This window comes from Trachurus trachurus (assembly GCF_905171665.1).
Source record: "Trachurus trachurus genome assembly, chromosome: 17".
Classification (NCBI taxonomy): Eukaryota; Metazoa; Chordata; class Actinopteri; order Carangiformes; family Carangidae; genus Trachurus; species Trachurus trachurus.
The window spans coordinates 30,653,512-30,705,713 of NC_139900.1; the positions used below are offsets into that span (position 1 = coordinate 30,653,512).

General features: G+C 42.5%; 2 protein-coding genes across 5 annotated transcripts; both read left to right on the plus strand.

Annotated features, from left to right (window-relative positions):
• The first annotated feature begins 515 nt into the window (after positions 1 to 515).
• Positions 516 to 19,235, plus strand: dspa (desmoplakin a). 3 transcript variants are annotated; one of them, XM_083991676.1, is made up of 25 exons: positions 516 to 638; positions 3,104 to 3,408; positions 4,480 to 4,564; positions 4,915 to 5,033; positions 5,536 to 5,671; positions 7,547 to 7,672; positions 7,841 to 7,894; positions 8,006 to 8,173; positions 8,303 to 8,407; positions 8,500 to 8,595; positions 8,681 to 8,806; positions 9,065 to 9,220; positions 9,342 to 9,496; positions 9,968 to 10,094; positions 10,196 to 10,382; positions 10,493 to 10,716; positions 10,856 to 11,037; positions 11,213 to 11,351; positions 11,547 to 11,740; positions 11,886 to 12,048; positions 12,275 to 12,358; positions 12,485 to 12,592; positions 12,843 to 12,941; positions 13,089 to 14,903; positions 15,468 to 19,235. In XM_083991676.1, the coding sequence occupies exons 2-25, from the start codon at positions 3,125 to 3,127 to the stop codon at positions 18,675 to 18,677; spliced, it is 8,142 nt and encodes a 2,713-aa protein (XP_083847802.1). In that variant the 5' UTR covers positions 516 to 638; positions 3,104 to 3,124; the 3' UTR covers positions 18,678 to 19,235. The 3 variants fall into 3 exon arrangements, with proteins under 3 accessions (XP_083847802.1, XP_083847801.1, XP_083847803.1); XM_083991675.1 differs by lacking the exon at positions 516 to 638 and having other exon boundaries at positions 2,967 to 3,408; XM_083991677.1 differs by lacking the exon at positions 516 to 638 and having other exon boundaries at positions 2,968 to 3,408; positions 13,089 to 13,586.
• An 852-nt stretch (positions 19,236 to 20,087) lies between these two features.
• LOC311000902 (tensin-3-like) lies at positions 20,088 to 51,880 on the plus strand. Of its 2 annotated transcripts, none has more exons than XM_083991782.1 (27): positions 20,088 to 20,483; positions 27,331 to 27,499; positions 27,754 to 27,804; positions 28,033 to 28,155; positions 28,774 to 28,838; positions 29,904 to 29,987; positions 30,681 to 30,793; positions 31,271 to 31,331; positions 31,531 to 31,606; positions 31,712 to 31,841; positions 32,088 to 32,153; positions 32,778 to 32,879; positions 37,150 to 38,391; positions 42,143 to 42,300; positions 42,615 to 42,747; positions 42,868 to 42,951; positions 44,726 to 44,858; positions 44,968 to 45,530; positions 45,609 to 45,695; positions 46,135 to 46,266; positions 47,579 to 47,674; positions 48,013 to 48,090; positions 48,296 to 48,373; positions 48,635 to 48,803; positions 48,899 to 48,967; positions 49,196 to 49,225; positions 50,222 to 51,880. In XM_083991782.1, exons 2-27 carry the CDS (start codon positions 27,350 to 27,352, stop codon positions 50,364 to 50,366), a joined length of 4,218 nt encoding a protein of 1,405 aa, XP_083847908.1. In that variant the 5' UTR covers positions 20,088 to 20,483; positions 27,331 to 27,349; the 3' UTR covers positions 50,367 to 51,880. The 2 variants fall into 2 exon arrangements, with proteins under 2 accessions (XP_083847908.1, XP_083847909.1); XM_083991783.1 differs by lacking the exon at positions 50,222 to 51,880 and adding an exon at positions 49,610 to 50,200.
• The last annotated feature ends 322 nt before the right edge of the window (positions 51,881 to 52,202 follow it).

A 52,202-nucleotide genomic window follows, 5' to 3' on the forward strand; every position in this document is an offset into this window, starting at 1 on the left:
TCTGAAGAGTCACGTCATTGTTTTTATGAACCAGTGGAATGTCTGAGGAACCATCTGTATGTTGTTGTAATTAGGTAAATTCAGACCAGGATACAATATGTGAGAATTTCTCAATTGTCTACGCAAGTTAATAAACCAGATGTCAGGCTTTTATTCCAATGAATGATGTCAGTGTGATGTTCTGGAAATGATATCATATGTGTGTCTGCAAGCGTCAGCAGGTCTCAGTCACTATGAATCACAGGACCAAACATGCACCACAGTCTGTGACAGTTAACCTGCTGTTGTCCTTGCGTTGCCTTATGAATCACTTTTCATTCTCAGACATTTTGGCTTTACATCCCAGAGGTCAGTTTGTTGTAAGTGACATATGTCAGTGACAGATTCACCTTTGCGCCAAACCTGTATTGCATCTGTGAAATGTAGCGGTGATCCACGCTAGGTTTTAGTCCAGAAAGCAAACACCAAGTTAAATATTTACTCCAAGCCAGGTTGTAGAGACAGTGAGCAAACCCTTTTACTTTCTCCTCAAAATACCCTCGTTACACAATGCAGAGAGGAAGTATAGACACAAGACAGCCACAGAGGATGAACGGGGATAAGCCAAAGGGTGGTTCCAGCTCATGGTGACAGATACAGTAAGTAGTATAACCAATTTAACAACCCTTGCTACACCTCACTGAGGCAGCCAAATTTCCTGCCGGTTTTTCTTTTTATTGAAAAAGTAATATGCAAATACAGCAGACATTTATCATGTGCATATTGACAGAGAACTTTTCATATAATAAGGCCAAAGCCCTTCTGTTCACACGTTTTGGCCTGGTTCCCATTAGTTGCCTCTACTCTCATTATACAGTACAGCAAGGTTCACTGTCCTTCTGTTCATTGCTTCTCTTTTGGCATGAGAGTTAGTTTGGAAAATTGCACATGTTCTGTCTTGCAAAGCCTTTTTTGTTTGGAGAATAGAAAAACAGGCAAAGCAAACCCACCTGAGCCTACAGAGGCGGGGAGGGAGCAGGGGGGTGAAGGGTGTGTCTCAGTGTCCAGGGTGTGTTCAGTGTTTGCAAATGGCCTCTCAAGGAATTGTCTTTATTACAGATGAGGCTGTCATGTTACAACTAGAAGTAAAAAATAATAATTACTGTACACTCATATACAAATATCCAGGACAGGCAAGTTGTGCCAAGTTTGTTTTTTTTATACACACACTGGAAGTATTTGAATGTGTACAAGAGTGCAATAGCGATGGTTAGTTGATTTAAAATTCCTGTTAAGGGCGTTGGTCTCTACAAGTCACTGGTTCAGTTCTCACCCATGACGATGCCTCCCTCTCCCTCCCCTCATGCGTCTCTCCCTTTCTCTCTGTTCTCACACTTCTCTGTCATGTAGTGGAGAAGTTATGTCTGTAATGGCGGCAGCTCAGGGCTGAGACACCAGAGGGCACAATATGTCGGTCATCAAAGTCCTTAGTTTCCTCTGTCAGACAAGAAAGACAGATAAGACTTTACTTTTAACTGCATTATTATTTTGTGATATTTTATAGTAAATGTGGAGATTTTAGCCATTCAGTTTCTTTCAACTCTGCCTCATACTGACTACATTAGGTATGCATGACCCTCCCTGCATGCCCTCCCTCGTGCTCCTCCCTCCCTTTCACTTTTCAAAGTCGAGACACACCTGCCTGTGATGTCTTTTATTTGCCAATAGATAATAAAGTGGTGAAGACATGGTGACGCTAAAGGAGAGTAATAAAAAAAGGCACATGTGAAAAAACATACAAGAAAAGTAAACCGAGAAGCCTAATAGGAGAATCTCTATTCCTACAAATGATTTGGTGTTGATTGAGTGTCAGTGAAAGAAACTCCACAGCACACTGAGCACTCAAAGGGAGTCCATTTAAGCCTTAAATGGACTCCCTCTGACCTCAAGAATGTTGAACGCTGGGTGACAAATTCTTGACGCAACCATTATCTCCACTCTTTTCACTGGGGATTCAGTGTGTTGGCTGCTGTATTTCATAATTACTGTCAACAGGGCATGACACTCTCCAGCGTTTAAATGATGCTGAAGCTGTCACAGGGAGGAAAAGGGAGAATGCAAATGCCCAAAGTAATTTACCATGAGAACAGATCTTGAGAGAGGGCATGAATTTTGAATAATTATGCAGTGAGTTTAAAAGTAGGAATGAGTGAGCACTTTTACCTTGATATTTGTATCAAGATTTCAACTATTTATAATGTTTAAATAAGGACATCATGATATCGCTATGATGTTTACATCCATTCCAACACATAGGCTGAGGACACAAAAACAGAAATAACATGGATACTACATGTCTGTGCACTCATTAAGAGCTCTGAATTCCAAAAAGGGACAGGAGGTCCACAGCAAAATCTAATATTTATTTCATATTATTTTTTCATCAATAACATAGAAAGTAAATAGTGATCAATGACACTGTAAATGTGAAAGTTTTTGTCAGAAGATTAATTTTCAGTTGCAGTCCTTTGATAAGATGAATGGTAGCCTAAGTGTAATTTTTGGGGTTGACATTAGTAGTCTCTCCAGACACTGATCGTTTGAAGCAATTATACTAATTTCACAAAGCATTAGACACACCTTTACTATGTATTAACTCTACCACAGAAATGATTCACCCTGTCTGACGTTTTTCAGTTTGTTTTGAAGCTGGCACACAAAGCTTATTTTGTAATAAGATGGGCAAATAGTAAATGTCAAGACAAAGGCAAAGATGTCACCTCCCAAGCTCTATGTAAGTGAAACTGTAATTCACCATGAGTCTGCTTAGTAATCAAAGCTGTGATTGCAACATCACTTTCCACGAATTTTACAGAATGACATGACAGCCTAAGCACAACTCTTCCCACCCAAGCTAGAGGTTGTAGGAGTGTTTCGTAAACACAGCAAGGTGTGGTTTCTAGCCTATGCATAAGCGACCGGCTTCCGTCTATTCACAGCAGACCATTATCTGCGCAACAGGAGACTGGGCGGGGAGAGGCGCAAGGACTGGCCGCTGTCTTGGACAGCAAAGCAAAGCAAAAAAAAAAAAAAAACAGAACAAAAACTTTTTTCTTTTTTAAAGACGTAACACAACTCGGCAAACATGAGTCTGTACGGCTCTACTTCCAAACTGGCTACTCTGGGTCAGAGAAGTTCATCACGACCGGATTTGAATGCAGGTTATCGAAACGAAGTGTTCGTCAGTGGGAACGACTTCCAGGGGGATTACCAGACAGCACCGGTCGGCGGTGGATACGCGTACTCCTCCACCATGTCCAAGACCTGGCACAGCGGCGGAGGGTTCCCAGGACAGAAGACTATGGGTGGCATGGGTGGTGGTGGAGGTGGAGGAGGAGGAGGAGGAGGCGGCGGAGGTGGTGCATATAGGTAAGAGCTTTGAAATCACCTGTTGCTTTGACAAAACAGTATGAAATGTGCACCGTTTAACCATTAAATATAAATGAGTACAGTTGTGACGTAGGCTGGTAAAAAAAAAAAAAAGTTGCTAGTTGTTACAAATAGGGCGACAAAACTACTAAATCGTGAAAACACCTTTAACGTAACAATGGGTCATGTCACCTTAATGCAAAAACACTCGTTGGGGAATGTTTTTGAGGGATTCATTTGTTTTTATTTAATATTAATCGACAAATATGTCGTCACACTGGTTCCAGTAAGTAGCTATTTGTCTTTTGGAGCCTACTGTACCAAGTGTAAATGATTTCCTTCCCGAGAAAACAAAAACAACAAAACCTTTCTTCAGACGGGGTCTTCGGGTCGTGACCTCTTTGCTAAAACTGTAGTTTTCCTTTCTCCAAAGACATGTACAGCAAGTGGTTGTATCATCACTCATCTACAGTATTGCCAAATATTCTGAGTCACAATAGAAAATAAGTCCTACATGCACACACCCCTTAAATATCCGCCCACCACCATCATTCATTATGATGCTAGTGTCAAATGTTGTAATAGTCGTGCCTGTGTCAAAGCTTTTCAGTCTTTCTTTTTTAAACGGGTCTCATTTAATGCTTAACTCAAAGTGAACAAAGGTTCAAGCTAAATACAGGATATGGATCAAGCTCTTCAAAGTGAAGAAGTGTGTCTGTGAGTGTTTTATATTGGTAACTCTTCACTGACCCATTTACATGTCCTGCAAAACAAACTGCACCAGACTTCAAGATCATTAAGTACGCAGTTAAAATGATAGTTTAGAAAACTTTTTAAATTATTGACATTTATTTATTCTTTATTTGATCTTGATACCTTATTCTTGTTGTTTTATGCTCAATTAGAAGCTTGAGTCTGTTGTGTCTTAATTTAAATATCTGAAATGCTGTTTATTTAAAGCTTGAGAAATCATCTGACTTCTGTTTCTCTAAAACAAAATTGTCTGACTGATGAAAATACAAGTCTTTTGTATTATTATTATTTTTAAACAATGTCTTCTCTTCTTTTCAGTGCGCAGGCTATTCAGGAAAGAGCTTTTTTCCTGACCAATCAATGTCATGACTACCTGCAGAAAGCAAAGATGATTCTCAATGGTGTAAGTCTAGCATGCACACACTGTGTTCACATTGAATATAACTGATGTCATTAGTTTATTTTGGCCTCTAGTGGTAGGTAAAATAATCATCCGAGTAACAAAATGGCTGCTTATTTTGGCTGTGAAGTAAAATTATCATAAAGGTTCATTCAGATAAGGTTGTCCTTCTGGCTAGTGGACTACACAGTTGCATGCTTTTCTGGTTACATGTGTGTGATGAGGCTGTATCAGCCAGGATAGAAAAAATATTGATATGCAAGCAGGATGGGACTTGTAAAACAGATAATCTCCCAAATCAAGTATAATCCAACAGTAGGCAAAAGTTCAGTGTCTTTTGTGTGATTTTATAGGGGGGCCCTCCAGCGGAGGTGGAGAAGCTGTTGATGGTGTCTGCAGAATTTATTGACCAGCTGAAAGTCTGCGGCAGAGAGCTGCAGCACATGCGCATAACTAATGATGTCTTCAGAAGGTAAGATGCAGTGTCTCAGTGGGCGTGCGCCTTTGCACACTCTAAAGTTTGTGTGTTGTTTGCATGTGTGCTGCTTACATGCATTGTGTTCATTGATGATTGTTAATACACTTGAGTGTATTAACAATCTCTTTAGTTTTATCTTAGTAATTGTTCTTATTGTTACTCTATTTTGATGATTTATGCTGTTTTATCTATATTGCTAGCACTTGACTCTATGTATGTTGTGCAGCACTTTGGGCAACTAAGGTTGTTTTTGAATGTGCTATAAATACATTTTGAGTTGAGTTGAGTTTGAGTTTTGAGTGAGTCTCCCTGCAGTAGTTGGTGCTTTGTCGAGTGACATATGAAATTCATTTTCATACTTGAACCAAGCCTTATTCGGAGACTTACCACATGGCTTCATTCAGTTGCATTTTTCCACCTGACTTGTTTGAAGTCATGAGATCTGGGTGCCCTTGAAAGATTCAAAAAGTATTTCCTTTTTTGTACAACTCTACAGCGTGGATCAGTTTCAGAACATGCATGCTGCCATCCACCAGCAATATACAAATGGTAGACGACCCAGGGGCAGTGCGGGCTCCCTTGACGGAGGGCGGGCCTTTAAAGATGCCGTGGGCTGGATTACCCAACAGAAGGTAAGCTCTTCATACTTCAGAGACATCTAAGAACATGGATTGATATCATTGAAATCAACACTGAAGAAGTAAATGAGCAAAATCACCTGTAAAAGAAAAATCCCACTGTTATGCAGTGACGTCAGACAAAACCAAAAAAGTCAGTAATTCACTTTTTTTTTTTTTTTTACAGTAAAGACACCTTGCATGTAAATATTCAGGATTTTGTTAGATGACAATACTGAACTGTTACCAGCATCAGTTTGCTTGTCTAATGAATTGAGTGACATCATCACACAGTAAAACCCGTGCTCGGCAGTTTTTTGTCCTGTTGGGGCAGTATGAATAATTGCACCTGCATGTGTGTACATGCCTGTATGGGTGCACTAGTGTACACAGTTTTTTTTTTTTTTTTACGTGAAGGGTGGAGATGCATATGTGTGTGTGTTGTTTTTTGTTCTGTTTTTTTGGGGGGTGAGGGGGAGCACTTACCTGATCACTTATACTGACCTCCTGTAACTGAAACCATCTGGTCACGCTGCCAAAACCCGATCCGTGAGTGAAAGAGGCCGAGAGAGGTGCAGGGGGATTGAAACAAAGGAGATGGAAGAGCTCTGCCATTTGAGGAAGAGAGAGAGAGAGAGAGAGAGAGAGCGGGGGAGAGAAGAGAGATAAAGAGAGGAAGGCAGAAACTGATAGAGTGATAAAAGGAGAGAAAGAAGCAGTCAAAAAAAGTAGGAGGAAAGTAGTGTGAAATATGACACTCACGACCGAGTCAGTTGTTACGGGACAGGGCAGGTCAGTCGATCTCAACACACTCATGGGAAAACGCCCTTCTACACTCTGCCTCCCCCACCCCCACCCAAGCAAAACACACCCTGTCATTCTGTCACTGCTTCAAGCCTGAAATACCTATATTTCATCATTCATTATTTCCCTGTATGCTGATATAGAAACATTTCTTCACATATTTTTGTCTCAGCCTTCGCACTTTAGGTACTTCCTTTACTCCAGCTGGACACGTACCACCTGATGATCCACTGCTGACATTTGTTTTTATCTCTGTTGACCTTTCCCCATCAGGCATTAAACTATAGTACTGCACTCAGGCAGGCTGTCATAAAAAACATGTTGCGTGTAGTGTCAGCGACGCCATAATCAAGGAAAAGGGAGTGGTGAGAGAACAAAAGAATTTACAGAGGAGAGAGAGAGAGAGAAAAAAAATGTCAGTACAGAGCAGGGACTGGTCGAGGTTGGTGTGCTCTTATCAAAGCTGAGGGCTGCAAACAAGGGGGGGAATAGTTGGAATAGTTTCCTGCTTAACAACAGACCTCATGATGATATGCTGACACCTGGAGGACAGAGGTGGAAATAGATTTTTAGGTGAATTACAGCAAGAAATATTAAGCATAGCTGGTGATTCTGTTTGTCTTTTGTTGACCAGTCCCATTTATAGATTAAAACAAAGGACTTTATTGAACTAACAGTCATTGCCAAAGCCTGATATACCTTATTTTTCTGTATCATAGAGCTTCATTGTTGTCCACATTGCACAGTGCCAAGCTCCAGTATTACAATGAATATAGGGCAGGTGTTTTGTAAATTTAATAGATGTAAGTGAACTGTGAGATATACTATCCATTGTTAATTCTGGTCTTTTTGAGATTGATACCAATAAAACGACACAAAAAACTTAAGCACACCTCAAAAGAACTTTCAGAGAGGACCGAAAGGCCAACAAAGTCCAGTCTTTTGAACCAATAAAAAAAACCCAAAGAAACATGGCCTTTATGATTCTACTAAGTAGATTTTGACATTGTAACTGTCTGTTGCAATGAGTATATATATATATATAATATCTACAATAGTAACAAATTGTGTTTCTGTAACTTGTAGCGTATGATTGAGACTGCGCCATGGGGGGACGATGCAGCCACCATAGAGAACCAAATCCTAGGCCACAGCAAAACCCACAGTTCAATTCAAAGGAGTCAAGAAGTAGACCGTGCAAGAGATGAACTGGTGAGTGGTCTTTCTCTGTCGTGTTTTTGAACCTCTTGTACTGACTGTTGTAGACTAATGTTTATTCTTTACACATAAGGACAGTGACCATCTACATACCATGAATATCATACTTCGTAATCGTATTTAAAACTGAAAAATAACCTAAGTGTTTGGGTTTTTCTGTAGCGGGGAGACAAGTACAACCTCTCCATCCTGGAACAAGAATGGGACAGCTTGCAGGTAGCACCAGATCTCTTTAGTTTTTTATTTTATCAAAATCAGCAGCGTGATGTATGGTCACCATTTGTTGCTTTTTAAAAAATATAATTTCACATACTCTGTCTGTCTTAGAAATTGTCCCACAGCCGTACAATTCAGCTGCGTGAGCTCCAGAACATCATCGAGGAGATCTCCCGAGCCATCATGTGGGTGAACGAGAGAGAGGAGGAGGAGCTTGTGTTTGACTGGGGAGACAAGAACATCGACCAGTACATCCCCAAGAAGCAAGAGAGCTACTCAGTAAGAACCTATGGCTGAAATTCATGATCTGATTACAAGTCTACATTTGATGTGTTTTATTCCTTCATCATTTAAATCTTAGTCGCAATAGTGAATGTTTGGGTTGCTTACTTTCTGTTTGGCTGACAGAGGCTGATGAGGGACCTGGAGGAGAAAGAGAAGGAGCTGAACAAACTAAAAGTGAAAGCTGATGGACTCGTGAACAACAATCATCCTGCCTCTGATAAGATTGACGTGAGTTGGTTTGTTTTTTCTAGGTTTTGTTCTATCTCAAACAGCAAAATCATCCAGTGGCTTTTTACTGATGTCTCTGTGTGCGCTCACAGGCCTACATGGATACCCTGCAGACCCAGTGGAGCTGGCTTCTTCAGATCACCAAGTGTATCCATCTGCATTTGAAGGAGAATGCTGCCTACAGCCAAGTAAGTACCCAGTCCTGTTCTTGCTCTAGAGCAGTGTGCGTTTTACATGTGAATACTCATCAAAGTGTGTTGCTGCCATTTCCAGTTCTTCAAGGAGGCCAATGAGACCTATTCGAAGCTGCAAAAGCAGGATGGGGTAATCCGGAGCAAATTCACCTGCAACAAGAACACCCCACTGGATAACCTTACTGACCTCCTGAAAGCCCTGGAGGTATCATTTTATTATGTCATGTCCATGATATGCATACTTGCCCACAGGTGTGAAGCACAAAACATTCTCAGATAGTTTGTCCTGTTCAGTGACCTGGGCGTTTGCATGTACACTCGGCTGGTTAGGCAAGTTCCTTTGACCGAACAAAAGGAATGTGTTTGCACTTATCTTGGAGTTTGAATGAACAAATGTTACAGCTGCTAGTCACAATGTAGAGTGACCCTTTGAAAAACAAATTTTATTTTTGCATGTTCACAGAAAGAGAGAGAGCGAATTATGGAAAATAAGAGGCAGGTCCAAAGTCTGGTCAACAAGTCCAAAAGTATTGTCAGGCTGAAACCTCGCAACCCTGAGGACAAGAGCAGCAGCAGTCCTGTCATAGTCGAGGCTTTATGTGACTTTAAACAAGACCAGGTGAGATACATTCTCCGTCACACACACACATTCGCACACGTGTGGACACAGAGAATGAAATGACATACTACAAGTATAACTCAGTGTTTCCTCTGTTTGTATGTTTGGTTTAATGCTACAGAAAGGAATCCTGAAGGGAAATGAGGGCATCCTTAAGGACAACTCGCAGCGCAGCAAGTGGCTCGTGACAGGACCTGGAGGCCTGGACATGTTGATTCCCTCTGTTTGTCTGATCATCCCCCCACCAAACCCGCTCAGCATCAGCCTCGCTACCAAGTAAGAAACACACAGTGAACTAGGAGAATGTGGATCAACCATAATCTGAGAAAATACTCTTCACATATAAGTCAAAGTATATTTCAAATCCTGTCAGCTGAAGTGGATTTACTTGAACTCCAAAATGTAATGTTGCTATACTGTATAGCTTGTGGCACTACACATTTCCAGAAGGAGAACTGGAGCTGTTATTTTGTTATATATATTTTTTATAATCAAATAGATAAGACCAAGGAAAAAAGAAAATATTCTCAATTTAGAACAAAGCAAGTCACCATACAGAACAAATGAAAATTAGAAAATCCATCTGATAAATACTACTGCACATACTTTGTTATTCATTCTAAATTACACAGAATGCAGTATGCATACACTCAGTTGTTTAGTCATGATGTCTGTTTAGTTTGTTGTCTCGTTTATACCAAGATTTACTTTTATTATAAGTGATTGATGGCATGTTCTGTTTCCTAGGAATGAGCAGTATTATGAAGCCATCATGGCCATCTGGAATCAGCTCTACATCAACATCAAGAGTCTCATCTCATGGCAGTACTGTCTCAAAGACATCAATTACATCAACACTCTCACTGTTGCCATGGTTAGAATGCATTTCATTTATTAGTTCTAGTTTTAACGATCATTTTTACCATTTGTGCACTGTGTGTCTTTTGCTTAACCTGTCTCACCATTATCTGACAGCTGTCCAAGATGCGCCCTGAAGAGTACCGCAGCATCATCAAAAGACTGGAGACTCACTACCAAGAGTTCCAGCGTACTTGCCAGAACTCTGAGTTGTTTGGAGAGGAGGACAAGAAAACCATCCAGGGTCACTTTGACAAGGCTCAGGACTACTATGACTCACTGATCATCCAGCTGCCTACCTACAGTGAGTTTTAAATGTTTTTAACTTTATTCCTTATTTGTGAGTCCTATAAATTTACAAGTGCACTGTTGTTTTTGCCTCCCTAAATTGATAATCTTCAAAAATTTCACCAGTCCATACAGTGGATGTAACAAAAACTGAATGCCAAAAACCAACTCCACAACCCAAGCCCCCCAAGCCTGATGTCAAGTCCACCCTCAGCCTTGGCCTGCTCACTAGTCTGCAAGAAATACGACGCAGGCTGGGGCTGGCTGAGTCCGACCTCACCAGTCATCTCCATGTTTGCCTTGGTGACAACAGTGTGCACGAGTGCTCCGTGCACATCCAACGGCTGGAGGTATGTAACACAGTCATTTTTCTCAAGGGGTTAATATATAAAAGGTCCCTGCACAGTTGTGAAGGTTCAAAGTGAACATGCCCATTTTCTAAGAAATGTATTGTATTGAATTTAATTAATGTCACATATTGATTTCCAGTCTGTACACCAAGATTTGGACGTGATTTATGATGAATACATGCGTATAAGAGAAAAGATTATGAAGCACCTGGAAGGGGTACCTGAGGACTCAGAGCAAGCCAAATTCTTCCGCACTGAACTGGAGGTCATCAACTCGAAACTGGGTGGCCTGCGGGGTCTCCACTCAGCCTACCTTCAGAGGTACATCATTTCATTTTAATTACACCACTTTTTTGTTGATTCCACAATGTTTACTGCAAAAAACACGGTAAGAACTTGGACCAGAACTTGGGGGATAGCACAGCTGTAGCTACTGAACCCACTTTTTATTTCATTAACTGTTGCATTTACTCTAATCATCCTGTATCTTCAACAGACTGTCAGCTCTGAAGGCCTTGCTTCAGGACCTTCTCCAGGCTGAGGATATCATCAAGGTCCATGAGGCCCGGCTCACGGAAAAGGAGACCTCCTCTCTGGACCTTCGGGAAGTGGAAAACTATCAGTTCACACTAAAGGTTTGACACATGCTCCATATTTGATTTAGAGGTGCTTCATAGTTTGATGATTTTGATCAAACATGTAAAACAGTGTAGATTAATAGGACGCCAACAATAATACAACAGGAAGCAGCATATAGTCTAGAACAGAAATACACATTCAACTGCAATTTATCTTTCTTTATCTGTCTCTTGTTTGATTCTGTTTTATAGCAAATGAAGAGTGAACTGGAGCAAAAAAGAGACCTGCTGACAGCCATGGAGTCTGACCTTGCTAAAGCACTGCACTGGAATGATCAAATCTCTGAGTCCTTCCATAAGTGTGATGTGGACTTGTCCAAATACTCAGACCTGGTGACTCAGTTGTCTGACCGCTGGCGCCGGATCCAAACCCAGATTGATAACAGGTATAGCAGGACAGTCCACATACAGTATGCACACATTCATTCACTATCTCTGAAGATCTTTCCATATCCTCTGTTTGTTACTGCCAGTAACAGTGTTGAAAATATCATCATCCCTTCCTGTTCCTCCCACTCTTTCCTCCCTCAGAGTGTGGGACTTGGAGAAGCAGGAGACACAGCTGAAAAATTACCAGCAGACCAGTACTTCCTTGGATCAGTGGATGGACAATGCCAGGAAACGCCAGGAAACCCTTCAGTTGGCTAAGTTCCATGACATCCAGACCCTCATGGACCACCTCAACCAACAGAAGGCATGTCTGGAATCAATAATAATAATTTAACTTGAACTTATTTGTTTCTAAATTGGAAATATTCAGCATTTACACTTTAATTGAGATGCTGATGGCCTTTAGTGTAGGTGTGTTGGTTTTATACATTACACAGTAGCAATTGTGGAACATGTCCCAGACTTACTTAATACACATATGGATGATTTGATTAATGTGAAAATGTAACACCCCTTTCCTTATTGCACAGGCACTCCACACTGAAATTAAAGGAAAGAAGGAGAAAGTTGAGGGTGTGCATAAAAATGCAGACTCATGTGCTGCATCCATCAAGGTTTGTAGTCAGTTTCACTGACTGACTTTCCACTCTTTTCTTTCAGTTTGAAATATTTTCATATATAATGCCAAGCTGGCAAACAACAGTGACAAACTAAAGCTGAAGTGTGTTCTCTGTTTACAGGACTATGAGTTACAGCTGGCTTCATACAGTTCAGGCCTGGAAACTCTGCTTAATATTCCTATCAAGAAATCAATGCTGCAGTCTCCTGCCTCTGTGGTCAGACAAGAGGTATTTGCACTGACTTTCCATTAAGTCACACAATTGTAATATTCATTTGGCAAGCAAATAAAAAATATATATCACGGTTAATACATACTTACAGTAAATGATTATTGACCTATTTGATATACATTGGTATGTTCCTGATATTGCTAATTTAAAGGTCAATGCCTAAACAGCAAATGTCATTGAATGCCATAGCTAGAATGTTTTTGATACCTCAACACCAGTATTCATCCACTGTTTTTCATTCCATCAGGCGGCTGATCTCCAGTCTCGCTACATAGAACTTCTTACCCGCTCTGGTGACTATTACAAGTTCCTGGGGGAGCTAATGAAGAACATGGAAGAGCTGAAGGTAAATACTGGATTTGTATGACTCCATTTATCATTCATTGAACATTGTTGTTTTGTTAACATAAAAGTATGGTAAACACAAAATAGATAAGGTTAATTCAACAATATGGAAGTAGTTGACTCAGGCTTCTTCTGTTGCTCTCCTCAGATGAGGAACACCAAGATTGAGTTGCTGGAGGACGAAATGAGGCGTCTGAAGGAGACACTCCGGGATACTAATAGCAAAAATAAGTCTCTGGAGGATGAGTTTAACCGCTACAAGCTGGACCTCTCTCAAGCAAGAGAACAGATCATTTCTATGGAGGAAGTGAAGGCAACCACAGCAGTAAAAGTTACTGCAACCAAGGATAGCCTTGACAGCACACGCAAGCAGCTTCAAGATCTTAATGACCAGCTTACCACCATTAGATACCAACTGGATGAGGAAAAGAGGAAAAGAAGGCTGGCAGAGGAGCGCTACACCAGCCAGCAAGAAGAGTATGAGGCGGCTGTTCGCCGAAGACAGAAAGAACTGGAAGAGCTCAACTGGACCAAGATTGACTTAGAGAAGACTGTGAGTGACAAGGAACGTGAACTGGAGAGGATGAAGATACTGCTAGAGGAGGAGGCGGCACGTCGACGAAATGCTGAATCTGAAATCTCAAAGGTAAGAACACAGTGCACCCAGGAGATTAGTCAGCTTAAGCAGACATATGAGACACAGATCCACGTTACCAAGACCACAATTCTGAAGGCCTCTCAGCAGAAGGAAGAAGATGCTGCAGAGCTGAGAATGCAAGTTGATAGACTGGCTGCTGAGAAGAGAGATTTAGAGGAGGAGCTGAGGAGACTGAGACAGTCCATTGTGCACACAGAAGAGCAGAAATGTAGAGCAGAGCAAGAAGTTAGCCAGCAGAGGGCCTCAGTGACACAGGAGACAAGGAAGCGCAGTGAGCTGGAGGTGCAGTTGAGATCCCTCATACAGCAGAGAGAAGAGGATGATCTCAAATTAAAGGAAGTGACCAAAAACCATCAGGAAAGGTCCAGACAGATCAGCCTGCTAACATTTAATCTGGATGAGGAGGGAAAGAAGAGGAGAGCCCTGGAATTGGAAATCAATCACCTGAAACAGGTTGAGGCGGATCTGAAGGCAAAGAACACCTCTTATCTGGATGCAATTAAGAAGCTCCAAGTGTCAGAGCAGGAGATCCACATCATCCAAGTGGAGCTGGAGAAGCAAACCAGTGAGAAAACCAAAGTTGAGCAGAGTTCTGCAAGACTGCAGAGTCGTATCCGGGAACTTCAATGTTCTTTGGATGGGATGGAGGCTGAGATGGAGAAGCAAAAGAAGGCAACACAAGAGGAGTTCACACGTAGAAAGAGAGTGGAGGCTGAGCTGGAGAGGATGACACATACCTGCAGGGAGCACACAACCACAATTACCACACTGAAATCCATTCAAGTAGAGACTTCCAACACTGGAAGGAAGTATGAGCAGGATCTGAAGGCCCTTCAGGAGGCTCTGGATAAAAGCCTGAGAGCGCATACTGTCACTAAAGGGGAACTGGCAAATGTAACAGCTGAGCTGAAGGCTCTGAAACAAAAGCTCCAACAGGAACAGGCCAGAATTTATGAGCTCAACCAACGTAATGAGAGCCTGTATAAGACCATTGAGGAGAAGAGCCGCCAACTTAACGAATATACAACAGAGATTGAAAAGCTGAAGACTCTGACACAGAACCTGACAAAGGAGAGACTGAGGTTGGAGGAGGAGCTGAGGGCCGTTAGGCAGGAGAGAGATGAGCTGAAGCTTTCCAAAGACGCTGTTGATGGAGAAACTGCCACTCAGATCTCAACCTTGCATGTCCAGCTTCAGAGTAGTACCAAGAAGACAGCGGAGCTCCAGGCTCTCATCAATGACCTGACCAGGGAGAGAGAAAATCTTAAATTGGAAATAAACAAATTCCAAAAGCAAACAATTGAGGTATTTTTGAAGGATTTTGAAGGATAAACCTCCGCATAATACAACTAATTTTTTCTGCTTTTGCATGAATGATTGTAGGTGCATAAAGACTGAACTTGATTTCAAAGTAGTCTTGTTATATATCTGTGGCAATCCTGGATGTTTTGCATGAATTTACCTAATAGCAAAAGCCTTTGCTTAGATATGCATGATGTTCACTTGTTACCTTGCATTTTAAGCCAGGAAGTTCTACTCATACAATAACAATCACATTATTTAATACTGTATACTAACTGATATTTTAGAAATGCATGCACACATTTCTGTGTGTTTGTCCCAAATTGACTCAAACAGTATTGACAATTGAAGGACATGAAAGTGGGTTATCATCACAAATTAGATGACAATTTGTGAAGTGCAGTCATTTGTGAGACAGTTTTATATGTTGATAAGTTTTTACAATATGACATATTGCTTCATGTGCAATTGATTCACTGATCAGAGTTGTACCTTTTTTCCAATGTGAAAGTAATGTTTTGACACTTGTATACAGACATAAAAACGTGTTCTCCTCTCTCTCCACAGACATCCATCATGGTACAGACTTCCCAGACCCAATACAGTGAGGTGCTGCTGGAGAGAGACAGTTTGATGTCAAAGCTTAAACTGCTGGAGCAGGACAAGAATCGTCATCAGCGCATTGAAGAGGAGCTCACCCGCATCAAGCTCCAGCTAGAGACTGAGCTCCGCAACAAACAGCGGCTGCAGGATGAGAAGAGTTCCATCCTCAAGGATTTCAACCAAATGAAGAGTCAATATGAGCTTAGAGACGGCAAGATCAGGCAGTGTGAATCAGACAGAGACAAGGCTGATCGTGAGAGGCTTTCCCTGAAGAATGAAATCGAAAGGCTCATGAGGGAGCTGAAGAGTGTTGAGGAGAGATACAAGACCCGGCTGCTCACCTCTGAAAAGGAAGTGTCAGAACTGGCTCTCAACAGAGATGCCCTAGAGAGAGAGATACTGAGGCTGCAGCAGAAACCTTATACTCTGAGCAAGCAGATCCAAACAGATGAGACAACCCCAAAAATTGATCCATCCAAGCTGATTTTTGATGGAGTGCGCCGCAAAGTCACAGCCCACCAGCTTTGCGACTGTGGTATAATCAGTAAATCCATTCTTGACCAGCTCCTAAAGGGACAGAAGACAGTGGACGAAGTTGCAGTGGATATTCAGCTTAGCCTGAAGGGTACTGGCGTTATCGCTGGCATGACATCACGTTCACATGGGAAAATGCCATTCACTGAAGCCAAAAACAAGAACTTCCTCGACCGAGAGAGTGCCATCATGCTTTTGGAAGCTCAGGCAGCAACAGGTTACATAGTGGACCCTGCATTTAATGAAAAGATGCCCGTGGATACTGCCTGCTCCAGAGGAATTGTAGACACAGAAGACAGAGACGTCTTGGTGACAGCTGAAGCAGCTAGCACAGGCTTCAAAGATCCATACACTGGCAAAGTTTTATCTGTGGGCCAGGCTTGCAAACAGGGCCGTATTGACAAAAACACAGCCATTCGCTTGCTGCAGGCTCAGGAGTCTGTAGGAGGCATATTGGATCCCATTCTAGGTGTGTTCCTTCCAAAAGATCTGGCCTTGGATCGCAATCTTATTGATGAAGACCTCTACAGGGCTTTGAACAAGAAACCCACCTGCTACCTGGATCCTGCAACAGGAGAAAAGATCAGCTATAATGACCTTAGGAAGAAATGTACAGTGGATGCTGCTTCTGGCTTGCTTCTGCTCCCTGGTCCAGAGAAGGCTATGGAAATTGATGGTATGCGTGGCAAGGTCTCTATCAAAGACCTCGTGGATGCTGAACTTCTGAAAGAAAGTGATGTGAAGAAGCTCAACGAGGGACAGCTCACCATAAAAGACATTGAAGACAAGCTGAAATCCTATTTGCATGGCTCTACCTGTATTGCAGGTATCTATGATGAGGCCAATGACCGAATTATGCCTCTCTATCAAGCAATGAAGGAAGGCCTTCTCATGAGAGGAACCACCCTGGAGCTTCTTGAGGCCCAAGCTGCTTCTGGTTTTATTGTTGATCCCATCAATAATGTCTTCTTAACAGTGGAAGAAGCCACAAAGAGATGCCTGATAGGGAAAGAGTTTAAGAATAAGCTGTTGTCCGCAGAGAAGGCAGTAACTGGATACAGAGATCCAGCCACAGGAAAGACAATCTCCCTCTTCCAGGCCATTGAGAAAGAACTTATTGAAAGAGGTCACGGAATCCGTCTGCTTGAGGCCCAAATTGCCAGTGGTGGTATCATTGACCCCCATCAAGGCCACCGTATCGATGTCTCTGTTGCCTATAAAAAGGGATATTTTGATGAGGAGATGAATGAGATCCTAACTTATGAGGGAGATGACACAAAAGGCTTCTTTGACCCTAATACCCGGGAAAACCTGACATATCTTCAGCTGAAGGACAAGTGTATCAAAGACGCCAAAACAGGTCTAATACTCATGCCTCTCAAGGACAAGAAGAAGCTCCAGAAGACACAAGAAAGCCGTACCAATGTCCTCCGCAAAAGGCGGGTTGTGATCGTGGACCCAGACACTGGGCTGGAAATGTCAGTGAGGGAAGCCTATCACCGGGAGCTGATTGACTATGACACCTTCCTGGACCTGTCAGAGCAGGAATGTGAGTGGGAGGAAATAACAATTAAGGGGTCAGATGGCTCTGCACGCCTGGTGATAGTGGATAGGAAAACAGGAACCCAGTATGATGTTCAGGACTGTCTGGAGCGTGGCATCATCGAACAGAAGTCTTTGGATCAGTATCGTGCTGGAACGATAACTCTACCTCAGTTTGCTGACCAAATTACCAGCAGAACTTGCAGCACTGAGATGACCATTACAGCCAGCAGCGTTGATGACGTTGCCACCTGCAGCAGCCCCAACCACGCCTCACCGTCCTCTCCTACCGTCCGTAAACGCTTAAGCAGTATTTCTATTACTGTCTCTCCCCCTGAGATGTATGATGATCTGAGTCCTGTGGCAGCCATATTTGACACAGAGACCCTGGAGAAGATAACAATCACTGAAGGGCTCCGGAGAGGCATAGTTGACACCATTACAGCACAGAGGTTGCTTGAGGCCCAGGCATGCACAGGCGGTATTATCAACCCTTCCAATGGCGAGCGACTCACACTGCAGGATGCGACCCAACAGTTCATCATTGAAGAAAGCATGGCTATGAAGCTGAAACCTGCCCAGAAAGCCTATGTTGGTTTTGAGGATGTGAAGACAAAAAGAAAGATGTCAGCAGCAGAAGCAGTAAAGGAGGCATGGCTCCCTTATGAGGCAGGTCAGAGATTTCTGGAGTTCCAGCACCTGACAGGAGGCCTGATTGACCCCAGCACCGGACGACGCATTACCACTGAAGAGGCTATCCGTAGGGGATGGCTTGATGGTCAAGGTGCCCAGAAACTTCAGGATTCAAAAAACCTCCAGAAGAGCCTGACCTGTCCCAAGACAAAACTGAAGATCTCCTACAAGGATGCCATGGACAGCTGCATGGTTGAGGAAGGCAACAGTATGAAGATGCTGCAGGCTTCCTCTGTGTCCACTAAGGGAATCAGCAGCCCTTACAATGTCTCTAACCCAGGATCTCGCTCTGGGTCCAGGGCTGGTTCCCGTACTGGCTCCAGGAGTGGATCTCGGAGAGGCAGTGTGGATTACTCCTCTTCTTACACCTACAGCTTCTCTTCCAGTAGCACCACCTACGAATAAAGTATTCTCTATCTATCTAATGTAGTACAGAGCAAAAAAAAAACAATTAAACTAGGCTCATTGCTGGCAGTTCCTATGCAATTTGAGGAGTTTTATTTTTTACTATTTGCTTTTCAAAGTATTTTTCTGCTACTTAATAGATTTTGGGAGATTTTTTTTGAAATACTGAATCTCAATCATTTAAAAATGTTTTGATTGTTTGCTGTTTTTGATGATTTGATCTGGTGATTGAATATTAAACATAATTCTCAGTATGATATATGTCCTTGCTCAGTTTGAATGAATATATTTGTCATTGCTCATTTTAATATATGGCTTTTTTTTTATTAACATGTTGTTGCTGCGAATGTGCTCAGAATTGATTTAGCTATTTTTTATTCTTAGTTTATCACAGTTTAACTCATGTAGTCCAAGTTTCCTACTATTTTGTAGGAACAAAGTTTTTTTTGTCACATGCTGAGGCTTGGCTTAAAATACTGACTTGAGAAAGTTTTGATTGTAACTATGAATATTTTTTGGCACTAAAATGTTATTCAAGTGATTGAAAAATAAAGTTGTCATAACAATCCCACTCCATTTATTCATTCAGTCATCCATTCACTATAGCTGGGCATCAGTGTAGTACTGTAAAAGATGAAAGGGTTCAGCTTACATCTCTATAAAAAACAGTCTCCATCGTCACCTATGGATGGCGCCAGTTGTCATGCTAAAACAAATTTCAAGCCAGTGATCCCACTACAACTGCAGCTCCACATATTACCAAAGATATGACAACAAACGTTCTGATTTTATATAACATAAAACTTTGGTTTAGTTCCTATATGGTTGACTTGAAGAAACAATCATCACATCATCAAACAAGTCTCTCATGCACTAAAGATAATGACATTTTACATCAATATACACATATAGCAGTTTAACAATAATATGAAAAAATTAACCAATGAGTAAATTAAGTTATTATTATGCTTGAGACCTGTTACCTTCTTGTAGCCTATGACATACATTGTGTCATTGGACCTCAGAGTAGCTACAACACTTTGGAGTTAAGCAATTGTGACTTGAACATTATACAGACATCACAACCCAAATAATGCACATTCATGTTTATATTAATAATGAGATTACAAGGTGTGACCCGACAGTGATGAACTACATTTAAATTTTTGCTTATTTTATGACCTATAATGGTGAAGCACCAAACATTCAAAAACAATCTCTACTTGTCCATATGAAGAAGATTTTGGGGGGTCCTATTGGGGGGGATTCTGGAGGAAGTCTGACTGCGTGTGAAGGTTGAGGGTGTGAACAAATGGAGGGGGGCAGAGGGTGGAGGCCACAGCTAGGGGAGGTAGAGTGAAAGGGGGAGGGAAAAAGGGAGACAGCCCTAGCGGCGCAGTGGGAGGACTATCCCGTGCCAGGACTTGTGGCGGCTGCAGCGGGAGCCTGGACTGGAGGAAGTGTGTTGGGGGCTGAGCAGAAACAGCAAGCAGCAGTCCAGGGACCGAGCTACAGCTTCTCGATTTTTTTTTACCCCCACCAGCTACAGAAAAGGCCCAAGGAGAGCGCCGTGTCCAGCCGGGACAAAGTGAGCTCGGAGAAGCGCCTGTGATCGGGTTTGAGAGACTGGGAGCACATTCCATCAGAGGGAAATGAGCCTCTCAGCCTGCTGTAAGCCTGTATGACGGGCTGAGGGCTCTTTGGCTCAGGACGTTACCCCACTCCTCTCTCACCAGCTCTGTTTCACAAAGGGAATCAGAGGGGGGGAAGAAGAAGAATCAAAGTACTCTCTCTGTTTGGAAAAAGGTAAGGCACGGTGTCTGAACTTTTCCACGGTCAATCATTAGCAGGGAGGGTTTTAAAGTCGGGCTGGTAACAGTAGGATTAAACCTCCACACTCTGGAGTACCTTTCAACCCCATTTCCCTCCTTGTCTTTTAGCTTTTTGCTCAGTCACATTTCACTGAGTTGCTCATTTATTCAAAACAGCAAAACAATGCACCACTCTCTTTATTTACTTTGGCGTTGAGCCATAGTAAAACCAGGGGTGTGTGTGTGCGCGACCCGTGCGTGTGACTGCATGTGTGTGTGCTGCAGGACCCTGAAGACAGAGAAGGGACTCATTCAAACTGAACAAACACTGATCTTTTGATGTTTTTTTTTCCTTTTCAATGTGAAAGAGCATTATTGAAAGCCTTTGAGTTGACCTTCCATAAAGCTTGGCCTGACTGAGTCATTTTAGCTTTAATAGTCTTCTTGACTTTGTCAATGAATTGTGTTGTGCAGTAGTTATAATTTGGGGTTGTGGGCCTCAGTGTAGACCTTTATAATGTGAAACATATGGGGCCATTCTTGTGGAAGACTTGTACCCAATAGTCTACAGAGTGGCAGAAGAAACAAGCCTACTTTGTATTTTGTTGTTTGTTTTGACTGAAGTGCTGATGTATAAATGATGGAGACAAACAGATCGAGAGAGTCTGGCTTTTTTCTTAGAGCTACAGCTGCTGCGTGGTATTTGCGGCCCTAGGGCTATGCTTCTCAGGCAGCCATTGTTGATGACATGTACAAGCCTCCTTACATCACAGCAGCTACAGCCCTCTTCACCTGAATATCACTCCCTCCCTTTCACCCTGCTTGGCAAAGCAGACACACACCTGCATGGACACCCTCTTATGCACCTTTGCTTTCAAGCAGCTTGAATCATGCAGGTTGCTTCTCACATTTTGCAGGCTGCACTCCTTTGGGATTAGCTTTAATTACAGACCAAGAGAGACAGGAGAAACGTTTTTGAACTGGCAATTACGGCTTTTGTTGCCGGTTCTATTTTGAGGTCAGAGTCGCATGAACAATATCTGTCCCCCCCAAGGTGAAAGAAATGTGCGGCAGAAACGGATAAGAGGCGGCAGTTACAAAGGGCTGGCAGAGCGACTGATGGATGGGGATGCTGATAGTGTGGTTTGGACAGGTGGGTTGGCAGTAGCTTGGGGATTGTGTACTGTAAGCAGAACACTGTGATCTAACCCAGGGAGGAACAGCATGGGACAGAGCACAGGGGCATTTCACTTTGTCATAGCAGTGCCATGGCCACTTGGCTGACATGTGTAAGCCATTAAAGAGAGAGAAGGAAACCTGGGGAAGGAGGGAGACTGAAAGTAATAAAGGGGCAAGAATGGCAAGAAAAAGGGGAAAGCAAAAACGATGGAGAGAATGAGAGAGAGAGCGAGAGTAGGATCGTAATCCATTTTGGAACGCATTCCATTATGACCTTGGGATAGAAAACGGTAATGAGGGAGTACTTTAGGAGCCTTAAGGGTGCACCGATTTGCTCAGAGCCAGGGCTGTCATTTTTATTCCCTTCAAAATAGTGGCACAAATATATGTTAGAGTTCCAAAGTTACAAAATAAACTTGCTAAAAATGCCCGGCTCCTTTCTTCTGTGGCTTTTTTTTTTCAATAGATCTCATGGTTTTGTTTATTTCAGTTCTTCAGTAGTGAATGGGTGTCAAAGCCACAGCGTAAACACATAGAGCCCCTGACAGGAAAAGGCCAGAACAAACTGTGGCCTTGTCTCTCTCTGGGCCCTTAAACCAGCCTGTTATGTCACTGTGGACATGTTATCCAGCAGCATGAGGCGTTCGCTAGTGCCAAGTATGAATACAAGGCAGTTTGGAATAGGGAAGCTGATGGTATCAAGGTTATTAGATGGCTATTAGATGTGAACGCTAAATACCAGCCACGGGCTACGGCCAGCGGACGAGGGAAAGAAACAAATCTGTTATGGTTGTGCAGCTCCTCTCATCTGATGGAGTGGTAAACAGGAATGAGTAGTTCTTTTCTTGTGCTGGACAAAAAAAATAAAGATATTAGTAAGAAATGTAGATACATTTAGCACACATGCTTAAAGTTAAAGTGTTTCAGTCCAACAGTACCCCCACAGGCTCCCAGACTTCCTGAAGCATTTATGGTACTTTAGGTGTTACTCAGGTCTGCAGACAAACAGTTTAGGAGATCATTAATCTGTCCCGAGTCTCCCGAAGAGACACTAGTATTCTGTATGTGTAAGTGTTTTTCTCCATTGGTGCAAAACAGAGCCAGCTCCTAGAACCAGGGTTGGATGAGCTTTATCACCTCACACTGAATTTAAGCTTGTAACCGTGGCAGCACAGCAGACAGAGCTTGTGTTGAGGTGTAACAGGAGGTCTGGTGCTGTTTTCTTTCTTTCACCTATTAATGATGGATATCAGAGAGCCCATTTTTCATTTTAGACACATAATTTCACATTAATGGACCTATAAAAATATTCAGGCTGTCACAAAATGGAGGTTTCTGCCACAACATGTCAATCATAAACCAGAAGTTCGAGCCAAGAGAAGCAATTCAGTTTGATTTGAGAGCATGGATGGGGGAGGGGCTGTCTTGATTGCTTTCATATGTGTGCACAGCCACATACATGATGTTTTTGGAGTTGTACTTGATTGATTTAGAAACACTTTGCATCACATACTGATTTTCTTCCCATGATCCATTTAAATGCAAGTCAATGGATTAGATAGATTGGAGTGTTTTATTTGGTGAATGCATATGTCCATGCTCCAGTGCTGCTCTTATATAACTTTTTTATATTATTTTAGGCTGAGAGTTTCCCTTTTTTTTTTTTTTTTTTTTTTTTTTTTTTTACAGTATCTAATGATAAACACAATAAGAACTAATGGATGACTCAATCATAAAATATAATAGCTGTTCAGATTTCAGGGCAGTTATTTCTGCTTTCTATATTTCTCCTCCCACTGTTTTCACTGTTTTTATTTTACAAATATGTAATAGCAATCTGAGTGATGATGACCACATGGAGCTCCCTGATGGAAGATACAGCTGGAGAGGCCTGTAGACATGTAGCAACCAGTCTAATCGCATACAAACAAACTTTCACGTAAACGGTTGCTGAGGCTCGAGCTGAGTCGTGGGAGAGGCGTCTTATTTGTGACAGACAAGCATGTAAAGTCTTTGCTAAGTGTTGTCAATACAGCAGACTCAAAAAATCAAAACAACTAGTATGAAGTCATTGTTCACACGATTCAGTCCGTAGGGGATGACTTGCTCACTCATGTCTAGAGTTTGAGACAGATCCCCCTGCAGTTTATATTACATGATGCCATGGTCTTTCATCTCTCGATCCACCTGCTCATACAAAATGGAAGATTCCATACCGTGTGGGCCAGGTGAAGGGTGTGGCTCCTGAAATAGAAGCAGGCTTCATCCCAGCGCTTCCCAGATATTCCTTCCCACTCAGTCTTCTCTGTGCTTTTCGAGAACTCATAAATAGAACATTTGATGAATTTATTCTGAGCATTGTTCAGGGCAATTGAGAGAAAGGTATTTGGAGCTGGTCATGCATGTGGGAACGTGGCTGACAGCACCCACGCAGCCTAGTCAAGCTCTTACCTGCAAAATTTGGAGCTGGGGGAGCCAGACACACCCTAATCCCCCAACATCCTGACCTTAGTAAACCTGTTGCAGCTTGTACATAGCAGGCCTGGCAACCCCTTCTCTCGAATCTCTCTGCCTACCCCACTCCTCTACCAGGCTCGCTCTCACAGTGCCATGGGTGGGCTCGGGATTTGAGTTCCTTGGCACTGCTTATTCTGCCTTTGTGAGCTAATGCTGTGCCTCATACCAGGAACAAAAGCAGTCAGTGCAAATTAAAGACCAATTATCTTTAGTGCGTGCTGGGGCAAGTCGCTCGTGTTTGCTTGAATGATGAGTACGAGGAGCGAGAGGTCCCAGGAGGAAAAGGATGTTGGTTACTGCAGCGCTTCGCATGAATGATTCATGTCAATTAATAAGCCTTAAAGTGCACATTTAGTTTTATTAATGATGTGATTTATGCAGTTGTGTTATATAGTCTATTGAAGTTAGTTTAACCTTTAATTTTACTAGAATAGTTAGCTTACTTTGAAATTAGTTATCTGTTGACACCACTGCCATGAAGCAAGTGCTGCCAGCTGGTCAGCTTAGTTTGGCATGATGACTGGAAACTGAGAGAAATAGCTGGTCTGCCAACTAAATCTGCCCACCAGCACAACATGTCCAAATTTGAAAAAAAGAAAAAAGAAAAGAAACAACATTGCATGGTTTTTCAGTGTTTACAATGTGCCCAACAATTTCTTGGCATAAGCAAATGAGTAAGAAGTTTCTGCGCCTGGCTAAAAGATCATCTATCTGACCTGAAAAGCTACAGAGCTGCGCACCATTTTTTCCATTTTTTTTGTTTCTTTGTAGGTAAACCCACAAAGACACATTTTGTTAATTTGTGAGATTAAGAAATTCTGCTACGAAGATTTGTTTAGCCTCGTCAGCTATGGACAGGATGTTTCAACCTGCCTTTACTGTATGCTAAGCTGAGCTAACAACCTACTAGCATTAGGTCCATTTTTATTTTATAGACAACAGCGGTATCATTCTTTTCATCTCACTCTCTCTAGGAAAGCAAATGAGAGTATTTCTCAAAATGTTCAAATATTTCTTTAACACAGTTAAAACCTATTAAGACTAATTAATTTAGTTGCACCCTTTCACACCCCGGGGTCACACAGAGGTTAAGTGTTGGTTAGATATCCTTCCCATCTATAGCTAACACAGTACTTTGACACTTCCAAAACATTGCTAAGCCTTCTTGCCATGCCACTGCCCTGGAGATACACAGAGCCTAAGTACTGGGCGACCTGTTCATTAATTTCCCATTAGTCAACAGTTTTTCCTCAGAGTCTCAGGGGAAATAGACTAACCCCGCCATTAGTTCCAACAATCCCTGAGGACCTATTTCTCCTCCCACCGCCTCCACCTCCACCAACACACACACTGACTAAACACCAAGCCCTGTTTCCCCGAGTGATGACCTCTTCATACACACGGCCTCTTTCATTCCACTCTGAGGGTTGGTTTAAAACCGTGGCTACACTGTCCCTGGTTTATGGCTCCCTGCCTGGCCCCCTTCAAAGTGTTGGGCAGTAGCCTGCAGTCATTGCTGACTTAATTGATGGACACATTCTTGACTGTGGATCGTTTAATCACAACAAACAAGTGGTGTCATTCAAGATGGATGGAGATATCTTTGGCAAATTTAGGAATGGGTTTCTGTTAATGCATGTGAGTAATGGTTGTTTTTTTGTTGACATGGAAAACAGATCTTGATCAAAGAGAAGGGTTTGGTTTAGCTTGATATTAACAAAATATTTATGAAATAGAAGATTTTGTTAGGGATACAATAAGAGCTGGAACAATAAGTGATTGATTAATCAATCAGTTCATGGACAGAAAATGAAATTGAATCTTTAGGTTATGGACTCTTAAAACACATCAGACAAACATATCTTCAAATCATTAAATTTTACTCAAGAAATGAGACTTCCAAAAGACAAATATCAACAAGTTAGGAATAAAACATATTAACCAAACATTAATATATCCACACTAAGTTAATGTAATGCAATCTTTCATCCAGTGTTTAGTCTCTGTATTAAAGGGTGTAGGAGGTTTTGACTCGTCTTTAATTAGAGCAGATGACTGATTTCATTCTACTAACACACAGAAAGGAATGTATGAAAGTTTAATTTCCCATGAACTTTTGCCACTGTCTTGTAGTAATTGGAAATTACACACAAGAACTTCTGTGGAAGATACTCAAGCAGAGCCTTAATGATATGGATCAAAAACAGTATTTTAAGGAGGAGGGCGTTGTTCAGATTAAGTCTGTGTTAAAAAAGAGCAACTAAAATGATATTAGACATGAACACTTGATATGACATGAACACTTTAAGGCAGTAAAAAACCTGCAAAGAAAGAGTGCTCAAGGGCTACAACTCTGCCATTTTTTTTAATTTGCCAACAAAGATGACCTGTTTTTTCCCCAATTGCTGATCAAGAACCTTAATAGGTCGCATTATCGCATATGTTTTATGATCACGTAGAAACAGAAAGCTAATGAGCTGGAAATGCATGATAAAAGCTATAAATAGCTGTCACTTGCCTTATGGACTCATTGACTGATATGTCATCAGCACTAGTGTCCGCAGCAACACAACTGACAACCAGGACAGAGCATACAGAGATGACTAGATAAGAGAGTCATAAGGCATGTGTGTGGGTGTGGTGGTGGTGGTGTGGGGGGCAGGCTCTCTCCAGACCACCACCGCAGGAAGTTCATGGCCATGAGGTCACACGCCATCACCCAGGGATTTAGAGCAACTGGTTTCAACCGGAATTCTTTGAAAGTTTTTTTCTTTTTTTAATTCTTTGTCATTGTAGCTCTGAATGACTGTGTAAGTCTGATTGCTGTTGTCCAATCTTCAGATACCACTGCACTGTATCTGTCTTTGTAGCACAGATAAGCAGCAATCATCCCTCATGTTAAAAAAAAAGCCCCTGATGTTGTTTGGTTTTTAACTGGTACAGTATTTGCGACACACACTGTTGACCGTTGCTGTGCAAACAAGACACTAACTGTGGAATTGAGGTCATTCTCTAAAAGAGATCTGCAGGAAACCTGGGCACAATGACTAAAGCCAAGGACTTTGACCATCAAATATTGACTTGAGTAAAGTCACCTGCCTTAACGTTATCTAACGTCATGTCTGCTTCCATAATTTCTTCAACAGGAAGTACCACGATTCAGGGATGGAGGAGGGATATGAGCTCGACCTCACGTATATAACAGAGCGCATCATTGCCGTGTCCTTCCCCCGGGGGTGCTCAGAGGAGATCTACTCTCACAACCTGAAGGATGTCACGCGAATGCTCAAGTCCAAGCATGCAGATAATTACCTGGTCAGTGCTTGTTCGTGTGCTGTTCACTGTCTCACCGTGAAATGTGCTGCAGCCAAGTGTCAAAGTGCAAACAGTATTGATGTTCTGGCTGATGGGCTTTCATGGAGCGTTGACATTAAAGTATTGATCTCAGAGCGCTTAGCTCATCTTTTAATCATGATAATGCAACAATAGTCGTTAAAACAAAAGCATCACATGCAGTCATCTTTCTTTTGACGTTTTAATTCATAGTCTTTGTTGTATGTTCTCTTTAGATTATCAACCTCTCGGAGAGAAGACATGATCTCTCTAAAATGAACCCCAAGGTAAGCTTAAGTGACTATCATCTATGTAGTAGTTTGAGTGAATATATCAATACAAATCAGGCTGGGGAACAACAAAACAATAAGTAAGATATGGCCCAACCTCTGTGATCAGCTGTGTCTGACTAGCAACAGTAAACACCATGATATTGATTGGTAATGCAGAGGAACAGAGGATGTGGTTGTGTAGAGAGATATGATATCTGTTCACAATGTGTGATGTGTTTTCAGACCCTGGATACAGGCTGGCCGGACATGCATGCTCCACCTCTGGATAAGATCTGCACCATCTGCAAGGCCATGGAGAGCTGGCTCAACGCTGACCCTCTACATGTGGTGGTTATACACTGCAGGGTGAGCATCTGCAGGTTCTGTTGTATCATTAACCACCTAGCATTTAGCTACTCGGCTAAACTTTCTTTTCAATGCTTCTGGAAACTCGGCCTCAAAAAAAGGCAGGATGCCCTCTTCTCTTTTTGTTTTTCTTTTTTGATACTTAATTTTTATTGCTTTTAGGAAAATATACATAGGAAAAAAGAAAAGAATAAGCAAATAAAAACAAACATCAGAAAAAGAACATGCTGGATCGCCATGTCTTTACAGATTGTTCCTGCTTCAATGTGATAGTCCTTATCCTGTTGTTAATGTGTACACAGTCCATTTCTCCCACTTTCCGCGACATTGTTCTCCTTGAGTCCTTATCTTATGAGAACTTTTCCATAACGCGTATTTCATTCACAATTTTCAGCCAGTAATCTTGTGTTGGTGGATCTGGCTTATACCACTTTCTCATGGTTGCTTTCTTACAAGCTGCTAACAAGATTTTCAGTAAATATCTGCCCTCTTTTATACAACATTCCCACTCATAGATACATTATAGCCCAAGATTCTGCCGATTCCTCTCTCTTTTTCTTATGTGAAAAAATGCAAATTGTGTAGTAAATCATCTCCTCTCTTCTTTTGTTTCTTTAGGGCGGCAAAGGTCGAATCGGTGTTGTCATCTCATCTTTTGTGCATTTCACCGATGTGTCAGCCAGGTAACCACCACTGCATCACTGGCATATTTCTACAGATGTTTTGCGCTGAATGTAGGATTCATCATAATGTGTGTGCGTGCGCGCCCACTCACCACTGTCAGGAAACGATAACAGCAACACGCTGCGACAATCCATGCGGACCCATTTTGTAGACCACAAGCAAAGTCATAGCTTAACCGCACCAGATCTATTTACCTCTTTTGACTTGGGGTCAAGGTGAATCAGAAAGTGAGTCAGAGAAAAGCCACCCCTTTCAAAGTAAAATAAGGAAAACCACACGATTTAAACCATGAATCACCCCATATTGAATTGCATGAATCAACTTGGAAACATGTTAGTTACTGTAATAGCTCCTGGCCAGAGTGTCAGTTTCATGAAATCTATTCATCGTGAAGAAAAACCATTCTAACCCATTTTCTAACCATTGTCTGTCAAAGTCAAGAAATAGAGCAAACATTTGGAGAGACTGTCTGGTGTTATGCTGCTATGTAGATCCTCTCCTCGCACAGCAGACACACTGTGGCAAAAGCACACATCGACCTTCGACTTCTCTGCATCTCCTAATGTTTGTGTCCTGCTGAGGGAGACCGGGTCGGCAAAGGTGACTGTGAAAGACAGACAGCAAAAAGAGGAGTAGAGGAAGAGATAGGAAAACAATGAGGCAGATTTACAATAGAATAGATTCAGGGGGGCAAAGGGAGAGGGACAACGAGAGAGAAACAGAGCTGTGGTGAAAAGGCTCCAGCGCCTGTTGGTTTTAGGTCTGTCTGAACAGCCGAGCTGTGCACACACTCTGGCCTCTCTCTGTCCTCCTCTCCCCCTCCGTGTTTACTTAAGGCTGGCATTCTCTTCCTCTCTGCTGGAATCCCTTGTCTCTCCGGTTACTTTCACTCTTGTCAATAATGCATGTGTATGCATGTGTGTGCATGTGTGTGTGTGTGTGTGTATACCTTGTCCTAATTGAAGTCAGGGTTAACACCATTCAATTATAGAGCAGAAGAGTGTAATCTCTCTGGAGTCATAATTGCCTAAAGTGTTTAATGTATCTCCCTGTCTCCCTCAAAGTGCTGATCAGGCATTGGACCGCTTCGCCATGAGGAAATACTACGATGATAAGGTCTCAGCTCTGATGACACCTTCGCAGAAACGGTAAGACCCAAAACACAAGCACGCCCTACTGCGTAGTAACATGCGTCTAACCATGTGTTGTGGCTGGTGCTTTGTTGTCCCCACATCTCCATCCCACACACATTCGTATCCCAGAAGCACCTGGTTCAACACGGCAGTATTGGTGATGCTGTTTGTAGCTGTTTGTTGATTTTGTTACTGAAAAGCCTTGTCATTGTTGATTATTGTGATGAGATCCCATAGAAACGCGGTGTAATCCTCCCCCTCTGTATCGCTATGAATCATCATGACTGAGCTTGTGTTTTTGGTTTGATTTGAACTAGAAGCTGTTGTGTTTATCTGAGCAAAACATTCGTCAGTGACAGGAATAAATGAAAACTTTAAAAAAAATAAATGTATATTAATCCCAATATGAAACGCCCCTTTTTCATTTCACAAAAGAAGCATAGTAAAGCAAATTAGTCTATTTTTTACATCTGAGAAAATAATTCAGATGTTGTCATAGTGATGTGACATGGATTATCTCAGTTTAGCCTTAGAAATCCCACATTGTTATGCAAATCCTTTCTTTCAAACTGGCCTCGAGGAGTTTGAAAGTCATGATGACGTTTACAGAGTGGAGAGGATTTAAAGCAAATAACAGTATCAAATTGCATCATGGAAAGTACAGGACCCAGCACTTTGGTCTGACTCTTCTCTATGCTTTCATGTCAGGTATGTTTGGATCCTCAACAGTCTTCTAAGTGGATCTATGAAGATCAATGCATCCCCCTTGTTCCTGCACTGCATCATCCTTCATGGGATACCAAACTTCGACGCTACTGGAGGTTAAACTCATATTCTTCACCACTTGACACAGCTGCAGTTCCCAATGAAAATATAGTCGCTTCCACCGCGACAGTGTAAAAGAATCCAGACACAACCACATCAGAGTTGGAGCCGTAAACAAGATGGAGACTTATCTGTGTTTTATATCTTTCTTTTTTTTTCCCAATACACACACATGCATGCTCAGGCACATAGAGGCACTTGTATAAACATAACTGAGGAGAAGAGACGTCTTTATGGGTTCCCAGTAAACCAATGGATGGGGATTCACACCCATGTTTGCATGTAAATTGCTGTTTTCACTAATTTTTGCCAAAACAACAGAGTTTTTCATCACATCATGGGGCTGCAATCCGTCTCACAACAACAGCTTATCATCACACGTTAGCTGTGAGCAAAACAATCTGAGAACACACTACAGTACCAGTGCACTTGTGACAAACATGTTTTGTGATTTTTCATTTTTCTTCCTGCAGTTTGTCGTCCATACATCAAGGTTTACCAGGGAATGCAAGCAGTGTATTCATCTGGAATCTAGTAAGTCGTTTACACTTGTGGCGCAGTCATTTGAACATTATTGTTTACTTCAAACAATGTGGGAAACCTTCAAAGCAATTTTCTGTTTAACTTAGTTTAATGGTGATTTTAATTAGGAGTTACTGCTCTCTGTAAATATCTGTGATGGCTTCCAAACTGGGGCTCACACTGACTGACTCCTCTGTTGTTTTTGTTACAGTCACATTGGTTCAGGCCACAGAGACCGGGTATGCATCACCCTGGAGCCTGCCCAGCTTCTAAAAGGGGACATCATGGTAGGGAAAGGAACAAGATGCCTCAGCAGAGATTCTGACATTAGTTTTCATTGAAGTAATTGCAATGTTTTTGTATGTGTATCTGTTTTTTCTTTTCCTTTGTAGATTAAATGCTATCACAAAAGTGACCTAACTTCAGAGCGTGAAGTTATTTTCCGGCTGCAGTTCCACACGGGAGCAGTGCAGGGCTACAACCTGATGTTTGAAAAAGAGGACATGGAGGCTGCCAGCAAAGGTAGACTTGAGAAAAAAAAAAAAAAGAACAGGTCCCAACGTGCAGCCAGTAGTTTACAGCGACTCCCCTGCTCCACGCAGCATCTGCAAGGCTCTGTCTGGATTTAATTTAGACTTGGCACTTTGAGACCAATAATCTTGTTTTCCTAAACATGTTACGTGTACTGAGAGAATCCTACTCCCAGACAACACCAGTCATCTTTCCATCTCTGCATAGCAATGGCATTCCCATGTGTTTATATTCCAGATCCCAGATTTCCAGATTACGGTAAAGTGGAACTGGTGTTCTCCGAGGGACCAGAGAGAATCCCAGGTAGATTGCTAAAACTCTTCCATTTTTTTCCCAAAAATAGTTGCTACAGGGAGACTCAGATGGAAAAGCAGACACAGTGCTTTCTCAGTTTTTTCCCTTTGTGCCGTCCTGTGCTCGGTTCCTCCCCCTCTGCCCCCTGGTGAGAAGGGATGTGGAATGCTGCAGAGGGGAAATGTAGTGTGAAGTGTGTGCTGACAGAGAGGTAAAGAAGCACAGCATGTGCTGCCCCAGATCCCCACAGGAATGAAACTAATGTTGTATGGGTCTGTGTATATGTATGTGTATGTTAAAGACCTCTCTCAAATTTAACCACATAAAATGTCACAGTGACATAATGAAAGATTTCTTTCAGGGTAAATCTGTTTTGGTCTCCGTTTTGACTGTGATATTTCCCCTCAATGTTTTTCTTCAGAAAAATCATATGTTACATATGAGTTCAATCTACAGCAGTAAAACCTTTTTCTTACAAAAAATATAAACATTTGTTTAACTCTTGACGAGAAATTTCATATATTTTCCTGATTGTCTAAATATTAATCTTAAGGCATTTCAACAGGAAATGTAGGAAAAAATAGTGAACAAGCAAACATACAGTATCTACAATAATGTTATTTTTGGGTCCAGGTGCTGACAGGTGGCAAAACGGAGCAGATGTTATTGTGGACTACAACACAACAGATCCTCTAACCCGCTGGGACTCCTACCAGAACATCTGTGATGGGGAAGGTACTGTTCTTACACTGCATTAGTCACCACATGACTCACAATGTTTTGTTATAACAGCGCCAGACTCTTTATTATGAATCAGATCCTATCTGAGCTGAAATATCAGTGGCTGTTTTTTATGAATGGAAAAACTATGCAGAGGGTGTTATCATGGGATTAAACTGCTTCTTTTACTTTCCTACTATTCAGTGTGTTCCCTCTGTTTCTCACATCCACAAACACGCAAACTCTCTTTTTCTCTCAGGGAATTAACACAGCGTGACAGGTCCTGTGGCCCAAGTTATTTAGGGACTGCAGTGTGATTGCATTAAGATGCACACACAGTCACCATTGGGTTGGTTAATGTTGCAGTCATTGGTAGCAGGAGTTATTACTCATGAGTGGAACGTAAAGTCTTGTTTCCACCGACCCTGCCTGCCTGCCTTTGTTTATTATGGCGAGGAAAAGAATTGGAGCCGCAATCTCGGTGTAAGAAAGTCTTAGGGTTGCAGAATGATTGGTATGACAAGCAGTGTTGTTTCTGTGTGAGGGATAGGGAGGAGGAGTGTTGTTGTACGGAGTGAGTGCTGTTTTCAAAGGAAAAGCAGCTAGTTCTCAAGAAATTCCAATTTTGTTGTTTCATCAAATGAATAGGCATGCTTTAACCATCCCACACACACACACACACACTCTCTCTCACACTCAGAGCCACCCTGTCGGGGCGTCCCGTCCTAGCTGCGGTTGTTTCTCTCCACTCAACCACAGAATTCACAACAACCTCCCAGAATAGAGCGACGTGGTGGTGGCATTAAAACACAGATCCACCCTTTCCCAGTACTCATTGAGAGTTTTTATAAGCAGCTTGATGAAAATGAGCTGCCTTTTCTTTTTTTTATACTTTAAAATATACCATGACATCCATATAGAATTTTACTCAACACTTCTGGGTTAGCAATTAAAAAGCAACCACTCAGAATTCATCAAAGACATCAACAAAGAAGCAATATCTCCTCTTGACTTATTCCAAAGCATTCATGTGGGATATTTACAGCCTTGTTTTCTCATGTAAACACTACGTCTGAGAGGGAAGACTGGGAGCTTTGTTGGAATTCTACATCTACTTACCACCAGTCCTGTGCCAGGCCCAGTTTGCCTCTGAAAAGGCTGTCACTCACTGGCTGCTCAGGAGGAGGAAGTCTGAAAATCCTTTGCCACTGTGGTGCTAAGGTTGTGAAAAGAAAACCTAATTTACTTCAATGGCTTTTCAATCACCAATCACCAGTGGGAGTGTGTGTTTATCTCCATGTGTGAATTAAGAGCTGAATATTAAAAGAGTGTTTTTCCAAGTTAGGTTGTTAACCTGAGTTTATTGTCAAAAGCACTGGGTCGCTGGCTTGAGTGGCTTGGCCAACAGCTGCTTGTGGAACTGAGTTGTTGCAATGTATGTATGGTTATGGTTCATGTGTAAGTGGTAACCAGAAAGCACTCATATTTACTGACTTTTTAAAGGCGCAAGTAAGTAGTAGTAGCATATACGGCAAGCAGTTCAAAAATTACAATTTGCTAATTCAACAGTGACAGGCAGTGTCCCCTTCAGTCTAAATAATCCACAGACTTTGCTTTCAATTTGTAATCTTCATGGAGATCATTTCTATGGTAGGATGTAGGTATAGGATCAGAAAGTTATCAGATATTTTACATTTTGATGTCTGTTTTCATATTTTAGAGATAGCTATCGTATGGAAATGGCTACATGTAAATAATCAGTCCTAGAACAACTGAACTGAATTTATGAATGAAGTAAACTTTTCTATTGCTCCAAGCAAGTGAACATACCTGTTAGACTAGGAACATTTTGACTTTATGTACAGTATGTATCTGTCAGAAGTTACATGTCGTTGTTTAGTGATCCTGCATACACAACTAGCAGGAGTTTGTTCCTCACTAAACGTTTTGTGCATATAGTACTGTATGTTCTGTGCAAATAGCATACAGGGGATATTTTACACAGAGCTATTGTCTACACTTTGTAGGCACATGTAAGAGCTTGGGCGGAAGAAATTGAGATGATGATGGTGATTGTCATTATGCTTAGACTCACGGCTTTGGCATTCAGGTGGTGCAGAGTAACCGAGAAGGAATGGAAGGGATTGGGTAATTGCATAGGAACAGGCAACACGACTGGACCTCCTCCTGCGATATGAAAGCAGCGAGAGGAACAACTCGCCGCTCTCTGAGCTGTAATTGGTGGATTATTCAGGGACTCACTGTACCACACCAACCACTAGATATAAATGGTTGGACTGGTTTTCTCAAGCTCAGTGGCTAAGAGCATATTTGGTTAACCATGCATGGGTTTGTTAACGTCAGTGTAATCCTCGATAGGTAGAAAACGTTTTTATAACAATTGTGGAGCCCCATAATTGAGTTTAAGGCACATCTGTTCCATGGCGATATTGTACATGAGGACGGCAGGCGTGTAATTTCATGACACACAAGAGTGAGAGAAAAACAACTCGGCTGCTGCTATTCCTGAGAATTGCCCAGAGCTCCAAGTAGAAGGCAAAGATTGCGTTAATTAAAAAGTGTCTTTTTACAGAGTGTAAAAAGTCTGGAGCTGCAGGAATGTTGTTTTCATTCTCTGATCCTCTGTGGGCCCTCGTCCCCCTGCTCCGCAGTGGGGTAGTCCCCTAATGCAGGGCAAGAGGTCGGGTTACTGCTCTCCTCCGGCCCGCCTCCATCCTTAAACCCCGCCCCACTTGTTTACATTCCTCTGTCCTTATTTGGAGATCTCAAGGTCCCCCTTGTGTGGAGTGCAAACACTCTCACCTTCTCAGCAGAGAAAGAAAGCAGGGCCAACTTATTGGAACTCTCTTGATTTGACCCTGACCATTATTTCCTGGTGAAAAGCCATGTCTGCTCTCGTGTGTCTGCAAGGCCCTTTGTCCTCTTCGAGTTGTGCTTTACCGGAGATGGGGATTGTTTTGCGCTCTTACCTGACAGTGGTGACGAAGGTAAGCGTTTTGGGTTTTTTTTTCTCCTTTTGGAAACAGATGGTTGGCAGTGAGGTAGGGGGATGGAGGGGCACGATGACAGAGGTGACAGAGACAGAGAAAGAAGGGCAGTGTCGGGGTAGAAGGGGAAAACATCTGTCCTTAAGCCTGCTCGCACCTTCCTAGAGGGAACGTTACGAGAGGGATTTGTTGGAAAACTCCCGGCGGAACTGACCTGCATGGAGGCCTGATCCGAGGCTGCTCAAGGCCGAATGCAGGGGGTTAGGGGAGGAGGAGGAGGAGGAGGAGGAGGAGGAGGAGGAGGAGGAGGAGGAGGGGGGGCCATACATACAGGAGCTTTCTTGGAGGGGGGGAGCTTTTATCATGCGTGTCTGGTATTCGGATCCTCCAGTCATAGTTTGACTGAAAGGCAGGTACTTAAGGCGGCAGATTGTGGGAGAAGCACAAGAGTCATGTTCCAGCTCTTTTGTTGAGGAGTGACAGTGAAACAGCAGTTTCACTTACTTGGCCACACCAGGAATTCTTTTCCAACACTCGTTTTGTGTAAGTCTAGTCTTTTAAAAAGACTTTTTTTTTTCCTAAACTGTTGTCTCCATCATGATGGATTTGACTGTTACCTTGCAGGATGACTGACCTCTGTGATTTTCTTTACTTTTGAGGATTAAGGAGGTTGTTTGGACATATGTTGGGGGGTCAAGGGGCAAGCAAGAGGGAGTAGGGTGGCTTAATCACAGCGGGGTGAGGAATGCAGGGGTCAGACTCTGAAGATCCACCGCCATCTGACTCTTGCAGTGGTGTACAGAAGACTCGACATCTCTTATATAACCTCAGTGCACCCTGCATGCACTAGCGCCATGGCAGTTCACCTGATGGAAGAGAGCGAAATGAATGGATTAGAATGTCAAAACAAGGGATTTGAATAATCTAGGTTTTCTAATGAATCAGTGACGTGTTGCACATTTTTTTTCTGCCATTGTATCATTGTGTCCTGGGCGTTTGTAGTGTGATGATCTGTATTGTGTGGAATGTTGTCTTTGTCAGTGGAGGTGCGATTGTAAGTGTTGAGCTTTTTGTCAATAACAGATTGTGAGTGGTGGATTTTGTGGGATGATGACATGACTGTGCTTGTTCATAGAGTCTTGCGTTGTGTGTTTGTGTGCGGTTTTGTGCCACTTGTGTTTGTCTGCGTTGAGTCTGTGCTGTTTGTGTGTCCCTGTGTGTACGTGTTGCCCGTACCAGCTGACTGTATGAAGCGCTGCATCTCTTCTATTTTGCAGCACCGCACTCTCACGGCCTAACCCAGGACAAAGCGGCTAACAAGAGGAGCCCCAGCGGAGGAGGAGGAGGAGGAGGAGGAGGAGGAGGAGAGGCGACGCTGGGCCGAGGGGCCCGCACCACCTCCGCCACCTCCAGCCCGGACCACAGCGACCACGCCCTCTCTGTCAGCAGTGACTCTGGCCTGTCCAGCACTTCCCTGTGGGCAGACAGACCCACACCTACGACGACCACCGCCACCGCCGCCGCCGCCGCCACCACCACCACCACCGCTGCCACCACCAGGGCCAACCAGGGCCCCAGCCACCAGGAGAAGGTCCAGCTGAAGCGACTCCTGAGTGGCTTCGGTCTGGAGGACCCCTCGCTGGAGCAGATGGATGATCAAAGCCCCAGGGTGGGCATCCAGCAGATAGTCCCAGCCCAAGTGCACATCAACGGAGACCCCCGTCCCCGAGAGAGGGAAACAGACATTCTGGACGATGAGGTCATTACGGGTCACGACATGCACAGCGTGGACAGCCTGGGGACCCTGTCGTCGTCCTGCCACAAGAGCAGCCAGAACTCCCTGCTGTCAGATGGCTTTGGGAGTCCTGGAGGAGAGGAGCATCAGAGCCAAAGCCAGCACCACCTTCACCATCCCGCACCCCCTGCCATGGAGGATTATGAGAGGGCCTACGCTGAGGCTAGAAGAGGCTGTCTGAGCTCCCGGAGCAACTCCGTGGCCTCCTCTAATCCCAGTAGTGCGCCCATGCCCAAGCAGCACGTCTACAGACAGGGAAGCTACTCCACACAGTCCTGGGTTCGCCAGCAGCAGATGGTCGCTGCACAACAGTTTATCTACATGCCGGAGGAAGGAAACGATACCGAAAGATACCCAGGGAACAAGCAGGGGAGCAGTTCACCCAAAGCAGGCCTGCCCGCCGAACCACAGGGCCCCACGAGGGACACGACGGCGGACGCCATGAGGAACACAGCGCCCCACAAGGAGCAGAAAACGATAAACAATAACAACAACAACAAACAGGACGAGGAGTTCAAATCTTTGACAATGGACATAGACAACTCCATCGATCAGCTCAATCAGCTGATCATGGACCTAGATCCCACATTTGTGCCGGTGTCGAGCTCCAACAAGAGGAACGGCGGCACGCACGTTAGCACCTCAGCCGGCAAATGCTCAAACGGCATCAATCTCAGATTCAACGATAATAACACAGCAACCCTGACAAACACACAGCAGACAGGTAAGACAGTCAGACAGTCTGGGTGTGGTGGTGGTGGTGGTGGTGGAGGTGTTGAGGATGATGTGGAAGTGTGGTCGTAAAAACAAATGTATGACAGATGCTTATGAAACCAGAGCTGTTTTGCAAGCAAAGTCTGATAGATTTGGTGAAGATATAAGTTATAAATTTGAAACAAGAGCAGTTCCTCTTTAAGAGCATCAGTTTTTTTTCTCCTTGCACTACAGAGTCGACTGAACAAAGCACACCTTCTCTCCTTCTCCCACCTGGCGTGTTTTAGTGGCAGAAATAGCAGAGTGGTTGCCAGGTTTTCAGATGTTTTCAGTATGTTTCTGAGGAAGGAGCACTGTCCAGACTTGTCTGTGGTAGCTATCTGACTACAGGATCAGTATGGTACATGAACAGAGGGAGAGCAGCTGTCATCGAACTTTCTGAACATTGCCGTCTCTCTGAGTTGGATCATAGCGTGTGCATACTGAGGAACACTGACATTTTCGAAATTAAAGTCAATGATATAGTCGTGCTTACCTCAGACTTACCCACAGATTGCAAGGTTATTGTTGTGTGTAGAAGCATTACGTAGAACACAGACACCACCTCCTTTATGTAATGTTAGTCACCTCTAGGAGATTTTATTAGCTGCTGCTGTTGTGCAGCATTGCAGGCTGATTCCATTTGCCCAGGCTTGTTTCAATGATATGTTACAATGACAGTGAAACATTTTCTTTGTTGTTGACAGATTTGTTGTGCTTACTACCATACTAATATGCATTGTGATGACTTGTCAATCCACCAAAGTGATTTTCCACTTCATTCCTGGTCAAACTGATCCCACAGTGATATTCAAGGGGGCAGTCATTGCTTTTGAAACGCTGCAAAAATAATCTCTTAACTATTACCACCAAGACGTGCACATTTGCTAAATTACAAAATGCCACTGTCAAGTTCGGAAGAAAAATATAGCATCATATTGTTTTATTTTATTTTTTATCATTGGATTTTGTGGTGTTCCTGCTTATGTCAGATTTGGCTTGCTCTTAAAGGTTATGAAGTTCAGTAATGTTGGCTCCAGAACAGTCGTCAGACTGTTGTGGTGCAGTAGTCCTTTGTTATATGTTTTTAGCTGAAAGCTAAGTGAGGCAGAGAAAATGCAGGAAAGCTGCTTGGATGTTAAAATCCCATGAATCACACTCCAGTACATGTACATGTGGTTGCAGGGGGGCACAGGATGGGGAGGCCTGAGGAATTTCCAAAAGAGGAACAAGTGAGCCCGGAGGCAAAGTTTTTTCCATTCGATTCCAAAGGAATACCTGTCTGTGCATATCAGCTACACACAGGTATCATTCCAAGACACACACACCGGAGGCTACAACTTTGCTAATTCACAAATAAGCCATTGGAAGTGATGGGTTGTTTGCAGTTTATTTATTATTATTATTTATTTATTTATGACAGACATTTGCAATGCCTATAGGAGTCATGGCTCAGAGTCATTCTGCAGAGCTGAAGTTGCTGTTTATGATAGAGCAAAGTGTATTAAGTTGTTTTGATAATATCTGCCAAGTCCTTTCTGCACCCTTAACTGCATTAAGGAGGAGATGAGGGCAAGGCAAGTTTATTTGTATAGCCCATTTTTACAAACAGTTTGTCTCAAAGTGCTTTACATAACATCATAACAACACCCTCTGCCCTTAGACCCTCTCACATCGACTGAGGAAAAAGTCATGCAAAGACATGCAATAGATGTTGTGTACGGACAAGAAAACAGTTTGCAACATAGAAAATGGGAGGACAGGAGGCCCAGCATTGCAGCATTTGTGTTTTATTAAGGGAACTGGGGGCGACCTACAACAACTGATGTGACAAAAAGTGACAAAAGCTCGTAACGATGAGGGGGTAGATCTTCATTGGAGGTCTTCACACGGTCATGACTTGCATGGGGCAACAACATTTTTATTACATTTACTCTTCATTTAGTTTTTTTCCCCCCTCAAACAGTTTTGGCACAAAACCTGTGAATACAATACATGATAAGTCTCTTTAGTTGATATCAGACTTCATGAATTATTGTTAATTTATTAATTATTGTTGGACAATACAGGATAATTTAACACAATGTTTTTAAATTACAATTCTAGATTAACTCATTGAGTGCCAGCCCTTTTATAAAATGGTCAGTGCCTTGTGCCAGCGTTTCGGGGCATTTTGAGTAATATTTCAAGACCCACAGAATATTTTGTACTATGACTCTGAAAACACCAAAATAGCTCAAACAACAATAAAACAAAAACAAAAAAACAAAACAACTAAAATACAACAAGTAGGAGTCCTACTCTGCAGAGTTGCTGCCCCCTCACCCTCTCCTACCCACCCCCTCCCCCTTCACCCTCTCCTTGCAAATGTTTGTAATTGGAATCACAATATGGCCAAGTGCAATGGCAGGAGCTGCAATTATATTTAAAGAAAATGTTGTGCATTGTTAGCACCATAAGTGTTGTTACCACACAGATGTTCTTGCCAACAGATCATATTCTCAAGACGTACAGGGACATGTTTGTTTGGTACAAGACTCAACAAAAATCACATCATCAATCATCGGCCCAGATAATCGCAAAGTGATGCATCTTGCATATCACGCAGCCCTAATATTAATCAAAACCCGTGCTCACAGATTTGCAGCATCTGCATCACCAACACCCGCTTAATGCTGAGATAGTAAGGGCACAACTACAGCGACACTGTGCTGTGTGTTGTATTGCCCAACCAGTCTCCTGAGGTCATATCAGGTTACAAAGATGATGGTTCATTGGAGAGAGTGTGTGTTTGTCTCTATTGCATGAAACTAACCGGACCATTCAGATCCGTGCTTGCCTGTACTTATGACTGTTTTACACACCTTGTAACCAGCATACTAACAAAATACACATGTTCTCTGGATCAATGGTACACATAAACACAAACTCCTGCAGACAGCTGTACAAGAGGAAGACCACATCCCTGAAAAGCATGTGCTGCCGAGTATGCATGACACTGTCTGTGTCATCCATGCTCACCCCAGACCGAGTGAGTAACGATCCCCCGGCAGTGGCACTTCTGCACCATTAACATTCTTCGGGGATGAGAGGCCAAGCTCGCTGGGAGGGCTCAAATTAACACCCTGGTGCTGAGTGGCAGCACTCTTCAGAGTTGTCACAACATTGAACCCCCACCACCTCCACTGACACACACACACACACACACACACATGCTCCACACCACTGCCACCAGCCAGGACCCCCTGAATTCCTCAGCTGTCCCATCCTCTGAAAACAAGACTGCAGCAGCACCCTGGGGTCAGCGCTGTGGTCATTTCAGTTTATGGACTGACTGAATAAAAATGTCATCAGTCCCCAACTTTTCACAGAGAGAAGTCATGTATGTGGCCACTGGCCAGTTCAGGTCATAAAGCTGTAAAGCTGTCAACGTCTAAATATGAACAGAACACAATTTAGTTGTGTGCAATAAATCTGAATTATAATTGATCGTGTTTAACTGAGTCATACTGTATGATTCACCTGGCTAGCTACCGAAACAACAACAGTGGCATAAAGTTGATGAAACATTTCCAGAGAACGTGATCCAGAGAATGTGCGCAAATTCAAAGCACTGCTAATTTCCCTTTTGTATTTTGATATACTTTACGTCCTTGAAATCAGCCTGTTAATCAGTTACTGTTTAATGAGCCACTTGCTGCTGTCTACCTGTGTGTATCCAGCTGTCCAGTCCAGCGAAGGCCGGGTGGGTGTCACGCGGAGTTTGAGTCACCACGGAAGCGACGTGACGGATCACCCAGGCTTCTGTAGTTCAGGGTGGGTAGGGACAGAGGAGTACAGGGGCCAGCAGACATACTCACCCTGTGTGCCACAGTCGCAGGTAAATACCTGAATTTCCCTACTGAGATTAATAAAGTATCTATCTATCTATCTATCTATCTATCTATCTATCTATCTATCTATCTATCTATCTATCTATCTATCTATCTATCTATCTATCTATCTATCTATCTATCTATCTATCTATCTATCTATCTATCTATCTATCTATCTATCTATCTATCTATCTATCTATCTATCTATCTATCTATCTCAACACATGTGCACAATGTTTGATGCTTCTATGTACTACATATTGTTTTGCCAATGGATGGATACTACAGTACATGCCACATGTGTGTGTGTGTGTTCCAGCATCCCATGTTGTATAGGAATGACAGTGCCGACTACAGGACCCAGGGCCCAGACATGGACAGTGGGGTCGAGGCCGGGAGGGACACCACTCCTCCCACCCCCGCCTTCCCCATCTCCCCACCCACACCGTATGGTACGTCTCCTGTGTCTTTGGTTCCTTTTGTTGATCTGATTCATTTTGCATTTAGCTTTTTTCTGTTTTCCTGGTTTAATCCTCTCTTTCTCTCTGTCCTTGTGTCCTTTGTATTTCCAGTGAAAACTATGTCAGAATTCACTCAACTCAGGCAAACACCATCTCCGAGCATGCAGTTATACGGAGGCTACAGAATAAACCATGGTAGGTTCAAAACACCAAATCAGCTGGTTCTTCTGAGAAAACGGAGCATCACATGAAGCTGTTATGAACATTCTTCAGTCTCAGGGAAGAAAGTGGTCTTTCTTTGTGAACTTACGTAATAGCTGCGTTTAAGAATAGACAGAACATTTGGTATAGAAAAACAATTCTCCTCTCTCATTTAATTTGATGGTTTGTATTTACAGAAATTACCATTCTGTTGTTAACTGAAAATACAGAAAGTTTGACCTTTTTCTAAACCCTATGGATTTAAGACACTTTATTATAGCACATCAAACAATTAACCAAAGTGCACTGGAGAATAAAAAAAAAACCCACATTTCTACTATTCTTCTATTTTGTTCCCTCCAACCAATTAAAGGTATCAAGTGACAGAAAGACCGTCAGTGAGTGAGAGGTCATGCAGCAGTCCTCTTTCATGTCTGTCTGTTTGGATCCACCACCTCATTAAAGCAGAACTATCTGGTCCTCTTTGCTTTACCTAATAATGGTGAGATTGTTGTTGGTGGAATCTTAGTGGTTTAGAGACAGAGGCTGAAACAAAAGACGCCTCATAAATGAGAAAGCGGGGAGATTCCTAACCGGTCTCTGCCCTTCTCACTTGGTTTTTGGAGAATGTCTGCGTGGTCACAGCCAGGAGGGAAAATTTCTCCTTTTTTTTCCTTTAGACACAACACTGTTGTTCTTTAGTTTAAAACTGATCCCCCCTGTGTTCCTTTGTGTGGATGTTTTTTGGAACACACCCTGGCAGGAATATTATTCTCAGAAATGGGAAAAGTTGTGCATTTATAGCGCTTTTCTTTAGCAGCAGGAGCATTTTTAAACTTGTGGACCAAAATCCCTTCGTGTTGGTTTTTATCGTTTGCTCAATCTTAATTATGGAAGTATGTATAACAATGTAAACCTGGTATTATGTTGCTTCCTAGATGGTTTACAGTAAATTAGGTCAGCTGTGGGATGTTTTTCTAACAGTGTTGTAACAGTAGCACAGGATTGCACATGCACTTTACTTTCATTTTCACTCCATGCGGACCTCTTATTGACTCGTTTCCATAGAGATCTACAGTATGTGTAAAGGTTGTAGTGCCTGGGAGCAGATCTGTGCCCCCGCTGTGCCTCTTGCTACCTCAGACATCCAGGCAAGAATCACCGCATTCAGCCCTGCCACATCTCCATGGTTACTGTGGGTCAGGAACCATGACACAAAAAAAACATTTGTTTCTGTGTACACAGAGGGGAAACGGGGACAAGAAGAAACTATTTCACTTGCTTTGCACTTCTCACTCCTATAAAAGTTGCTCAGAGAAATCCTGGCCATAAAGCCTGAGTTTGAACATGAGCTTTTAGATCTGCGGCTGTCAGCGGCTCCAGACTGAGACCGATTAAAACGAAGCTCTTAGATAATTATGTCAGAGAGCTTTTAATTTCCAGCTGCAGTTGAGTTTGATTTGTTGACTCCGTGGGTTGTGGCAGCGGTAATTGGTTTTATATAGATTGATGGCTGGGTTCAAGGCCATGTGGACGGTTTTCATTTCATTTCAACTCCAATATTGTTTGTTGCTGGAAAGAATCCAGAGCTCTTTCCTGAGGCGTCCTACAAGTTTATCTTTGCTTATTTAAAATTCTTTAGTTTGTTTTTTGCAGATTTCCTCTCTGTATCTGTTTATTTTCATGTTTACAGCACATAAAACCCACAAACAGCTCCAGCCTAACTATGACTGTGTTCATAAGACTTTGTTTTCTCGCTCTCATGTAGAACCACGGGAAATTTCAGAGATGATCGGCCACGTTGGAGTTGATGTTTTGCCAGACTCTTCTGTCAACTGCCACAGGACGCTAAGTGCTACACACTCTGCCTCCATTGTCGGGACCCTGAAGAGGGCTGACAGGTAGAAATCTGAGCTCTTTGGAAACTATATGCAGCATGAACTGTTTCTATACAAGGTATTACCAGTGGTACCAAAAATTAAACATTAATAATTCTTCTCTCATCTTAAGCTCAACAATGAACCAGTCGTGGCCAGAGCACCCCATCCTGAGCCGCCACTCCTCTCTGAACAACTACACCTCCACCAGACAACCACCCCAGCACGCTGTGTCACTGGACTATGGACACCACTCTCCTCCCCTGCACCACCCCCACATCCACCCGGCCCCCAACGCCCACAGCTCTCCTCGAAGCAGCCAGCGAAGCCGCATGGCCCGCTACGCCCTCAGCCACAGTCCGGCTCAGAGCTTTGACGAGCAAGATGACGCGGGTGTCGGCTACGGCACGGACTGCCCAAACTCCAGCTCTCCTCTGCTGGGAAACGGAGGAATGGACAGGGATCTTTTGACCTCCATGGACGGGCATAGTCAGGCACATGGTCAGCCCCAGATACAGCCGCCGCTTCTGCCTGAGAAGAAGAGGGCGTCAGACGGGGAGCATTCACTGGGAACAGCTTCCCCAGCCCTCAGTGGCTTCTCGAGTCCCCACAGCGGGAGCTCCGTCAGTATCCCCTTCCCCAATGTCTTGCCTGACTTGTCAGCCCAGACACCAGGCACAGCCTCCCCTCTGCCAGGTAAGCCAGGTTGTGATAAACACCCACAAATGAATGCTACTAAAACTACTTTGACTGATGATTGTGTATTTTCTGCAGATGTGCTGGCCAGCAAGCAGGTTACTGTCAAATTTGTGCAGGACACATCGAAATTCTGGTATAAGCCGGATATCTCAAGGGATCAAGGTTGGTTTCCAGTGTACACTTTATATCCACCAGGGTTAAAAAGCATTAAAAGTCATTAAATACATTTTGCTAAAATGAAGGCCTTAAATGGCATTAAATTTGATTCCCAAAGGCATTAAAAAAGAAAAAAGTACTTTTGATGATATAATAATATTACCGATTTCGTCTTAGTACTGTATATAAACATTCATTTTGCACAGAAAGTAATGGTGTGATAAACATGCGGAACCAAGTAATTGGGTGTGTGTATGTGTATATAGGTATACATAGGCACACATATAGTATTTGCAGTTAGTGATGGGCATTAAAAATGTTTGAAATGGCATTAAAAAGTATTAAGTTAGATTTGCTGGTACCTGCAGAAACCCTGATCCACATAAAAGAAACTTTCAAGAAGACTCCAGAAATATTAATATGATTCTGATCTGTCTTCCCTCAGCTATTTCAGTCTTGAAGGACAAGGAGCCCGGCTGCTTCATTGTGAGGGACAGCCACTCCTTCAGGGGCGCTTATGGGCTGGCCATGAAGGTGGCCACACCCCCACCTTCTGTTCTCCAGCAGACCAAGAAAGGTACGCCACCTGAGAATAAGTCATGTATTGTTTTATCAGATCAAGACATGTTTAAGAGATAAAGATGAATTAAATAAGATTTTGAATAGCATTCTTTAATTTATCATACTCCACCAGTGTTCATGGGAATCACACATCACACAGTCCCACACAAAGCCGTCTACGGTTACAGCCCACTGTACTCACCTTCATAGTGGAACATGAGAGTCTCCTCCTCTGTTTGTGTGTGTGTGTGTGTGTGTGTGTGAGAGAGAGATAGAGAGCTCCTCACTGTGTTTCTCTCCTGGGCATCGTGGTGATGAAGCCAAACAGACCCCTCTTGCCTGATAGTCTTAGATGTACAGCTAATGTTTCACCCCTTCACAAAGGATGTGGCGAGTCCATGAGCCCTACTCTGATCCCAGGGCTTTCTCCTGGGAAGCTCGCTGCCCCACATAGCTGGATGTTATATCTGAGGACTGGGTTCAAAACAAGCAGCTTGGATGTTTACTTTCCTGCATGTTTGTTTCAGGAAATACAGGAAGGTTGTTTTTTTGTTTTTCATGGCAACAAAACAAAGTCTCCAGAGGAATCTGTCCAAACATTCTCTGGCCATGTTTCAACATGAAAACAAAGGCTGATTGAGCAGTGATAGAGATTCACACATCACTTTTTATTATTCAACAAAAAAAAGGAAGAAGAAGAAGAGCCAAACATGAAATCCCACACAGTGTGTATGAGAAACAAGCTGGATTATTCATACGGTCTACATCCTCAATGGCAAAAACAACACATGAGGGCACAAAGGATGCCCTTATGCCCTTCTCCTACCAACCTGCCACAGCACAACCCTTTCATTTCATCCCCCACTCACACCTGTCCTTTTGTTTGTTCTCACCCCTCCGCGGTCCAACGGCACCTGTGGTGACATCATGACATGGTCCCTTCTCCGCACTTTCATCTTAAGGCATTGTGGCTCCTTATAAGTGTGAAACCCAACCCACCTTAAGGAGTGGGCCTTTCTCCAAGCCTTTGTGTCAAAGACATTGCTCACAGAGACTCCTCCTGCCCCCTCAGAGGCGCTCCTGTTGAATCCTAATCCCATTAATCTCTGGGGAGATTGAATGTAGTGATTTAATATGTTTTATGTAACTCTTTAAGGTTGAGGAATGACGTGTCGCGCTGAGATAAATGTTTGGAGCTGTTATTTAGGTCAGAGTAAATGTAGGGAGCAGGTTGGATAAAACAAACCGCAAACAATTGTGAGGAATCACATCAATTCGCTCTCATATCTTCGTCTGACTGCTCTTTCTGTCGCTATTTTCCCCCACAGGAGGCGATCTATCCAATGAATTAGTACGCCACTTCCTGATCGAGTGTACACAGAAAGGAGTGCGGTTGAAGGGTTGCCCCAATGAGCCCTACTTTGGTGAGTGTCTGCTCTGTCAAAACCTCACTCTGAACAGTTGCCTTCCAACAGTGACAGCTCCTGGCTGTTTGGCTGCACAACACCGAAGGTTGAGCATTTGTGCACAACACTGCCCTCTACTGGTCTCTGGTGCACTGTACAAGTAACTACAGTGTCTCTGCAGCAGACATTTGAGTTGATGACACAGAAGACCGATCAGATCAATACGATTGTCATTCCATTAATTGTATTTATCAGAATAGTATGGTTAATGACGTAGTTTTAAGTTCTTCGTCGTCTTTTCAGTAGCAGAAGGAGACATGACTGTGATTTTAATTTCATATGCTGTTCTTTTACAGGAAGCTTAACCGCATTGGTCTGCCAACATTCAATCACTCCCTTGGCCCTGCCCTGTAAACTCATTATACCTGACAGAGGTAAACATTCACACACAAGTTTTATTTTCTTGGAGGAAGATTATCATCAGAATAGAAAATAAACATTATTTAGGTTTCTGTGGTTACACTCATATCTGCCAGCCTGTCTATTTGGCTGTCTGGCCATTAAGTCATTTTATTTGTTTATGTTGTGGTTTTCACAAAAAAATCTCACTGACGTCTTTTCGCTCTTTGGTGTTTGTAGATCCTCTTGAAGATGTTGTGGAGAGTACATCGCCATCAGTCACCAACTCTGCTGCTGAGCTGCTAAAACAGGGTGCAGGTAATTGTCTAACGTCACACGGCCCTGAATAGACATTATGACTAAGAAGTGATGGCACTGCACATAAACACTGACACAATCCTTTGCGCACAGTGTTGGGCCACTTTTGGAAATGAGTGCATCCACACATAGCCTTTTTTTTTTTTTTCCTGTCCTGTTATTATGCACTGTAGGACTCTGTCACTTATGCACTTGCCCTACAGTGATTTGCATTTAGCTGCTGGGATCTGAGTATAATTTTCATCCTGTGTACTCCTGCAGCCTGTAACGTGTGGTACCTGGGCTCTGTGGAGATGGAGTCTCTGACGGGGGTCCAGGCGGTGCAGAAAGCCACCAGTATGACTCTGAGCTCCTACCCCCCACCAATCTCCACCGTGGTCCACTTCAAAGTTTCTTCCCAGGGAATCACCCTCACTGACAACCAGAGGAAGTAAGTACCAAACACACTCTTCCACCACACACACATGCAAGGACCTGCTTCTCACAATAACCACCATTTTGTCTTTCTTTCTTTCTTTTTTTTAGACTCTTCTTCAGGAGGCATTACAATGTAAATACAGTCATCTTTTGTGCACTGGATCCTCAAGATAGAAAGTGAGTCATGCTATTTTAAAGTCTGAACACATGTCACCACACATTTATCACAGTGTTAGACATGGCTATCGCTAGGTTAACATGTTATTACCCTAAGAGGTAGTGACATAGACATAATTTGTCCACGATAATTATAGTTTGAGCAATAAATGACATGAGCATGGTTCTAATAGGACAATGACTAACTAATCTTCCCACTAACTGTTATCCTCATTCCACTAAATACAGGTGGAAAAAAGATGGCTGTCTTTCAGCAAAGTAAGTCAATGATTTTTTTCTTTTGCACACAGTGGTTTTAGAAACTGTTCAGTTCCTGTCAATTTTTCACATTTTATTCAGGTCTAGGTTTTAATTTTAAAATGGACGAAACGCCTCCCTCTCCGTCGAATTACATTCAGATACTCATTATGATGAAGTGAAAACATTCTTTTAAATTTTTTATAGATTTCTTAAAACTCTATCCAAAATTCCCATTTACAGAAGGTATTCAGTCCCTTAATTCAGTGCTTTTAGGGGCAGAAGTTATGGCTTTGAAATTTCTTTGAAAAGTCTCTACAAGCTTTGCCCATCTGGACTTGGACAGTTTGTCCTGTTCTCTGTCAGGCTTCGTCAGGTTGGATGTGAACTCTCAACTTTCAACAGAGACTTGTCCTGTCACCGCACCAGAGTTGTCCTGGCCACACGCTTCTCACATTGCATGCATGAAGGCCTGATTGATGGAGCGCCGCTGAAATGATTCTCTTCCATCTCTGCAGAGGACAGATGGCTTCTTTGTCACCTTGATGACCAAGATCTCTCCTGCCTGGTTACTCAGTTTGACTGGACAAACAGTCCCATTAGGATTCCTAGTGCCTCCAGACATATTCCAGTCCGCATGGTTTTATACCTTTGACTAGATCTAAATCTTACCTAAAGTTTATCATAGAGGGAGGGTCCTTGGACTCCATGGTCTGGCTTTCATCCTAGTATGCAGTGTGAAATGCTCAGTACATACCATATAACGTGTCTTTCTAAACTAAGTCAAATCAATTAAATCAGGCCGTGGATACATCTCAAAAAAATGTCATTATGTTTTGCAAGTGCAGATTTGCAAAAAATGATATCAGTTCAATCTACAACAGAACAAAGTGTAGAAAGTGAAGTTTTGAACACTTTCTGAAGCTACAGTAGCTAAATCCAGACCAGCTCAACTGGTCTTGGCCAGTTTGAGAGAGATCACAGTGCAGTTACTAATGCTTTGCTCCACCTTTGCAGGATCTTTGGCTTTGTGGCGAGGAAAACAGGCACCTCCATGGACAATATTTGCCACCTGTTTGCAGAGCATGACCCTGAGCAGCCAGCAAGTGCCATTGTCAACTTTGTGTCTAAGGTGATGATCGGTTCGCAGAAGAGTAAGTAGGATGGAGCTGACTGGACAGACAGATGGCAAACAAAGACTGAAAGGATGAACAGAGGATGAAATGTAAAGACTGAAGATGGTGATGATGTGAACATTAACCCTGGATATTAACTGGATATCACATACATTATCATCACTTGCGAGCAACAGGACATGTAATTACATCGTATCATAGAATAACATAAATACCTTCTATTTTGTTATTTTTTCTTTCCTGTAAAATGAAATGTAAATTAGCCAATTATGGAAACAACAAAATCTTTTTCAAAAAGTGTATTTTTGTTTCCTACTGGTTTACAACTGTAATGGCTTTTACAGTTGTATTCATTTAAGGACATTACACAAAGGCTGCTTTTCTTACTCATGCATAGAATTTTTATTGACAAAACCCTACTTTTGCATGTTATGTTTTTTCTTCTTCTAATATTTAACCAAAACAAGGTCTATTCTAGCTGTTAAACTCCTGTAAAGTTGTAGCTGACGCAGAAGCATCTCTAAGCTGCAGCTTGAGTGCAGCAGATATGTATAATTTGGACTCTGGGACAAGCTACAGGATTATCTTATTTTATCTATGCAATGGAAAATTTTTATTTTTTTAAAACCACAGCCTCTTGTACATGTGCTACATGTACCTGGCCTCTCTGAACTTGTTAAATCATTTTCCTCTTAAGGTGTATATGAATATGACCACTTATAAAGCTGTCAGCAACAGTTTAATGGAAGCGTGTGAGATTGTGTGTGCTGAAATGAGACAAACCATAGAAAAATATTTGAATGAAACTCTAATATATATATATATATACTGTATATATGTATTGTCTTGACAGGAGTTGGTTAAAAAGACATTGGTACTTTGTGTAGAAAGTGGCATTCCACAAGCAGCACTGCAGTGTTTCAGTATCAAGTATAAATCAGTATCCATCGCTTTGTACATTTAATTAGACTTTTAAACACACACACACATACACACACACACACACACACACACACACAGGCTGCTAATTAAAGAAAAACAAATGCTACCATTGCGTTAGCGCTAAAAAGTTTAATTGCTCAGTGTTGGAATCGCACAAATGAATTTAGCATTGGATGTGTTCACCCAGTCATCTGTCTATGACATATAAAATGTACTTGTCGAGTGGTTGTTGACAGTGTATATGAGATGATGACAAAAACAAAACAAAAAAACATTCCTTTCAATTATTTAGTGTTTTGGGCAGCCTTGTTATCCAGAGAGGGACCTACCACCACAATAAAGCTCTGTTGATATTCTTAACATTGATTATGTACACATTTGTTATGATGTTATCATTTTAATGACCTATTATCTGTACCTCATAATTATCTCATACAATACTGTGCCTCTGTTTATAACATGCTACATGTGAACAGATTATGTGTATATTGACGTTGCATTGTTTTTTTGATATGTTCTGTAAATAAACGACAGGAAGCGTTTATGTTAACCTCTGTGATCTGTTAACCCTTCAAATTAAAAGTTGGACATGTAGGCATCTCATTTTCCTTCATCCCTTGCTTTTTGGTTGTTGCAATCAAATTATTCTATAATCTATGGCTGCCAACATATGTAAGTGTGACCTGTATTAACTTGTGATGGATTTTTGCATGGCTGCAACTTTGCATTTAATTAATGTGTTTCGCAACATTTTATACAAATAGGCTATCCTTTTTTTTAAATCATTTAATCATCTGCCATCATTCAATCATTCGATTTATAATACTTTTGATAATACCAATCTGAATACCTCAACAGCTGAAGCATCAGGTACTGGAATGTTCCAAGCTAGAGTGAGTGTTAGCCATAATCCCACAGTA

Bases quoted from the DNA above. Each gene is read 5' to 3' on its own strand.
- dspa (XM_083991676.1), top strand. From the start codon at position 3,125: ATGAGTCTGTACGGCTCTACTTCCAAACTGGCTACTCTGGGTCAGAGA. The intron at 5,034-5,535 runs GTAAGATGCAGT...ACAACTCTACAG, and splicing joins ACTAATGATGTCTTCAGAAG to CGTGGATCAGTTTCAGAACA. The intron at 7,895-8,005 runs GTAGCACCAGAT...TGTCTGTCTTAG, and splicing joins AAGAATGGGACAGCTTGCAG to AAATTGTCCCACAGCCGTAC.
- LOC311000902 (XM_083991782.1), top strand. From the start codon at position 27,350: ATGGAGGAGGGATATGAGCTCGACCTCACGTATATAACAGAGCGCATC. The intron at 38,392-42,142 runs GTAAGACAGTCA...GTGTGTATCCAG, and splicing joins GACAAACACACAGCAGACAG to CTGTCCAGTCCAGCGAAGGC. The intron at 48,804-48,898 runs GTAAGTACCAAA...TCTTTTTTTTAG, and splicing joins CTCACTGACAACCAGAGGAA to ACTCTTCTTCAGGAGGCATT.